The sequence below is a fragment of the Euprymna scolopes genome, chromosome 23 (genome assembly GCF_053919585.1).
Source record: "Euprymna scolopes isolate OS-2025 chromosome 23, ASM5391958v1, whole genome shotgun sequence".
Classification (NCBI taxonomy): domain Eukaryota; kingdom Metazoa; phylum Mollusca; class Cephalopoda; order Sepiida; family Sepiolidae; genus Euprymna; species Euprymna scolopes.
Genome location: NC_136504.1, coordinates 31,391,286 through 31,463,374, shown reverse-complemented (window position 1 = coordinate 31,463,374; position 72,089 = coordinate 31,391,286). Strand labels below are relative to the sequence as shown.

At 34.5% G+C, this 72,089-nt stretch overlaps 1 long non-coding RNA gene across 2 annotated transcripts; it reads right to left on the bottom strand.

The window, feature by feature from the left end:
- Positions 1 to 26,220: 26,220 nt before the first annotated feature.
- Positions 26,221 to 53,107, bottom strand: LOC145245818 (uncharacterized). Of its 2 annotated transcripts, XR_013863040.1 has the most exons (6): positions 52,963 to 53,008; positions 52,216 to 52,272; positions 45,254 to 45,362; positions 40,622 to 40,691; positions 29,757 to 29,825; positions 26,221 to 26,453 (listed from the first exon to the last, which is right to left on the bottom strand). It is a non-coding gene; the product is annotated as an uncharacterized LOC145245818 (long non-coding RNA). The 2 variants fall into 2 exon arrangements; XR_013863039.1 differs by lacking the exon at positions 52,216 to 52,272 and having other exon boundaries at positions 52,963 to 53,107.
- Between the last annotated feature and the right edge of the window lie 18,982 nt (positions 53,108 to 72,089).

The window sequence follows — 72,089 nt, the reverse complement described above, 5'->3', positions numbered from 1 at the left end:
ATACTATGTGAAGTACGCTAGAGCAACTTTTTCAAGACAATCGGTACTAAAATTCACAGACAACATGAATGGAAAGAAATACATTGAGGATATTGCTAAGACTGCTGAAAAGAAGATACTTATAAACTGAGGCAATTTTAATTTTGGACCCAATCCAAAGTGCCTATTTTTAGATAGCTAAATTTTCCCAACAATATCTTATGTAATACATATGAATACATCCATTTACTTTTTATCCAAATCGCTCAAGCCTAAGTCTGAAGCCACTTGATGTAAAGAGCTAACAAGAACGAAAGATAATTACTGCAAAGACAGTAGATAGCCTATCGACTTTAATCTTGAAAAGACCACGGTTATTGGGAGGTGAAAAAAATAAGCAGGAAGAGATGCCACAAGCCTGTGGTTTTTGGAAAGAAGCCACTGGAATAAAAAAAAACTGTATTACAATGAGGTATCAAATCAGCGATTTAATGGAGACCAGTAGACCAATGAGTCAAACGAGCTGAAATAAAAGAAGCAGAGAATAGATGAGACAGTTCTGAAGAACACATGCCATAATATTATTAATGGAAAAGACTGGGAGTAGCCAAATCATTTCTGTGAGAAAGAGAAGAAAGAAGAAGAGTTCTTTCTCACAGGGGCATGACTGGCTGATGTAAGTTATAAAACATGGATGCGCATAGAAGCCTAGGAGAGACATCGAAATATATGCTGGACATATCACATTAAAGATAAGCTTGTGTCTAACTCTGCCTTTGTGGAGAGACAAGGAAATAGAGATTTACCCAGATTTCTCGAAAAATTATTTGTATCATATTTGCACTTGGTTCACCGGGTATATTTGCCAGGTAGTTTTTAATTTTTTTTCATTTTCTTTCTTTGAAGATTGTAATGATGGATAAGGTGCAGCCAAACCAGCTGCCAACATATTACCATATAACTACAACCAAGCGTTAAATAGTAGAGTGTATTATATGATTACTACAGTCAACATTACTCAGCTCTTTCAAGCAAATATATCTTATTCCCGAACATATCACATTAAAACAGATCTTGTATCTAACTCTGTCCTCCTGGAGAGGCAAGTAAATAGAGGCTTACCCAGGTTTGTCGAAAAAATCACACATGTCCAAACACTTTTGCTTTGTGTAGAGGTGACAATCATAGAAAACTAGAAATAAAAAAGAAGACAATATTTTATAATTGTTTGTAATCAATGAATTGGAGGTAGACACGCCACATAATTACACAAAAAGGATTGATGCTAGTGGACTATGACTTTTCAGAAATGTAGTGGAATTGATTTTTCTAAGTAGTGTTCACATACGTAATTTAGTTTTGTGCTCAATAAACTTTACAAAGATAAATAGATAATTAGCATATTTGAAAGTAATTACCAAAAGAAAAATGTAAGTTTTTATAAAACTAGAGCACTTCAAGTCGGCTTTGCCCGGGTTTTTGGAGGTGTATGTTGACCAAAAAAAAAAGATCAATTCTTTAAATTTGACCCCTGTTATGACCCCTTAACATTTATTGTTTGGGGCTGAAATCAAGTTATTAAGTTAGATTCATGTCCAAGGAACCTATATCTAAAACTTCAATTATTTAGACCCAAAATTGTCGGAGGAGTTTTACAGAGTTCTCAAAGCTCAAATCGTTGAGCTTTGGCCCCGTTAACAGACAAATTTCTAGCCGAGAACAGATTACAAATATTTTCCCAAATCTCAGTACCCTGTATATCGAATTTTGAGTCTGTAGACTTAAAATTGACAGAGTTATTGCGTAGGAAAATGTACAGACACACACACAGACACGTTCACTTTTATAGATATATAGATTTTATTTTCAACTTGTTAGTACAACTAAACGTTTTTTTTTTGTAATGAATGATATTTCAGATTGCCCAAAGAAAGAGTTGTTTTGTAATATATTAAGGACCCTGTACTGGTGGCGATTAAGTCAGCGAGTGTGAATTTTGTCAAGGGTAACACCGAGTGCATGCAAAAAAGCAGAATATTTTTAAGTGTTGACCGATTGACGTTTAGTTGAAGCCGAAACAACAGGTCAAACGGTAGCCAAGAGTTGAACGATGTCAAATGACGTCACATATTTGAGCTCATAGAAACAAATGTTTTCAGATCATTCTCTGCATGGAAGCTGTGTAAATGAGACACCGTCAATGGTGTAGGAAACTTGTGGTCTAAGGCGAATGTTACTTCGATATCTGTCGGTTCTGGTCACTCATTTTAGTATGTTTTAGAAGCAAATTATTAGCTAAGACAACATTAATTTGTTTTGGATTGAAAACCATTTTTAATTTCGGAAGAGTTTCCGATGGGTAGCTATTCTGTACAAGTATTGGAGATTAAAAGGAGTTTTCGGTGGGTAGCTGTTCTGACTTTAATATTTTGAAGGCAAAGAGCAAAAATCTTTCTCGTGTGGACATGAAAAAAATCTGTTCACAGATGCTAAAATAGTAAATCTTTTATGGAACAATTCCGGTTTCTGATAGATTGCTAGCAGAACGTGGCTCCATTTGATTGGTCAGTTTCTACCGTCAGTGTCTATAGGAAGAGCCTTTCAATTTTTTTTAATCATACATTTTTATTATATCAAAAATATTGTAACAGTGTCTCTCATAGACCCTTAATAAAATAAAATCTTAAAGAAAACTCAGCAGACGTCTCATTGTGTCCTATTTCTTTTTGAAGTAAGTTAGTTTAGTAATTTTTTGTTTTATAGTATATCAACGCCTCTTGGGTTATGCATGCTGAATCTAATAATTTTGTTGAAAGTTTTTTTATGTTTCAAGTTCTTTATATCTTCAATAATTAATTTGTATTGCTTGGTTGGTTTTCTTATTGTGGATTCTGTTGTTTTCATTCCTGGCCCTTCAGAACATGATTTTGCTTTGCAAAGAGAAAGGGAAAGAGTTATAAATTTAATGTTTGGTGCCTTTTAAGTAGAGAAGTGACGAAAAAAGAAACGAGAAGGAAAGGAGACGTGACTTTTTTCTTTTTTTTTTTTTTTTGCTTTTCAGAACGTGATTGAGATTTTACAAGAGTTAAAAGACAAACAATAAACACAAAATTTAACGTACGGTGCATTTAAATCAGGGAACCAATATTTTTAGATAGCTTGATTTGGTAGTACCAGTCTTCACGAAAAGAAGTTTATTTCTATAGCAACCATTGGATACAACGGTAATGATGAAGAAAATCAAATGACTCCATATAAACATCCAACATGTATAAGGGACGCACTGTTGTATAAAGATTTTTATGTTCTTATTTACAATCTATCAGAAATCGCCTGTTAGATAAATATGAATAGACATGCTCATTTCAGTTGACATCATGTTTGCATTCAGCAAATGTATAAATAAGGTAGATATTGTAAATGTGTGTATATTAGTTTTTATTTGAATACAAACAAGGCATATTATCACTTTGGACGTAAGTGGCTACTATTTGAAATCGTGTCTAACAGAGAACAATTGCAAGCTAAGCAGTGATATATTTGTTCAAATTACATTTTAACAAGAACAGGAAAGCAGGAAACAGGAAGGGAATTAGAAAATCCAGAATTCCAAAGGAAGAAACTATTAGAGTAGAAGGCTTTCCAGCATCTAGGTGAAAGGGTGAGATTATGCTGCTTGTTGGCTTAGAATGGGGTATGTATGTCAAGAGGACACAAGTACTATAAGTTCGTCCGACCACATTTCATGAAATTGTGTGTATGTGAGTTCAAAAAGTTGTGTGTATATGTCTATAACGCTATCTCATAAATTCCCTACAATAAATCCTTTTAAGATTCTAGCAGCCATTTATAATGCAATTGTTTGTATCACATTTGCATTTGGTTCGCCAAGTATATTTGCCAGGTAGTTTTTAATTTTTTTTTCATTTTTTTCTTTGAAGATTGCAATGCTGGGAAAGGGGCAGCCAAACCAGCTGCTAACATTTCCCTGCTTTTTATTTAAACAAACCGAGAGCTCTTTTTAGTATCCTCGCTGTTCCCTTAAGTGCAATTGTCTGGATTTCTCCTGCACTTGGTCCACCAGGAATATTAGTTAGGTTCTCCATAAGCCCTGTAGCACCTATAATAACTAGTATGATTGATATCTCCTTAAGATTCCAGTTTCTTTTCATATCATGCATGAGACCTTGATATTTAGTCTGTTTCTCCCTTTCAGCTCTGTTCAGACCATATATATATATATATATATATGTATATATATATGTGTGTGTGTGTGTGTGTGTGTGTGTGTATGTGTGTGTGTGTTTCCTTTATCATTTTTATATTCGAAAGCTTACAATTTCGTACTATATTTCTGCATTTTTGAGATGAGTATTGATATTTTTTTTTTTATACAGTGATCACCACTTATCAAGGCCCGGAAGCAACTCAGGGATAATAATTAGTATTATTCAAACATCTTGGGTGCTATTCTCAAAATTTCGGCCAATGAAGCATCCAATTGTCTTAAGGTGTGTCTTGTCGAAGGGAATAATAAGTTGTATGATTGGAGCCTAGTTGCTCCCATTATTACTGGAATGATAGAGATCTTCCTAAGATTCCAATTTTTTCGTGTCGTGCATAAAACCTTGGTATTTCGTTATCCTTTCCCTCTCATCTCCGTTTGATCTCGCATCATTGAGGACATTAACTTCTTCTAAGGTTGCTTCTTTATCCTTCTTGACCCATGTCACTATGTCAGTTTTAATAGCTCTATTTTCTAGGCACATAGATGTAGGAATTGCAGTCATAGTGAATGGTGCATGACTTATTTCCAACTGTTCTTTCTGGTATATCTTTACAAGACTTGCTGCTAGGTTCGATATTCAACATTTTACAAATGATCCAGTGGAGATATTTGCACACTTCATAGTGTTGCATTATATGTAGCCATCTCACAACAGAACCTTACAGTTGGATCATCCTCTCTACTTTTGTGTGGCAGAACTTGCACTTACTCACATTTCTTTGTTTTATTTAACATGAGTCAAAGTTCTCAGAAATCAAGGAACCTCCTTTCCGCGGTTAAGACCTGATTCTTATAAGGCATAGACATTCGAATATTCCATTAAAGTTCTTCTTTACCTCTCAAACACTGAGAAGAGAAATTGAGAACATAATTTTCCTCGATCCAATTGATCATGTAAATATTATAGTATACATTTCTTGTTGTTTTACTGGATTCCAGGTCAAGAAGTCATCTAGTCTGGTGCACTATCCAGCTTCGTGCTGTTACTTGACGTAGCAGCATTTTGAGAAGGTGCACTTTGATCTATGGTGGTCGAATTTTACATTAATGACGGTTATAATAGAGCTAAGAGCTTTCATTATGTGAACAGTCCCAGGCAATTCTCGATTGCCTTGCTTACTCCATTTGCTTGATCGATGATGCAACCCAAAACAAGGAAAAATAGCTTCAGCTACTAGATTTGGGATTGATAATAAAATATTAATAGTATTTTTTTTTACTAAGAAAACAAAGTATTTCGAAGAATGGTATTGAAATGTTATTTGGGCTACAACCGGAAACAGTACCTGACCCTGACGTAATCTCCCAAGGACTTCTTGGCGAGAAATGGAAAATTACCTCAATAAGCGATTATGTATGGTTGGCACTGGACCAATAAGAAGAGAGGGTGATATGAGGCAGTGATCACCGATTGACTAGAATGGACTTTGGAGCATCAGTCTCCACCCCATTACTTCATATTATAAGCTCATGTAAAAGCGATTTTGGACAATCGAGAGGAGATCAGAGTAGAGTTGAGAAGAGAGCTTGAAGATTAGACAAGTCCCTGACCACTGAGCCATACATAGATGTTGAGCATCGCACCTCATTTCTTTTTACTCAAGCAAGCCACAAGACCCCTGGTTGGGTAACCTAATCAAAACGTTCCACTTGGACAAAAATAGATTTGTGGCTAGTGAAAACTTCCCTGTTGCTAGAACCATTCATCACTAGATGCTATTGCTGACAGAAGGAGCCCCTTAATCCATAAAAGCGGGCTGATGGTGACAACATTAAAAAATAGAAAGAAAAGACGAATTCACTTATTTGTGACTATTGATTTTACTATATATGAAAAGGGTATTTATTTGAATAGACTATTGGCATCACGATTTAAACATTCATACATATATTCACATCTTTTGTACAATTGTATTATAATAGACTTTGTAATTAGATAATTTAGCTCTTAATATATCCTATAGTGGTAAAAAATTATCAATGGCTTCATTGATGTTTTTTTTTTGCTTGCTGTAAGGAGTAATGTGCCTTTAGTTGCAAGAACTAGCCCTAACTTTGAGTGACCGTACACAAAAATTAACCTAATCACAACGTGGGTCGTGTCCCGTTGTCTTGGACTCAAGAAATCGATTACGTCATTCATGGTTGCCCCAACAAATAGAGTGAATAAAGCTGAAGGGACCAAAACCCCTGTCCATGTGTAGCCGATCAAGGCTAAACATTCATAATGGGAGAGTGGTTTTGGGTGAAGAAAATAACTGTTGAACTTTCTTGGCATTCCATGACCAGAAAAGTTCTAAATTAACTTATTTACCGGTGAATTTTCTCAGTGGGGCGACCGACTCCCTTGAGAATATCGTTAGGTTATACACAATTCCTCGTAAAACCAAGTTGGTTAGTCATACCGAGATCACATTTAGTCATGAATACCATCTAATATGTTTTTTACATGGAAGTCACCACTTATCAAGGCCCGGAAGCCACTCAGGGATAAGGGTTACTGCATGTACAGTAATCAATGTGATTGTATCGTAGTAATCGTTAGGATTGGAGATTTGATAAAGTGTCTTATTAAGGGGGCAGTTCATCAGGAATTTGTTTATGCTTTACTTGAAGACATCCAAGTTGTAGTCAGGTAAGAAACAGGCAGACAGAAGGGAGTTTTACTTGCGTGAGAGTTTTACTTGTGTGCACTTCTAGGAGAGAAGCTTTGTTCATGGAATCTACGTTTTGGTTTTGGCACAGTTAAAGAGTGGGAAAAATTTTTGGCAGTGGTTTCAGCTAGACGGGTGTTTATCATGTGAGATTAGCAAAGAGGGATCAGGGATTGGAGCTCAGACGAGCACTTACCATGGAAGTAACGATAAAACAAGACAGGCTCGCAACATCTTTTCTGTGGGAGAGAGGTTGCAGGGAAGAGAAAAGGGCACCCCCCACTAAGCCACGATGTCTATTTTATACTCTGTCAAGGCAGGATAGACTGTTAGCACCTGCCCAGATGTGACAACAGTAGTCCATCCTTGGACGTACTTGGCTTTTATATAGATAGAAAATGGAATCAGCAGTGAGATATCTTCTGGAGCGGTAGAAGAATCCTACCATTTTTCCATGGACCTTGGCAACAGACTTGATGTACATGTTCCATTTCAAGTTCAGGAGTAAAGATCAACCCCAGAGGCTTATAAAAACATAGAGCCTCCCCTAGACGAGAGCCATCCATTTCAATTGATGCCAGATGGGGATCAGAGCGTTGATGATGTAAAGATAGGAGCTTTGTTTTAGATGCATTAAATGTAACCAGCCACCTCTTCCTCCACTGTACCGTGCACTCAAGATCAGAGGAGAGAGAATCAGAGAGAACTTTGTATTTAGGGCCTTAGATGTGTTGTCATAGATATTCTTGTCATCAGCATAGGCGTCAACGAATGATTTAAGTATGTGTTTTGGAAGATCATTGATGTAGATCAGGAAGAGAGTTGGGCCCAAGTTTGATCCCTGAGGGACCCCAGCATTAATACTGAGGGCCTGTGATTTCTGCCTATCAACTACTACTCTTATGAGCCTATCAGAGGGAAATGATTTAATGATTGAGAAAACATTTCCAGTTATACCGTAACTGGAAATCTTGTGAAGTAGGCCTTTTTGCCATACCTTATCAAAGACCTATGATATGTCAAGATAAATTGCCCTAGAAAGTAAACCTTTGTCGAGAGAGTCACTAATCCTATGAGATATAACCGTTAGCGTGTTTGCTGTAAATCTGGCAGAAAGGAAACCATATGCATGTCACCAAGAAGGTTATTTCTGCTGAGGTGGTTGACTACTTCTCTATTTAATATGGATTTCAGCAACTTTCTCATGACACACAGGAGATTATTGGTCTGTACAGAGAGAGAGATGACGTATCACCTAAATTCTTAAATACATGACATACTGATGAAGTTTTCCAGGGAGTTGGGAAGCACTTCCCCTTAAGGCAACGCTTAAACAGTTTTGTAAGTATGGGAGCAAGTTCTGGTTGAAGCTTTTTCAACACTATAATTGGAAATCCGTAAAGGCCAGTTGCTTTACGGGAATCAAGGTTCTTGATTAGCTTGGCGAATATTTGTATGTTGCATAGCGTGTTGTCTGTTATAGGATGAAATATGGGGGGTTGATGGCCTTTGTCGCATAGGGTAGAATTTACTGCAAAGTTCTTGGCAAATAGTTTGGCCTTGTCTGATGCTGATGAGATGACCTCAGGTCCATTGATGATGGTTAGGATAAAACACACACTTCTGTTCAGGATCCTGTTTGCTATTTGCCAAAACTGGTGGGAACCAAGCCGCTGCTTAGCTACTTTGGATTTAATGGACTGAGCATATAGCTCCCTTGCATATTTTATTACTCTTTTACAGTGGTTGCTGGCAGTCCTAAAAGAAGCTTTTGTCTCTGAGGATCTATTACGTTGGTAGCTATGGAAAAGGTGATTTCTGTGCGCGGTGGTAGCAGTACATTCTGGGGAAAAACATGGCTGGCTGTTAGGTCATATGTGTGAATAATATGATATAAATGCGGGTGTACCTCAGGGGTCTATCCTTGGACCTTTATTATTCCTAATATTCATTAATGACCTACATTATAACATTCTCTCCAAGATGGGTATATTTGCTGATGACACCAAACTCTATAACAGACACAAGAGGAAAATAAATGAACACATATCTAAGGCAATGGCAGAAACACTAGAGGAAGACCACCGAACTGTAGTGGAATGGGAACAAACATGGTGGTAGATGGACAAAAATCGGAGGCCTGCAATATAAATGCTGGAGTCCCTCAGGGGTCCTTCAATAATTATAAGAAACTTCTCAACCACTAATAGTCATGGCTAAAGATATATTACCTGAAAGTACTTCTTCAAAGAAAACATGAGTTGGAACATATACATTGAGAGCATTGCCAAGGCTGCTGCAAAGAAAGTAGGTTCTTTCTACCGTGCTAGAAAGTTACTTACGCCTGAAAGTATCCTGTACCATTCGTCCATGTATGGAGTATTGTTGTCACATTGGGCTGGTGCATCTGCTACTAGTCTCTCATGCATGGACAAGGTCCTGAACTGTCCTCTAAGCATCAACCTCTGTCCCATCGACGAACTGTCATATCCCTTTGCCTGTTTTACAAGTATTTTAATGGTGAATGCTCTGACAAACTACATGCCGTTGTACCCCCTTAATGTAAATAACCCTGTTAAACCTGACAAGCAGCTACACCCCACCGCTGCACAGAAGAGATCTTTAGATGTAAGAAAGACTTCTACTTAAAAGTTTCTTCTCCAGAATTGCTGAACTCTAGAAATCCCTTCTGGGTTCCTGCTTCCCCAACTTTACTGACATGCAGAAGTTCAAGTGTAATGTGAACAGACATCTTGCTTCTCAATTCCATACATAGTATCCTTGCAACTTATGTTACTGATCGTAGCCCCCTATATCAACGTGGCCCTGTGTCTTGTTTGGGGTGAAAATGTAATAATAGTCTACTTGTAGGGAAAATATTCTTATGCCAGGTTGTCATGACAAACTCCCGTGTAGAGAGACCACCTTAGACACTCGAGAATAATGTCTAGTAGGCGTTCAAGTTCTCTCCAGTACGCATTCAAGTTTTTTTCCCAGTAGGAATTAAAAATCTTTATGGCAACTTCGATATGTAAAACATGCTTTGCTCAGGAATACTTTATTGACGACAAATTATTTTATAGCTATTTCCTAATCAACTGACTTGCAGATGCTTTGGAAAAGGCAAATGCTAAAGAAGTAAAGCCCGAAAAAAAATCTGGTTTGGAGTTCCACTGGCGGATGGTGAAACACTACAACATTTTTTGGCAGCTTTTGCAGCTGCACTGACTCCGACCATATGGGCTTGTTTTTCTGTCAGACTTTGTCTGCAATGCCGAGGGGGCAACCTTGGTAACTGGGCAAACCTAGGTCCTTATAACCTACACAGGCCTGCATCTAGAGAGTCAATTCCAGCTATGAACTGCATAGACATGTCAGATGCTGCAGTGCACCGAAGTGGATACATAAGACCATTGTCTTATGAGAAAAAAAGTTGCAATAAATACCCAATCACATGTTAAACATTTTTAAGCAATACTTTTCTATATCTATATATCTATATCTCTATATCTATATCTGTATATCTATATCTACATATATATATCTATCTATATCTATATATCTATAACTGTATATCTATTCCTACTATCTCTTTATCTATATCCTCTATCGCCCATACCTTTGGCTAATTAAAATAATAAAAGTGAAAATGTTGTTAAAACATAGCTTAATCCCAAAACCAATGAATATTTTTACATTTATATTCTGTGATAACAATATAATTAGGGAATTAAATATGTGTACTATAACTTTTACTTACGTGCTGCCATTTGAGTTCCCAGCACTAACATAACGAACAGTAATATCAGCATTTTGGTTGACATTTTGATAAACCCTGCAGTGAGTGAAACAGCAAATGAATAAGATAATGAAGACAATATAAATGCTAACATAAAAAGTAAAACAATATATATATATATATATATATATATATATATATATATATATATATATATATATATATAAGAAATAATAAATGACAGTTCAAGCTTAAATAATTAACTTGATCATTTAATCAATGGGAAAGAAGATATATATATATATATATATATATATATATATATATATATATATATATATATATATATATATATATATATATATAATATAATATGAAGCTGAACTTCTGTGTGTGTGGCTGGTCACGAATAGGCTCCTATATGGTTGACTATTTTAGAAAACCGATCACATATAATGATAGAAGATGTATCGACACACAGGAATAGGTATGTTTTATCTAGCATAATGATGATTCATTAAAATTGTGGGGTCTGCGTACGCACCTGGTCCACCAAGTATGGAAATAAAAAATTTAAAAATTAAAGAAAATCGTTTACAAGTGTTTTTGATATAGATGTACATAATAATACTTTGATAAGTATGTTTTAACTTAAATAGGGATGGTATAATAAAATTGTGGGGTCTGCGTTCACACCTGGTCTCCATAGAATGGAAATATGCACAAACTTTAATAAAGACTTTTCATATCTATCTGCGTAAGTATACATTGATAATTATGTTTCTGTTTGAAGAAATACGGTATAATAAAATTATGGGTTGTTCGTTTGCACCTGACCTCCATAGAATTGAAATATGTCACAATGTTTAACAAAGTTTTTTAATATAGATCCACAGAATATCGTGATAAGTGTTTCATTGTGAACAGGTATGGTATAATAAATTATGGGGTTTATCTATTTTATTTATACTTTCATAAAAAACCTAACAGCCAGCCATGCTTCTCCCCAGAATGTGCTGCTGCTATCGCGCACAGAAATCACCTTTTCCATAGCTACCAACGTAATAGATGCACTGAGACTAAAGCTGCTTTCAGGTCTACCAGCAACCACTGTAAAAGAGTAATAAAAAATGCAAGAGAGCTATATGCCCAGTCTGTTAAATCCAAGGTAGCTGATCAGTGGCTTGGGTCCCACCAGTTTTGGCAAATAACAAAAATGATCCTGAACAGAAGTGTGCGTTCTATCCCAACCATTATCAATGGACCAGAGGTCATCTCATCAGCGTCGGACAAGGCCAAACTATTTGCCAAGAACTTTGCAGCTAATTCTACCCTATGCGACGAAGGCCATCAACTCCCCATATTTCCTCCTATAACACAGAACACGCTAGGTAACATACAAATATCCGTGCATGAGGTCGCCAAGCTAATAAAGAACCTAGATTCCAGTAAAGCAACTGGCCCTGATGGCATCCCAATTATAGTGTTAAAAAAGCTTCAACCAGAACTTGCTCCCATACTTACGAAACAATTTAAGTGCTTCCTTAAGGAGAAGTGCTTTCCAACTCCCTGGAAGACCTCATCAGTTTGCCCTGTATTTAAGAATTCAGGTGATAAGTCATCTCCCTCTCAGTACAGACCAATAAGTCTTCTGTGTGTTATGAGTAAGTTGCTGGAATCCATATTAAATAGAGAAATAGTCAACCACCTAAGGAGGAATAACCTTCTTAGTGACACACAATATGGTTTCCGCTCTGCATGATCTACCGCAGATGTGCTGACCGTTATATCCCACAGGATCAGTCAATCTCTTGACAAAGGCTTCCTTTCTAGGGCAATTGCTCTTGACATATCAAAGGCCTTCGACAAGGTATGGCATCAGGGTCTACTTCACAAGATTTCCAGCTACGGTATAACTGGAAATGTTTTCTCAATCATTAAATCATTTCTCTCCGATAGGCTCATAAGAGTAGTGGTAGATGGACAAAAATCGGAGGCCTGCAATATAAATGCTGGAGTCCCTCAGGGGTCAATCCTGGGCCCAACTCTCTTCCTGATCTACATCAATGACCTCCCTAAACACATACTTAAATCATTCGTTGACATCTATGCTGATGACACAACCATCTACGGTAACACATCAAAGGCTGTAAATGACAAAGTTCTCTCTGATTCTCTCTCCTCTGATCTCGAGCGCGTGGTTCAGTGGAGGAAGATGTGGCTGATTTCCTTTAATGCATCCAAAACCAAACTCCTATCCTTGCATCATCAACGCTCTGATCCCCAGCTGGCATCAATTGTGATGGATGGCTCTTGTCTGGGTGAGGCTCAATGTTTTGACAAGCTTCTGGGTTTGACCTTTACTCCTGATCTGAAATGGAACACGTGCATTAAGTTTGTTGCCAAGGTTGCTGGAAAGATGGTGGGATCGTTCTACCGCTCCAGAAGATATCTCACTACTGATGCAATTCTCTATCTATATAAAAGCCAAGTACGTCCAAGGATGGAATACTGTTGCCATATCTGGGCAGGAGCTACTAAAAACAGCCTATCCTGCCTTGACAGAGTACAAAATAGACTTCGTGGTTTAGTGAGGGATGCCTTTTTCTCTACCCTGCAACCTCTCTCCCACAGAAGAGACGTTGCGAGCCTGTCCTTGTTTTATCGTTATTTCCATTGCAGATGCTCGTCTGAACTCCAATCTCTGGTCACCCCTCGCCAATCTTTCACGAAAAACACCCGTCTAGCTGAATCCACTGTGAAAAATTTGCCCCACTCTATATCTGTGCCTAAATTAAAACGCGGATTCCATGAACAAAGCTTCTTTCTTAGAACGGCACGCCTGTGGAACTCTGTTCCGTCTGCCTGCTTCCCTCTGGACTACAAGTTGGATGTCTTCAAGTCCAATGTTAACAAATTCCTAATGAACCGCCCCCTTAAGTAAACACTTCAGCAAATCTCCACACTAACGTAATGTACTTGCAATAACCCTTATCCCTGAGTGGCTTCCGGGCCTTGATAAGTGGTGATCACTGTAAAAAAAAAAAAAAAATCATATTTTGCTTTGGTTTAGATACCCCCAAATTCGAAGCTATTTCTTTACAGCCCTTCCTTTTCATAACCTATCATACTTTCATAAATCAGAGTCCATTTTCCGTAGGCTGTTTTTTAACCCAGTCAACGACGGGCACTTTTGCTAGTATATATATATATATATATATATATATATATATATATATATGATAGACTCTCCCGTCGATTTCGACGTATGAGGTTCGGACAACCCATATTTCTAAAACTCATTTATGCTTTTGCCTCTGATGACTTTTTAGTCAACCAAGGGACTAGCAAACAAGGCCACAAATAGAACATGAATGTGGATGTAACGCTGTAGATATTGGTGCGGCTGCTAGTCGTTTTGCTCTTACTCTGTTTTCTTTCAGTTGCCTTAAGCTTTCAGATTGAAACCTTTGGAGACCTTAAAAAAACTTTGATCTCGATCCTTTTCGGTCATTCACCTCATCTTCAAGACTCCTGTATGGTATGTTCACTGCAGACAAGTTACTCTTCAACTTGCCCTTGTACCTAAGCCAAGTCGCTCGACAATTCTTTTGCCACCCTCAAATTGACTGTACATCGCAATTTTTGGAATTCTGTTATAAGGCATCCTCAATACATGACCAGCCCACCGCAATTGCCATTGAATAAGGAATGATTCAATGCCAGATATTTTGCATTTTGTGAATAATTCGGCATTTTATACCTTGTTGCGGAGGCTAAGACTACATATATATATGGATTCTCCCGAAGATTTTGATGTATGAGCTTTCGCCACAACAACTAAGTTGCTCGGAAATCCTCTCACATGATTAGTTTATAGTGATGAAGATTTTCTATAGAACCAACCACACGTTTTGGTATTATCGCTAACCTTTGTCGGTGCAGATGACTGCCACAGAAATAAGTATACAGAAGACCGCAGGAATAACACCAGAGTTACCGTTTCCTAGATGCATGCCTTGATGAAGACTGGTAGTGTATCTCTACCAGTTAATTAATGTGCCCCCAGATACAGCCCTGAAATGTTCTATGACTCGGTGCGGTACATACAGCACCTAGCCTTCTGAAATGGTAACCCCTCTAGTACCGGTCAGGTGCAACATTGCTTATTTGGTGATCTGCTGAGAACCGGTATGTCAACGTGATATGTAAAGAAGATAAAGAGTAATGTTGCATAGGACATTTATTACATTATCAAATCAATAATGGTTACAGAAGGAGAAATAAAGGAAAAACCTCTTTAGGTAAACAACATTGCTTAAAATAAATAAAAATATTAAAAATTACAAAAACTTTAAAAACAAAACTCAAAATGTTTTTTTTTTAATTTTCAAAAATTAATACAATTCAGAAATTTAAAATAAAATGAAAAAATGAAATCCTGATAAAAAAAATTAAATTATAAAATATAAATTAAGTACGGGAGAAGTAAGAGAAGAATATGAAAAAGAAAAAAAAAACAAAGATATAAAAGTTTAAAATTTATATACACACACACACACATATATATATATATATATATATATATATATATATATATATATATATATATATAGGAATTCATTTTTTGAGATGAGCATTATATATATATTAATTTATTTCGGACTATTATTCTCATCTTTATTAGTTCTTGTTTTTTCATCTTTTATTGGTTTGTTTATTCACAACGTTTCGGCCAACTATCCTCTGGCCTTCGTCAGGTGGTAACCGCGACGGATAGGAACTTCGAATCTCCTAACTGCATTCTCAGCCATCACTGCCATCTGTAGTTGTTGTCGTCTCACCACATTTTTGGCCAAGTAAACCTCTGGCACGCTTTGGGTGGGATTGAATCCGCTATCTACAGACAATGTTCATCTGGAACTGTAGAGATTCAACGTCTCTATCAACTGCGCCACGGGCCCTGAAGGGCGATCAAGGTTGGATTCTTTGATCTTATAAATCCACGTTTATTTATTATCTGATCTTCCATAGTTGGGTCCGTACCGATTAGTATATATATTATTCCTTAATTGGAATTCATTTTTTGAGATAAGCATTATATATATTAATTTATTTTAACGGAGGCCAGATGATAAACTAATAAAGATGAGAATAATAGTCCGAAATAAAAATAAATTAATATATATATATATATATGTATATATATATATATATATATATATATATATATATATATATATATATGTATATATAATTGAAAGTAATGCTTAAAGCACTGTTGATATAGAATGCAAAATTCAAAAATTTAACAGTTTGAACTCCAAACAAGTGCAGGGCCTCTTTCAATAAGTAAACATTTATTTATTAAAATTAAATTCGATATTTCGATTTTGCATTGGGCATCATCGAACCAGTACCAGCGGTTACGCCTACGGTGTGGTGTGAAGGATGCTTTCTGACAAACAGTGGAGTATATCACCTATTGCGGGAGAAATGGAATCGTGTTCAATCCCGATAAATTTCAATATGCAGGCAAGAAAGTTGACTAAAAAAATAACTGAAGCCCTTCTCAACTTCCCGATGCCGATGACCATCACTGAGGTCAGATTATGGCCTGGACTGGTTAACCAAGTATCGTACACATTTTCACAGGCCGATATCATGTCTCCCTTTCAAGAATTGTTGCGCATGAATGGCCACAAATTCTATTCAGATGCTATCCTAAAGGAGCTTTCCAAAGAGTAAATAAAAAAATCGAGGTAAATACATTTGAGATGAACGGGGCAACTTGCCTCTCAACAGATTGTAGCAAACTTGGCATTGCGTACTTTCTCTTTCAGAAACACTACAAATGCTCAAGGGAATTATGACCTAACTTTGGTATGGGCCACTGGAAAATGATTTTGACCAGATCTCAGTTTACGAAGGATGCAGATCTCTCTACACCTCCATAGAGGGAGAAGCTGTGCCATTGATATACAGCATGGCGTCTTGTAGGATATTCGTTTTAGGGTGCCCAGGTTTATTGGCTACAATGTATCCCCAGTCACTGATCAGGTCCTGGAAAACAAAAAGAACCCTCATTTATTTTCTTTCAAATGTCGTTAATGTACAGGTTCCGGATTAAGCACACTTCTGGAAAACTTAACGCCGCACCAAATTACACCCATCAAGATATCGCAGATTAAAGACCACCGAGCATCAATCACAGCTGCATACTCACATGACCCTAAATTTCAAGCTATAACTTGGAATAGAATCGTGGCAGCCATGGCAACTGATGAAAAATGCCAAATTTAAGCGATATATATATATATATATATATATATATATATATATATATATATATATATATATATATATAAGACAGGTCCCAACACAAACTGCCACCAAAAGTCCAGCAATTCTGGGTGATGGCAGACCTAGTATATTTTATGGAAGGGATACCCATAAAAGGGGATAACATTCTGATACCAAAGCAGCTAAGAGCTGAAGTACTAAAGGCACTGCACTCTGCCTATCAAGGGTTAATAAGATAGTTCCTAATGCTAGACAACGATTATTTTGCCCCAGTCTAGTCACTAGTATCCGACAAACAAGTGAACATTGTCAAAAAGGCAATTTGATTGCCCTGTCCCAACAGAGCGAACAACTAATGCCACCCTCTAACCCAGAATTCCCATTCTAAAAGACAGTCACGACCCTACTGGATATGCATGGAAAGAGTTACATGGTATATGCGAACTGCTACCATCAGGGAAGGCTGCAGCATTATGCGATGCATTGAGGAGTTGGTTGTGCCCATATGGTGCACTGGAAGAGATATCATCCGATGGAAGGCCACTATTCGACTCATTGGAGCATAAATCGTTCATGGGAGACTGGGATGTATATTATCTGCACGTTATCTTCAAAGTAATGGCCGAGCCAAACTATCAGTAAAAACAATGGAAAGAATGCTCATGGACTGCATTGACAAATATGGACATCTACGTCACTGTAATAAAGTTTTGCCAGGAGAGAAAATTGGTGGCATAAGCGAAGGAGTGCTACACTCTCTGTCAGAAATGTTTTCTTGAGAGTAAGCCTCACGGACAAATGCGGCTGGAGATGTCGCAGTGCAACATGTCGCCGTTAGACCTCGATTTGAATTGGGACCTTATTCAAAAATTCGCGACTGACAATCGCCTGTATTATCAAAATAATCTACCTATTGGCGTTTGAGATGGCGTCGACAAAGAATCTCCAGCATGAATGTGAGTTGCAATCACGCCACACAATTGTGGACTGGAAGAATTGCCTGCGACATATATGCCGGGACTACTTTCTCAGGAATCCCCGGCAAATAGGTGGCGCACGCCATACGGTCGGAATCGACGAGTCTGTCTTCAACCGTCGGAAACACAGCATCGGCAGACGTCTACTACTGGTCTCGGTCTTCAGGAGATACGACCCCGCCGAAAAGGAGGGTCTTACAGCAAAATGGGAGGAGAGGGTTATCACTATTTAACGGTTAACCACAGCCTTGGTTTTGTAGATCCCGTAACACAAGCAACGACAAATCATGTGGAGCAGATATGGAAGGAAGCAAAGCAGCGCAATAAACAAGGAACCAACGGAGAGCTTTTGGACACACATCTGTTGAGTTTATGTGGAGACAAATGTTTGGTAGGCAGCCGTTTGACTCCATATTAACCCATATCGCCGAAAGCTATCCGGTTGGTAAGGAGCTTCCTGTCGCATTTGCTTTCTCGTCTCCGTTCACTTTCTCTGATGACCTCCAAATTCCTGCGCAAAATACATCGTCCTGAGAAACTATGTTCTTGACAAAAAAATAAAGAAAGAGAATATCGCAAGGATTCTGTTTAAATACTTAAAAATATCACCTAATACTTAATGAAACAATATAACTTTATTATCCTACAAATATCAGTTTTGTTGGTTATTTTATGTAAATACTTGAACAAAAAAAAATCACTAAGACCACATTTCAACCTCTACCGAGTTGATCTTAAATAATGTATACTCAATCCATTATATTATCCTTTTCAGTCCCCACCCCTTAATTCCGGCTTCCATCTTATCTCGCAATTACTTATAACGTTACCAACTAACTTCGGAAGACCCCCCCATCCGCTTTTCTGTTATATCGTAAGTTTCTTAAAACGTGACTAGCTAAAGTTCAGAATAAAATCACACTTTTCTTTTAATGGTTAATGTAAAAAAAAAATCTTCTGAACGCTGTTAAAACTTAAATTCTTCACTACAGTTTGCATTTTGGAGACAGAAGTGTTTTTGTTGAGATAAGTGATTGCAATATTAATTCGTACTTTTTTATTTTTAGATTCAAATATTAATAACTCCATTTTATTTCAGTATTTAATTTATGTATTTATGTTTTATTAAATGCTAGCTTTTTTTCTCGTCCATAAATGTTTATTTATCTACCGAGTTTAATTGTAAAAATAGATTACGAAATTGTACTCATTTTTAGTTCGTGAGAGGGGAATCTATCACCATACTTTCTCTTAAACACGTTTGTTGGACTTTTATTAAGTAGAATACTTAATGATTTATTTTAATGGAGAGTAGAAAACGCATTGTGGATGCGTTATCGGCAGCTCCTGTTACTCTCGCTTCTTTTATTTGTCCCTCAGTCCTCATTTTTTAATGAGTGATTTTTCTGACAAAGGGAGAAGGAATAGCTGTTTTCTAGGTTGGCAGTATTTTGCGCGAACAATGCCAGAGATGGCGGAAATTTTCTGTTTTTATGTCTTTCCTTGTAGCCATGTCACTAGTAAGGGTACTGGAGGTAAACGTTTTGTCGGGGCTGACGTTATCCGCCTGATAGTCAGGGACCCGAACATTGGATTAACCACTAAGGAGGCTGTCCTATCAGCAGGTGCAAAGTACTGGGGCTGCTATATTGCCATTTGTTGAATGGATTCTGGACCATGCAGTAGCTTCTGGTGGGGCCTCTCGATGCCATACTAGTGGGTAATGGTTACGGCTTTACCTTGTCATTAGCTACAAATAAAAAAAAAATTCTTCGTTTCTTTTTCTCTCTTAGTTTCCCCTCTCTGTCCTGCTCTAAGTAAATCTGACGACCTAGTCCACAAATTCCAAAATTTCATCATGACAAGTTTCAAGAAAAAAAACACGATTAAACTTCAACGTAGACCCCGACTACCATGTCTCCTCCAACATCAGATCTACGTTCTAACCTTCCAGAGGTTGAAACCCAATTACAGGAGACTAAACCAGACCTTTTATTTTTAAGTGAAACTGGCATTGGACAGGCTATTTCCCTAGAAGAGTTCGCAAGTAAAGGATACTCTAACTTAACTTCTAAATCTGCCCCCCAAGATCGCCATGGGCATGGAATATGTGCCTATATAAAAGATAGCTTTTCATGTGGTAGGGACATCTCCAGGGAAGATCCTAACTAACCCTATATGTGCTTCCGAGCTGCTTTAGCTCACACTACTGCATTTATATTAACTCTCTATCGCCCCCACAACAGTGGAGTTACGATCTTTCAAAGCATAAAATTGACCAAGTCCTATCTGCTTATCTTTCAGCTAACATTCACGTATGTGGAGACTTCAATGTTCACAATGTCGAATGGTTAACCCACTCAAACAAGACCGATGATATGGGGAGGTTCTGTCATGATTTCTCCATTGCCTACGACCTCACTCAGATTGTTCAGGAACCAACCCGTGTGCCCGATAATGACGGCCAGTATGCGAGCCTACTAGATCTGTTTCTCACAACTTGCCCTGAACTATGTTCAGTTTCTGTTCTGTCGCCTCTTGAATCTTCCGACCACTCTGTTGTATCAATTAAGATAAAAGTGAAATGTAATATGTCCCCAGACGTACCTCTCCATCGTACAGTATATCGATACACTAAGGCTGACTGGGATAGCTTCCGTACATTTATATCTGATCTACCTCTGCATTCCATGTTTAAAAAGGATGTGTCCTCTATAGTATTAGACCTGACGGAATGGTTAATTGTAGGTATTGACCGTTTCATACCCTCTAAAAAGTTTCAGCAAAAACCTAACAGCCAGCCATGGTTCTCTCCAAAATATGCTGCTGCCATTGCGCACAGAAATCACTTTTTCAACTGCTTCCAACGTAATAGATGTATGGAAACTAAAGCCGCTTTCAGGACTGCCAGCAACCATTGTAATAAATTAATAAAGAACGCAAGAGAGTTGTATGCTCAATCTATTAAGTCCAAAGTAGTTGAGCAGCGGCTTGCTTCCCACCAGTTTTGGCAAATAGCAAACAGAATCCTGAACAGAAGCGTGTGCTCCATCCCAACTATTATCAATGGACCTGAGGTAATCTCGTCAGCATCAGACAAAGCCAAACTCTTTGTCAATAACTTTGCAGCTAATTCTACCCTTTGCGACCAAGGCCGCCAACCCCCAACATTTCCTCCTGTATCAGAAAACACGCTATGTGATATACGTATATCTGTACGTGATGTTGCCAAGCTAATCAAAAACCTTGATTCCAGTAAAGCAACTGTCCCTGACGGTATTCCAATTATAGTACTCAAAAAACTTCAACTTGAACTAGCGCCCATACTTACAAAACTGTTTAAACGTTGTCTTAAGGAGAATAGTTTCCCATCTCCCTGGAAAATTTCATCAGTATGCCCTGTATTTAAGAATTCAGGTGATCGCTCATCCCCATCTCAGTACAGGCCAATAAGTCTCCTGTGCATCATGAGTAAGTTGCTGGAGTCTGTGTTAAATACAGAAGTAATCAACCATCTCAACAAAAATAACCTTCTTAGTGACACTCAATGTGGTTTCCGTTCTGTTAGATCTGCAGCAGATGTGCTTACAGTTATATCCCATGGGATTAGCAAATTTCTCGACGGAGGCAACCTTTCTAGGGCAATTGCTCTTGACATAGCTAAGGCCTTTGATAGGGTATGGCATAAAGGTTTACTTCGTAGGATCTCTAGCTATGGTATAGCTGGAAATGTCTTCTCAATTATTAAATCATTTCTTTCTGATAGGTTCATAAGAGTAGTAGTTGAGGGGCAAAAATCAGAAGCTCACAGTATTAATGCCGGTGTCCCTCAGGGGTCCATCCTGGGCCCAACTATTTTCCTTATCTATATTAATGATCTTCCAAATCACATCCTTACATCATTTGTAGACATGTATGCTTACGACACTACCATTTATGGTAGCACATCTAAGACAGTAAACGACCAAGTTCTCTCCAATTCTCTCTCCTCTGATATTGAGCACGTAGTAAAATGGGGAAAGGAGTGGCTGGTTACTATTAATGCATCTAAAACCAAGCTTCTCTCTTTACATCATCAACATTCTGATCCACATCTGGCATCAATTGAAATGAATGGCTCTTGTTTTCAGGAGGCCTCAAGTTTTGACAAGCTTCTGGGCCTGACCATTACTCCTGATCTTAAATGGAACACGTACATCAAATCTGTTGCCAAGCCCGTTGGAAAAATGGTGGGATCTTTCTATCGATCCGGTAAATATATTTCACTGCTGATTCTATTCTCTATCTATATAAGAGCCAGGTACATCCAAGGATGGAATACTGTTGCCACATCTGGGCAGGAGTTCAAAATAGACTTCGTAGCCTCGTAGGAGATGTCCTTTTCTCTTCCTTGCAACCTCTATCTCACGGCAATCTATGGTCCCCCCCTTGCCAAACTTTCACAAGAAACAATCGTCTAGCTGTAAACACTATCAATAATTCCCCCCCCACTCCTTATATGTGCCTAAACCTAAACGTAGATTCCATGAACAAAGCTTCTTTCTTAGAACTGCACGCCTGTGGAATTGTCTTCCGTTTTCCTGCTTTCCGGCTGACTACAATATGGTTGTGTTCAAGTCTAACGTAAATAAGTTCTTGATGAGCCGTTCCATATAAGTTATCAAATTTACCACATTTTCATTACTAATGATTACTATATTTTCCAATTTCTACTGTACACTCTTTAACCCTTATCCTTGAGTGGCCCCTTGACCTTGATAATGTGGTGATGCCTATGTAAAAAAAACGAAAACAATTGCTACCTATTATTTCTTTACAAAAATGTGCTATATGTATTTATTTGGAAACAGAAAACAAGTGCATACAATAATAATAATAATAATAATAATAATAATAATAATAATAATAATAATAATAATAACATAAATGAACGGTAGGTTTTATCCTTTTTATTTATTTTTTGATGCGTCTTCGTTTATAATTTCATTTTACAGTTAATTTTTAGCGTTGTTTTTATTTTATCGGCAAGGTTCGGTTTGATCCGGCTGTTGACGTTATGCGCCGGACAATGATGAGTTACGTATGGTTCGTTAAATGCACAAGTAACATCATTTTTACAGACATTTTATGCACTTTATTTAAATATACTTTATTTAAATATACTTTATTTAAATATACTTTATTTAAACCCACGCAATCTATTACGATCGTCACCGAATTAAATATTTCGGCAATATCATCTGCTAGATTCTCAACATTGCGTACAGGTTAACTTTTTTTATGGATGGGGGTTGACAGGTTTGTACGCGCGATAAACAAATCTACTTCTCTCCTAGCGACACTGCCACTCTAACTTTTTTTTGGCATCTGCGAGTTGGTATGCTGACAAAGCTTATCACAAATTTGGGCGTATTATCACCCCCCCAAGGGGTTGTCTACTCCGAAAGCTGTTCTTTACATGGAGATGTTGGGTGTGTCTATTGCGAAAGCCATAATTTACATGGGAGTTTGGGATCTCTATTCCAAACGCTTTTAACATGACAATACTCACAGAAGTGAAGTGAAAAGGTCGTCATTGTTTTGTTTTACACGTTAAAAAAAGACGACAAAAAACTGGAATTTAATTTAATAGTATTGGTGGAAAAGTTGAAAAAAAGAAGAAGACTTGGACAACAAACAGAAACAACTAGGACGTCTTCCACTGAATTCGCTCCATATAAACAGTCCATACACAGTGAGAATCCTTAACCTCTAAAACTTGTTTTTACTTTCCATGATTGATTTAATGGACAATTTTTCGTCATTTTTATAGTTCATACTGATTTACGCATTCCCTTAATTCTTTCTTTTTTTTTTTTTAAATTTAAACAGTACCTACACGTTTTCGCCCCAAACCAGCACTAATCGCAAGTGAACGTCATATTCTTTCATTTCGGCCAAATGATCGGTACCAAACTGAAATTGATAGAATATTTGTTCCTTATGCACTTTCGATGCCGCGTTATATTTAAATAGTTTTTTTTTTCTCAAGTTAAATTCAAGTTTCACGATATAATTTTTTATTATTATTAAATTGTTAGGTTGAAGCACAAAACAGTTACAAATCATCCTCTCCTCCCCATCCATGTTAACAATGGCTTTCAAAATAATACGTTATAATTTCAGCACGGTACCAAAAGTGCATAAGTACCAAATATTTATAAATCGCTGTCTAATGCACATTGTTAAAATTGTACAAAAAAAGAATTTTGACGAAGAGCCTCTTTGCCCATCTGCATGAAATATATCTAACATTACGCATCATTACGACTAGAAGCTGCTTCCAAATTCACAATGATCAGTTAATTAGTTTATGAGTGAATCCTATGCATAGGCATACACAAAAATATGCACGTACTTTAATATAAATTCGGGCACCTTGGTCCTGGATATGCCTTAAACTATATTCGATGGTGAGGCCCCAGCTTGCGGGCTTTGAGGAGTGTGGAGCCACCCTTTACTTGCCATTGCTCCCAGATCAACTCTGACCCGGTGTGGTAGTACCTGTTAGGGTCACAACTATGGGTTAAATAGAAACCGACTTGAAAACAACAAATATATTCTATTAAAAAAATTTTCTTCAAAATCTTTGGAGTCGGCATTAAATAACCTGAAAAGGGTTGGTATGCCGTAAAACAAAAACAACCAACCAACCAAATTCGGGCACCTATTAGATGGTGACAGTTACAAAAAATAATGTGGTCATCTTACTCACCGGTTTGCCGAAAATATATATTCGAAAATTCTTAATTTTCTCATTAATTTAGGAGTTTATGGTGTGTATGTAAACACTTCGACTAGTTACATGAATTTCGATGCTGTTACGTCATAACATTATGGCTTAGCAGATATAAATAGCTAAATGACAAAATATGCCTCATTTCAGGATAACTAGTTTATTCTCGGATAACTTGATAAAAGATTAAGGTCTTTACCTCGCTTTCTCTTATATACACAGTGGCGTCAACATGAAAGTCCGCACTTGTCATTTTTTCTAAAAGCGCAAATTTAAACTAAATTGAATGTAACTGTTTAAACAACTTATACCTCATTTGATTTGACTTTTATTCAACTACAATTTTACCTGTTCATATTTGAGTTTTAATTGAAGTATCCTAGTGTTCACGTCAATTGGAAAAATAACTTCAAATCGAGAAAGCAAAAAGAAACTCCACACCGGAAATAAGCTTAAAACCAATTTAAAATATTCACCAACAGACAACAAAGCATCTCTGATCGTAATTGTTGTTCCAGCTTATAAAACGTAAAATTAGGTCCATATGCTTCAACTTTCTCTTGGTAATCGTCAGAAACTCATTAATCTCCACCGGTTTATCCATCAAGAAATCGGCTGCAGATTGAAATATGATGAGAAAACGGCAGGAATGACTGTGTTATCATATAAGACATCTTTCTTACCGTTTTTTTTTTTTTGCTTCTTGAACAGTAGCAAAACAAGACAATCATAACAAAGGCCTATCTTTAAAATTCAATCCAAATTTTATTGATACTCGGTTGCAAAAACTATCGTTGCCTCTGTAAACAGAACTGTTGACAACCTGGTAAGTCTTTGATGTTTCAACAGGAACTGGAAGCAGATTCATTCTGTCCTCGAAGAAAATAGTTTGCAACCGTAGAAGGGGTAAATAAGATGCCTTATGTAAAGGATCCAATATTCGCACTGGCAGCCTAGTGAAGAAGTTGATCAAAATGTTAGTGCGATAATTATACCAATGAAAGTCTCTTAACGGACTTAATGAATTTATTCCGTGTAGCTTAGTGAAAAGTTATTCAGGGCTAGGAAGTGGGTAAATTGTAGTCTTTTAGTACGTAGTTCACACCCGTCCTGATGTCAGCGCAAACGGGGGGTTATTTTGAATTTTATTATTTTTTTTTTAAACATTGACTGTAGGGGCTGCCCATTGACTGAATTAAACTTTTGATAGGATGCCGGATTTCTCAAGCTCCGCGTAAATTTTCTAAACGGTTCATTTTATTTATTTTTTATTTTTTTTAGTACTGGTTGCGTATTATTTTGGAGTTTGAATCTAACTCATATTTTTGTGCATTTTCCAGACAGATTGAAAATAAAATCTGTAAAATTAATTAAATTAAAAAAATGTATATCAAAGAAAAACAGTTTTGATGCGAACATTGTAACACTGAAAATTAAATCGTTATTTTTTTTTATTATAAACTTCTTTATTAACGAAGTCAAATGAAAACACTTATGAAAACGAAAACATTACGAATATTTATTAATTACATACATTAGAATTTTTATGTTCTAGAAGGAAAAAATAATATAGACGTTTGTTTTTACTGGGAAAAGGAATATCAGATATGTCTTCGTTTTATTCTGGTGTCCATTTTCGTATTCTATCGTTGTTTTTTGGGGCAGCTCTGTTATTGGTGTTGTTGCTTCTTTATGATTCTCGGGTTACTCATTAGGATCATAAATAACCCAGTATCCTCTGAGAAAATACAACAGATATTTAAACAACTTCATTTAAATAATGAAAACGAGTGTATTCCTTGCATTATTCGAACTACCGTTTTATCTAGGATATTATTCGCGGAACCCTTCAGCTGCGTCTTGTCGAACTCGTGAATGTTTACGTTGAACTCGGGAATGTATGCAAAATTTCGAACTGAATTCTTTATGAACAAGACATAGCGCAACAAATACAGTTGTTGAATGCAATCAGTTCTAAGCAACAGTTTTCTGAAGGTCAAATGTTCAAGCCTAGCTACATGCGGTAGTAAGAATGTAATTAAAATTACTTAAGACTTCTCCTCGATCATGGTTGATGAAACCAGAACAATCTACCTCCGTAGTTTAAATAAATGTGTTCAGTTCGTAATTCTGTATAGATCTCCAAGTTCGGCAAAACACACTCGAAGAAACTGGGATGCTACAGCCGAAACGTTGTGAGAATAACACCAAAGATCAGAACAATAATTCGAATAATCCAAATAACACGAAGAATCGATCCTCATCTACAATGTTTCGAGATATAAACATAGCCTCCCCAAAAGCTTAGACTGCGCTTCGTGTAGATTAATTAGAAACATATAAGATTTCTAAACGGTACCGATAATGAAACAGACGAAAACTGACACAGAAATGGACAGACAAAAAAAACTCGTTGTAAACTTGTCCGCAGACCAACTTACGTTGTGTGCAGTTTCAATTCCAAGGGATACCAAAACAAAGAATAGGAAATAACTCTAACACGCTTGTTTTCTGTAACACCAATATTTATGCCCTTATTAGTACAGCCATGACGTCACCCACGTGATCTAGAACGTTATCCACTACCTTCACAAGATCGGGAACGATATCTCATCTCCCATGAGATCTTTGTCTTTCTAGTTTTTTTTTAAAATTCTCTTCCCCCCCCCCTCGGTGAAGTCACTTCTCATGTATTTGTTGCAATAAAAGGTCCCCCTTTCTTGTAAGAAAGAAAAGCATTAGATGAGTAAAAATGAGATTGGATCGACCGAGATTCGAACCTTATAAGCAAGGTTCAGAAATAGGGTCAGAAATGGAATGTAGAATTTCGATTGTTCAGTTTGCACATAAAATAGTTTAGATATGTTGATTGTTCGATTCTTTTATGAAAACGGAATTAAAATAAGGTCAGTTAGAAGAACAAACAATAGAAAATTGAAAACATAGTGAAAAAATGTTAGGTGGAAAAATAGGTTAGTAAGAATTTTTGTCTGCAGACATGTGCGAAGAACGCATGTTCAGGCTACATGAGTCATGCACGTTTTTGGACATGCGTATGACGTCATGGCTGAAATGGGTTCTCAATATAGGAGCTAGAGTCGAAGATGAGTTAGGCAGACGGGAGACAGAGTTTGAGGCGAAGATAGGAGACAGAGCTGACATTGGTCAGAAGAGGGCCCCTTTGGAGCGAGGGAGGAAGTTTTAATCATGTAGTCGACTTTGAATTCCTGGATGTCAACATCATTGCGACCAGTCGAATCTAATAAAAGAACACATCATATTTTGTAACTGCGTCTTGTGTCATCTTTCTACCAAATGTAAGTTAATGTGTAATAATCTTTATATGACCGTTGTCTCCCTCATCGTTATAATGAACTTTGTGTATAACTCATCTAAGAAATGTGACCCCTTCTTAATCTAAGTAATGACTGTCCCCTCCTGGGTCATGAGGACTGATAACGCCTCTCTCTAAATATATGTTATAAGAACCACAGACTGTAAATGTATAAATGTCTTTCTCCTCTCTCTTCTCCCCTCATCAATATACATGTCCGCCGTCTCTAGTAAATATGAATGTCCCCATTCTATCTCTTAAAAAGACCCCACCTACACAACATATTTACAAGCGAGCATTCACATTATGTTAAAAGATCTCATACTCCTATATATTTGACGTGTGTCGGATCATAAACGTTATTATCATATGCAACATTGTTTCACAAATGTCGGTTGCTTTAGGTAATCAACCATTTATTTAATTGTATTATCTATGCAAACGTTCGACCATTGATGCTGATCATTAAAGTTAGAATCATATTAAGAATACTAATTTTTACACTTGATAAATATTGAGTGATTTACTAGTTAACTGAACATACGCTTAAAGAGTTTTCACATAACACACCAGAGAACCATGTGATCATGTATATATATATATATATATATATGTGTGTGTGTGTGTGTGTGTGTGTGTGTGTGTGTGTGTGAATAAAATAAAGCAAGATATAAACGATGCTTCAGACGTCATGTGAATAAAAAGGAAAAACCTAAAAGAGTAAAAACAAAAATAAAATCAACGTTTCGTCCCTATTTCAGGGGACATCATCAGGATTTCTAGGCGAGGATGTACAGGAAAACGGTCATATATCACATGCGGAAGAGGAGAAGTTCAGTTCTCTTTCTGTTCTCCAGAACATAAAGAGAACTGAGTTACGATCTCAATAATCAGTCAGGAGAAATTGGGTGATTTCACTGGTATTTTATCTGGCGAGCTGAGGCATTCGTTCTAAGTGGTCCTATGATATTTATTGCTTACTGCTTGAGGTGCCCAACTGGAGAATGCCGACAGGATTGCTTAGTCCATTTTTTAAAGCCAGAGTGCTCCTCGTTTAAAGGTACTGGATTCACTCCCACGCCTTCCCTCACTGTGGCAGATTGGAAAGACGTAAATAACAACAATTCGTGGCAGTTATGACATGTACTTCTGCAACTTACTTGTATTAATACACTTTTGCTAATTACCATATTGTGATTTTCTTGATTATTACCGACCCGAAAGATGACAACACTGGCGACAAGAAGTTTGAAACTTATATAGTCAACAACACTGGTGACGAACGTTCCAAAACTTACATCGCCCATTAAACTGGCAACGAGGCATTTTAAACTTACCCCGCTACAGACAATTCGAGACTTAAATTGTTATGATATTGACGACAAGGATTTGCCAGCTACACATTACATTTACGTTGTCACTTTATTCGACTATTAATTAAAACTGCATCACACATACTGGAAGCAAGAATTCGAAATCTACACTTTATGATTCAGGAGACAAAGTACGCGAATTTATTTCGTCCAATCTTTTTTTTTCTTTTTTTTACTTTAACGGTATGTCGCATTTTAAAAACTGCAAGTGCTCGTGATAGACTAAAATCTAAATTTTGGATTTATATTCATTAATTAATTACCAGATACCTGGAGCTAACTCTATAACTATAAAACAACACGTGGTAAAGAGAAGATCCTGTAATTTTCTTACTTGCAAAAAATAATCTGGCAAATTTCACAGTCCACTCGTTTTTTTGTAGCATCATCAGAATCCATAAAGCTGTATAAAAAGGAGATGAAGAAAGAAATGTTACGATCTTTGAATAGAGAGAATCAGGTGTGCCAATACCATCATTAAATGAATAGTTACTTGATAACTGATAATAAACTATGAATGACATAGAATTTTAAGAAAAAATTATATGTGTTTAATAAATGAATTGAAGAATGAATAAAATAACATTTAAAAAATATTAATATATATTTCATAATTAAATATTGGATGGAATAAATTGAATAAAAAATATTAACATATGTTTAATAATTAAATATTTGATGAAATAAATTGAATAAAAAATATTAAATGTGTGTTTAATAAAAAAATATTGAATGAAATAAATTGACAAAAAAAGAATAAAATCAATTGGATATTAAGGTTTATAAACGTTTAATAATTAAATATTGGCTGAAAGAAATTGAATAAAAAATATTAACATGCGTTTAATAATTAAATATTTGATGAAATAAATTTATTGAAATATTTACATATCTTTAATAATCGAACACCGAATAAAATCAATTATATATATATATATATATATATATGTGTGTGTGTGTGTGTGTGTGTGTGTGTGTGTGTGTTTATAACAAAATACTGGATGAAATAAATTGAATTAAATATTAAATGTGTGTTTAATAAACAATATTGAATGAAATAAATTTTAAAAAAAGAATATATGTTGAATTAAATATTGGATGAAATAAATTGAATGAAAAACAAAGATATGTTTAATAAATAATTATTAGATAGAACAAATTAAATCAAAAATATGTTAAACAATTTAATATTGGATAAAATAAATTGAATGAAGAATGAATATATGTTTAATTAAATACTGAATTGAATGAAAAATATTGCTGATCAAAAATTTAAGACCACTTAAAATTAAAAAAAAAACATTTTTAAGGGTAGATTTTAAACCCTTCCGAATTTAAGTTACCAATACTACAATCTAAAAGCTTATGGAGACAAAAAGGTACAGACCAGATACAAACATTCTATTAAATTATACAAAAAGTGTATGAAAAGTGTATGAAAACATTCAACAATCAAGCTTAATAATGAGTTGTACCTCCACTAATTTTGATGACTTCAAAAATTCTTACGGGAATGCTAGAAATAAGGGTGTCCATTAAGATACGGATATCCTTTTTTTCTTCTTTTTTTTACACAGTGATCACCACTTATCAAGGCCCGGAAGCCACTCAGGAATAAGGGTTATTGCAAGTACATTACGTTAGTTTGGAGATTTGATGAAGTGGTTACTTAAGGAGACGGTTCATTAGGAATTTGTTAACGTTGGACTTGAAGACATCCAAGTTGTAGTCTGGTGGGAAGCAGGCAGACGGAACAGAGTTCCACAGGCGTGCAGTTCTAAGAAAGAAGCTTTGTTCATGGAATCCGCGTTTTGATTTAGACACAGATATAGAGTGGGGGAAATTTTTCACAGTGGATTCAGCTAGACGGGTGTTGTTCGTGAAAGATTGGCGAGGGGGGACCAGAGATTGGAGTTCAGACGAGCATCTGTCATGGAAATAACGATAAAACAAGGATAGGCTCGCAACGTCTGTTCTGTGGGAGAGAGGTTGCAGGGAAGAAAAAGGGGCATCCCCCACTAAGCCACGAAGTCTGTTTTGTACTCTGTCAAGGCAGGATAGGCTGTTTTTCGTAGCTCCTGCCCAGATATGGCAACAGTATTCCATCCTTGGACGTACTTGGCTTTTATATCGATAGAGAATTGCATCAGTAGTGAGATATCTTCTGGAGCGGTAGAAGGATCCCACCATCTTTCCAGCGACCTTGGCAACAGACTTGATGTACGTGTTCCATTTCAGATCAGAGGTAAAGGTCAAACCCAGAAGCTTGTCAAAACACGGGGCCTCACCCAGATGAGAGCCATCCATCAAAATTGATGCCAGATGGGGATCAGAGCGTGTTTCTGAAGATAGCTTCACGAAGTTCCTTTTTTTGTTGAATATTGTTAGCCATTTCGATAAACCTCCCTTGTCATCCATCCCCAAACATGTTCAATTGAATTCAATTCCAGTGAGCCTGCAGGATGTTCCAAAAGATGGACTTCATTTTTTTTTAGAAAGCTCAAGGTACGTGTTGCAGTGTGGATTGCAGCATTATCTTGTTGGAATAACCATTCATCCCCACACAAACGATGACCATCCATCATCATATATGCTTTTTGTAGCATGCTAACATAATCAGCTACTGTCTGACGACCCTGCACCACCTGGAGCTCCATTGTCTCTCTGTAAAGAAAAGGCACCCCAAACCATTACGGACCCTCCACCACTATGACGTTTGAAAAAAAAATTCATATTATTGTCATGCCAATATCGCTGGAAGTCATCAAGACAATCTAAATTTATTTTTTCTCATTAGAAAACAGCATGTTCTTCCACTTTTCGATGTCGCAGGTTTGGTATTCACGACCCAATCTTAATCGGTCTACTTTGTATTGTGGTAGCAATCGAGAGATTTGTTTACGCTTTTAATTTATAATGCCTTTTCCTTGTAACTGTCGTCTGATGATTATTGGATTGCAATCAGCATCTTTAACCGCCTTAATTTTACTAGAAGAAAGCCCTCTGTAGTTCATAGCAACTCGTCTGATTCTCGTACTCAATGCAGGAGATTTTTTTTTTTTGGGGGGGGGGTCTTACCAAAGGATTTTGCTTTTCCATAATTCTTAGTGTTGTTTAAAAAGTTGCAAATAACAGTTTTACTGCGATTTACCATAGCTTCTATCGCTTGCTGCGACAAACCTTGCTTATGGAATCCTAGAATTCGAGAGCACTCAACTCCAGTTATTTATTTGCTTTAAGCATGGTAACACCTTTACACAGTGATTGCTCATCTTTAACTGATCGAAATACATTAGAATTAGCATAAATCTAACAATTTATACCCTTAGTCTTATAATTTGATCATGTGTAAAAAGCCCAATTTAATGAAAATGCAAATTTTTAAATAAAATTTTGGGAATGCACCTTTTTGTTCCCATAAACTTTTAGACTGTAGCATTAGTTACCTAAAGTCTGATTTTGAACTGAGCTTAAATTTTTGATCAGCAGTGCATGCTTAATTAAATATTGGATGAAACAAATTGAATGAAAAATATTAATATATGCTTAATAATTACATATTAGATGAAATTGAGTGAAGGAAAATAAATAAGTGTTTAATAAATATTGGGAGAAATGAATTGAATTAAACAAATATATGTTTAATAATTAAGCACAATTAAAAGAAATCGAATAAAAGATGTATATCTTTAATAATTGAACACCGAATAAAATAAAGCTGATAAAAATATTATTGATGTTAAATAAATTCATATTGGATAAAAAAAAAATTGAATGAAAAATTAATATATGTTTAATAATTAAACATCAAATAAAATAAATCAAATAGAAATGTGTACATCTTTAATGAACATACACCGAATAAAATAAATTAAATGACAGCTAAACATATGTGTAATAATTCAATATTGGTTAAGATAAATTGAATCAAAAATAAATATATATTTAATGATTAAACACCGAATGAAACACATTAGATGAAAATATTATACATCTTTAATAAATTATGTTACAACTCGGGGAACTGTAGAGATACGATCGCAACGATAATAATTTTTTTTTCTTCCAGGATTAAAACGTAAATAAATAAATACGGAAAGCGATTATCCAAATTCTTCAGAGACAACGGTAAAACATAAGACAGAAAAACACAACTGAAACAACAACAAAAGGCCGATGGGAATTATGAATGTAAATTTATTTATAACAGCACAAAAATAAATAAATAAAAATGCAATTATTTTGATAATTTAAAGAAGTAATGCATGAAAGAAAATAAATTGTCTTGATCGAGAGAGAATGTTCAAGAAAAATGCCAGATCTCAATACGACATTTTCATACTGGTTATTGCCCTCTGCTCAGTTCAAGCAAAGAGAGGGTAAGGAAGAGACAGGGAGCGATTTTGCTTCACTCACTGTCTTAGCGAAATTGCTTCGTTCTTCTTCTTATCCGATTTCCTTAAAAAAAAAACCTGGCTCCAAATATATCAAATAGGCTCCTTTTCCAACGTTTATTAAGCACACCTCCTCGACTTTTATCCACCCTAGTATTACTGCTAATCATACATCTGTTCACAGTGTCGCCGTTGTCGGCTGCTTCCCTCAGCAGCGAGGAGCAGACTGTCCCCTGTGTCCTTCGTAAGCGCGCAGGTTAAAACGCCCCCCTCTCTCTATATATATATTTTTCACCTCCACCTCTCTATACAGCCTGCCAACGTTCCCTAGCTGATTTCTTTCCTTTTTTTTTCTTTCTTTCTCCTCTACTGTCAGCGCTCGTTAGCTATTCTTTCTTTTCTTTTTTTACCACTCTTCATATCCTCTCTCGTTGTGATTGTTTTCTTGTTCTGGTTTTGTTTTGTTATTTTGACTGAGCGCAGACGGCAATACAATTGATGAAAATGAAACAAAAACAAATAAACTCCTATTCTCTCTCGATTTCGAACAACATATAAAAGAATAATAATAATTATTTTTTTACTAAAAATATAACTATTATTTTTGGATGAAATAAAATGAATGAAAAATGAATATTTAATAATTAGCCACTGAATAAAAAAAATCAAATAAAAGGTGCATATATCTTTTAAAATTGAACATTGAATAAAAAGAATTAAATGAAAAATTAATATGTGTTTATTAATTAAATATTAAATAAAATAAATTAATTAAAAAGTAAATATATCTTTACTAATTGAATACCAAATAAAATAAATTTGATGAAAAATTAACATATGGTAAATAATTTAATATTCGATGAAAAAAAAACGAAAACAATTAATTCATCTTTAATAATTAAACACCTAATAAAATCATTTAGATGGAAATTAAATATATATTTTAAAATTCAACACCGAATAAAATACATAGAATAAACATTTATTTATCTTAAATAATTAAACACCAAATAAAAGAAACTTGATAAAAAACTAAATAATGATTATATATTGGATGAAATAAATTAAATGATAAATAAATATATGCTTAATAAGTAAAAACCGATTAAAAAAGTCGAATGAATTTTTTTTAATATATTTAACAATTGAACACCGAATAAAAAAAATTTGATGAAAAATTAATATATGTTTAAAAAGTAAATATTCGTGGAATAAATTAAATGAGAAATTAATATTTGTAATGAAAATTTAATATATGTTTAATAATTAAATACCGAATAATAAATTAAATAATAAATTATACATCTTTTATAATTGAACACTAAATAAAATGAATTAAATAAAAAAGTATATTTTAATTTTCAAATATTGAATAAATAATTTACATGAAAAAATTATCTTTAATAATTGAACACCGAATAAAATCATTTAGATGAAAAATTTATATATGTTTAATCATTAAATATTGGATGAAATAAATTCAATCAAAAACTAATATATGTTTAATAATGAAATATTTGCTGAAAGAAATTGAGTGAAACATTAATACATGTGTAATAATTAAATACTGGGTGAAATAAATTGAATCAAAAATTAATACGTTTAATAATTAAATGCAGAATGAAATATATTGAATGAAAAATTAATATAGGCTTCAAAATTTAGTATTGGATGAAATAAATTTGATTAAAAATTATTATAGTTATAATAATTATGCATTGTATGAAATAAAATGAATGTAAAATGAATATATGTTTAATAAGTAAATACTGAATGAAATAAATTGAAAAAATATATATGTTTAATAATTAATTATTGGATGAAATAAATTGAATCATGAATTAATATATGATTACTAATTAAGTATTGCATAAATTAAATTGACCAAAAATTAATATAAGTGTAATAATTAAGAATTGGATGAAATAAATTGAATGAAAAATTAATATAGGTGTAATAATTACGTACAGGATGAAATAAATTGAATAAAATATTAATACATGTTTAATAATGAAATATTTGATGAAATTAATTGGATGAAAAATCACTGTATATTTAATAATCAAATATTAGATGAAATACATTGAATGAAAAATTAATACGGTTGTAATAATTATATACTAGATGAAATAAATTGAATAAAAAATGAATACATGTTTAATAATTAAATATAGGATGAAATAAATTGAATGGAAAATTAATGTATGTTTAATTATTAAATATTGGATGAAATAAATTGTATGAAAAATTAATATATGTATAATAATAACATAATGGATGAAATGAATTGAATTAAAAATTAATATAGGTGTAATAATGGAGTATTATGTGAAATCAATTGAATGAAAAATTAATATATGTTTAATAATTCAATAGTGGCTGAAATAAATTGAATGAAAAATGACTTTAGGTTTAATAATTAAGTATTGGATGAAATAAATTGAATGAAAAATTAATTTAGGTATAATAAATAAGTACTATATGAAATAAATTGAATGAATAATATATGTTTAATAATAAAATATGTGATGAATGAAATCAAATAGAAATTAATATAGGTGTAATAATTAAGTATTATATGAAATAAATTGAATGAAAAATAATATATGTTTAATAATTAAATATTGGATGAAATAAAGTGAATCAATAATTATTATATATTTAATAATTAAATATTTGATCGAATAAATTGATTGAGTAAAAAATATGTGTAATAATAAAACACTGAATGAAATAAATTAAATCAAAATTTTATATATATTTAATTATTAAGTATTGGATAAAGAAATTTAATTAAAAATTAATATAGGTTAAATAATTAAGTAGTATATGAAATAAATTGAATAAAAACTTAATATTTGTTTAATAATTTAATATTGGATGAATAAATTGAATCAAAAATTAATATAGGTGTAATAATGAAGTTTTATATGAAAGAGATTGAATGTAAAATTAATATTTGTTCATTAATTTGTTTAAAAAGTGAATGAAAAATGAATATATATTTTATAATTAAGAATTGGACGAAATAAATTGAATCAAAAATTGATATAGGTGTAATAATTAAGTATTATATGAAATAAAATGCAATGAAAAATGAATATATGTTTAATAATACAGTATTGGATAAAATAAATTGAATGAAAAATTAATATAGGTGTAATAATTAATTAGTATATAAAATAAATTGAATAAAAAATGAATATGTGTTTAATAATTAAATATTGGATGAAGTAAATTGACTGAAAAATTAATATATGTTTAAAAATTAAATATTGGATGAAATAAATTGAATTAAATATTGATAATGGTGTAATAATTGAGTATTGCATGATATAAATTGAATGAAAAATTAATATAGGTGTAATAATTAATTAGTATATAAAATAAATTGAATAAAAATGAATATGTGTTTAATAATTAAATATTGGATGAAATAAATTGAATGAAAACTGAATATATGTTTAATAATTAAATATTGGATGAAATAAATTGAATGTAAAATTAATATAGGTGTAATAATTAAATATTGGATGAAATAAATTGCATGAATAATTATTATAGGTATAATGATAAAGTATTGGATGATATAAATTGAATCAAACATTAATATAGGTGTAATAATTAAATATTGGATGAAATAAATTGCATGAATAATTATTATAGGTATAATGATAAAGTATTGGATGATATAAATTGAATCAAACATCAATATAGGTGTAATAATTAAATATTGGATGAAATAAATTGAATGTAAAATTAATATAGGTTTAATAATTACGTACTATGTGAAATAAATTGAATTAAAAAATTAATATAGGTTTAATAATTAAATATTGAATGAAATAAATTGTATGAAAAATTAATATATGTTTAATAATTAAGTGTTGGATTAAATAAATTGAACGAAAAATAAATAAAGGTGTAATAATTAAATATTGGATGGAAGACATTGAATGAAAAATAATATAGGTATAATAATTAAATATTGGATGAAATAAATAATTAAACACTGAATAAAATAAATCGAATGAACATTTTTTATATATTTAATGATTAAACGACGAATAAAATAAATTTGATTAAAATTTATATATGTTTAATAAAACAATATTGGATGAGATGAATTGAATGAAAAATAAATATATGCACATAATCTTTATATATCCACATTAAAAATATCAATGAATGTTTCATAGTTATCACGGCCACTTTCGATTCAACTGCGAATCGGCTTTAGATGGAATTCGTAGGGTGAAATAAAAAGTAAAGTACACAAGTGAAAAGTAAAATACACAGTAAATTTTATCGAGTGATGCCATTAATTAAAAGTATATAAAAAGTCGATTAAGAATCGGTTAAAACTATTAATACCATCGCCTTCATGAAGAGTCACCATGCATTAAAATGTGTGGCGTAGAGCGTAAACAATATTTGCTTAACTAACATTTGCTTATGAATCCTTTGATTTACAAACTTAGGTTTTTAATCGACTAAGTTTTTAATCGACACTTAATCTGCTTTTTATATACTTTTAACCTCCCATCACTCAAGACAATTTATTGTGTAGTTTACTTTGCACTTTTCTACTTCTTATTTTAACTCCAATTCAACTTCATCTTATCAACTCCATGAGTTAGACCTGAAGATGATTCACAGTCGAATCAGAAACATTAATTTATCAAAACCTGCTTACCCTATATTATTTAATTGGGATTCATTATTGAGATGAGTATTAATTTATTTATTAATTATTTATTGTGGACTATTATCCACATCTTTTTTAGTTGTTGCTTCACAATGTGTCGGCTAACTATTGCTCTAGCCAACGGGATAGGAACTCCGAATTTCCTAACTGCATTCTCAGCAATTGCTGCTATCCGTAGTTGTTGTCGTCTAACCACGTTTTGGCCAAGTAAGCCTCTGATCGTCTTTGAAGATAGCGGTTTCAATCCTACCCAAAGCCGGCCAGAGGCTTACTTGGCCAAAACGTGGTTAGACGACAACAACTATGGATGGCAGTAATTGCGGAGAATGCTGTTAGGAGATTTGGAGTTCCTATCCCGTCGCGGTTACCAACTGACGACGGCCAGAGGAATAGTTGGCCGAAACGTCGTGAAACAACAACCAAAAAAGATGTGGATAATAGTCTGCAATAAACAAATTAACTGCTCAACTTAGTTTCGTAGTGATATATTTTACAAAGTTTCAGCCTATATAACCTTCACTGTAATCTCCACTGCACCGCTGCTTCACATGATTCGTGACGCAATAGATAAAGTGATGGGTATTTAATTTTCTTGTCCATAAGGAGGTTAGGCACAAGGTCAAGTGTGGGCTTAACAAAAGCGATTCTGTGCATGCAACTGAATTCAAACCTAGCTCACGTAAGTTTTCAATCTGTGCTGTTTTAACCATTTAGCCATCGTTATGCCCGATTATTGTTGGCGAGCAGTGGTATAAAGTTGTTTATTTATGAACTGATGATACCTGAAAAGACTCATATATAAGTCGGGGTACCGGGAAATATTATGAGAAACGATTCTGATTAGGACATAATTGGATGACATCCTTAATTTAGATTCCTGGGGTCTCTATCCCTCAGCTCCGCCACTTTACACGCCACTTCTAACGGGACTAGCACGAACTAAACACCCTCGATCTAAAACAGAACACAAACAAACAATGAGAGGAGAGTTAATCAATCCTTGAAAGCTACCTGAAGATAAGAGTTAATATGTGTCAGGTGGTTGATGATAGATACTGGTGGAACTTTGGGAGAATTCAATTTTGTAAGAGGACAGCTTAATATGAGCTTGTTTACATTGGATTTAAAAGCGACCATATTATTGTAATTAGTTGAAAAGCAGCCCCGCGGTATTTTGTTCCATGGGTGGATAGTTTTAGGAAAGAACGTTATCTCCTGGAATTTTCGTTTAGTTTTAGGCATAGATAGAGAGTAAGGGAAATTGTTGGCAATTGTTGTAACTAGACGAGTGTTTGTTGTGAATGTTTTACAGGATGGGATTATAGATTGAAAATTCCATGATGATAACGATAGAGCAGAGTTATACTTGCAACGTGTTTCCTTTTTGCTTTTCTTTCAAAAAAAAGTCAGCACTCAACAAGGCCTGAAAGCCACTTGAGGATAAGGCTTAATGAATCTAAGGTTTAGTAATCGTTAATGGTGTAGATTGGGTAAAATATGATTATTTAAGACGACGGTTCAAATAGAACTTGTTTACATTAGACTTGAAGGTTACCATATTGCAGTTGGCTAGGAATCAGGTAAATGGAACAGTGCTCCTCAGGTGGTCAATGCTCGGAAAGCAGCTGTGTTCATGGAATCTCCGTTTTGATTTCACCACATATAGAGAGTGGGCGAAATTGTTGATAGTAAGTGTAACTAGTCGAATGTTTTCTTTTACGTTTAACAAGATCGGGCCATAGATTTGAGCTCAGACGAGCACTTTCCATGAAAATAACCATAGAGCAAAGACAGGCTCGCAACGTCTCTTCTGTGGGAAAAGGCTGTAAATTTCGTATAGATTCTGGAAGTTCGACATAAAGATTCCCGAGTTCACGAAGAAGACCTCGAAAAAGCCCAGAAGTTTCAGTGGCCAAAACGTAATAAAAAAAATATACAATGAGGATAAAAATAGAAGTCTGCATAATACAAACAATAAACATCATCAATAGCTTATCTAATAAAATTCCTAAACATTGTTTCCGTTGTATTGGCCTCTTTTTTATTGTTATTGTTTTATACAGACGCGCTATCATGATTTTAAATCGATTCACTTACTCGGGTTTCTCAGCAAAATAACATATAGCATGGCACAAATGATCTGAGTAGAGATGGCAATCAGAGTGAGCTAGAAAGAAAAAAAGAACAAAATACTTCAATCATTTGAAATCAATGAATAAGTGGAAGTAGATATAAATGCATATATAAATGAAAGGGATTGCTGCTTGGACGAGATTACGTGCTACTCAGCTCTTCTTTTTCTTCTTCTTCTACTTCTTCTTTTGGTCATGTCATCGTCTTTTACATTGGCGGCTGGCGGAGAGGCGAGGCGCACGATCTCACAAGTATAAAAATTATATATTGATCCAATGCCTCCGATCAGTCTCGAAAGACGAAGGATACCCCCTTAGGGTCAGCTGCGCGTGTAGTTGTGAAACAAGGGTTGCGCAATCTCTCAATCTCCTGAATCGGCACTGTTTGAGTCCAGTGGCATGGAGAAGTCCAGGGTGACTGAAAACAATAGTGAGACAAGCGGAGAGCACATACAACACCCGGAAGTCTCAAATCGTCACTCATTTAGTACTAGACCAGGTTCAACGTTGCTTAACTTCGGTGATCAAGCGGGAGCCGGTGTGTTAACGTGATTATGCCGTATATTATATATTGATAGTGGCTAATTAAAAAAGCAAGATAATATTCAATTCAATTTTGGTAAACAAAATTACCATAGTCGCTGAGAAAGTGATTTTTATAATGCCTAGGCGTCATAAAAACACCTTCACAGCAATCTAAACATCAAAAACACAAATTACGGAAAGTGAATATTTACAAGTTTTTATGGGGAGAAATATTTATATAGAATCTCATCTCAATTTCCTACAAATACTTTCCCTTCACTAGCATATTACAGTCTCTCTACAACACCTAAACATTGTTCAACACTTATTATTATTATTATTATTATTATTATTATTATTATTATTATTATTATTATTATTATTATTATTAATATTGTTATTATTATTTCTGCTGTTGTTTTTGTTGTTATTATTATTACTATTAGAACTAACCAAAGATTTTAAAAAGTGAAAATTAACCCAAGCATTGTGCAAGAATATATACCTCTAGTTAGGGTCATTATAATCAATTTTACGATTAAATAAATCAACCCGTCATGCTTAAAGTTAACATTTTTCTTTATATTACCACTAATTGTACCCGTCCGACCACACATTGCCGTGGCTGAGTTTGGTTGGAGCAAGTATTAGATTGATTTGTATCGCACAGACAAACGCACATACATGCACGCACACACACGCACACACACGCACATGGACGCGCACACACGCACACAAGCACACACAACCACGCATACACGCACACACCCGCACGCACACAAACGCACACATACGCACACACACGCACACACACGCATGCATACACACGCAAAAACACACACACACGTACACAAAACACACACGCACACAAAAAACACAGAGACGCGCGCACACACACAAACAGGCAAATACACATATACACACACGCACACACACACGCATACACAAAAAGACATATACGCACATACATAAAACACATACACTCAATGCACCCACACATATACTAACGCAAAAACACACGCAAACACACACACACACACACAAAAACAAACACACGCATAACACGCACATGGACACACACACACGCAGACAGATAGACGTACACACACGCACACACTATGCAAATAGTCAGAAGCAGACAATTTAAAGGCTTAAAAATCGCACATAAGGAGAGTTTGAAGTATATAAACTGTTAATTTTTTATTATATTAGTGTTAAGCTGTATAGTTCACCGTCAATTTTCGGCAAAATCCGGGTCTCGGCTATATTATTTACTTAATCCATTTTATTTTTTATTTAGCGTATAAAGAAATAATTTTAGTTAGTCATACTTAAAAAGGATTTATCTAGCTTAAAAATATAGAATAATGCCTTATCAACATGCGCGATGTGGTGAAAGACAGTATTTAATAACAACATGTAAGATCCTTGTAAACAAAACAGATTTAGCATGGTAGCATAACTATATATAATCAATTAACGTATGCGGTATATTTAATGTAAAAAAATAATTCTTGACTTATGAATATGTCTCGATGTCTCGCAGTTGATTATTATGTTTGTACTTGGGTTCTTTTATTTAAAACGATTACTACTTGTAGAGTGACGCCATAGTCGAAAATTTCTGGAGCGTTCGTTTTTGTAATAAGATTTGGAATGAACGAGTTGCTAGCCTTCAGGCAATTAGAGTTGGCGGAATGTGAGAAGGGAGAATTTGATTATATTTGAATTTGAAAATGGAAGGATCATTTATGATCGAGTTTATAAGGGTAAATCCCATATCTGCCAAAAGTGCAAAAATCCACCCGATAATGAGTTGGGGTGGAAGGAGGACTTATTATTTAGAGGGGAAAATAGGAAGTACTTGTAATGATGTTGCTCTTAGGATGAAATATAGGATTTTATTATAACGACTAAATGTGTCTTAAAAGGCGTTTTAAGGTTACATAAGATAGAGACTCATAGTCTAGACATAATAGATTTGTATGTCGCATCTTCCATTGAAAACCTTCTGTACTTTTGTCAAAAGCGGGATTTTTGCAATCATAATATTATATAGGAAATAAGATGAACTCCTCTCCATAATTATTTTAATTACATGCCTTAACCCTAATAGTTCTATTGTAATCCTGCTACTTCAATATGTAGGCTTTAAAACTTTGAGTAACGAAAGTCATCTTCAATAAAATTGAGTACAATCGTGTTCCTTTCTTTATAAAAATTATTCATGTTTAAACGATTTGTTCTCCTCTTTCTATTTTTCTATTATTCATATTTTCATACTTAGTTTTCATTTTCATTAAACGAACTGGCGTCAAATAAGAACAGAGGCATATTGTCATCTGACCATGTCTTTTAGGACTGAAACATTATATTTATTGTAGCGACCTATGGTAATTTTGTTTACCTAAATTGAATAAAACCTGATATGTATACATATTATACACACACATACACACACACGCGCATATATATATGTATATATATGTATTACATCTACAAACATAGACACACACGCACACATATATATACACATATTATATATATATATGCATACACTTACATATAAATGCATGCGTATCTCTCTCCCTCTCTCTCTCTCTTTCTCTCTCTCTCTATATATATATACATATATATATATTTAGAATGTGAGAGAATATATAAATATATAAATTTAATTAAATTGGCTTGAAGGTTAAAAGTCTAATGTTTAATTATTTCTAGGTTTTTAGGTTTTAGAGTTAATTATAAATGAATATTTAGTTTAATATTCATATATATAACGTTATTTAATCATGATTGATCACTGCAATTTATGGTATTTATGTATTTTGAGATTTATTAAACGTTTTAAATACTTTTAAAGTTAGTTAAATAGATTGAAAATGTCCACACTATTTAATCATACTCTCTAATTGAGTTTATTTTTACATTTTTACTAGAAGATCACTGCTTATCAAACCCTAAGTACCACGTAAAAATACGAATAGTGACTGGAATAACACTATGATGATATGTAAAGTTGCGAGATATACGATTCGATTGCAAAAATTGGACTATCCTTATTGCTGAGAATAGGCGGGTCCCATGCCAGCTTAACACTCGACTTAAAATTGAAATATATATTTTAATAAAATATATGTTGCTCGATTATTACACACGATCGTTTAATTCCAGCAACTAAAATCACTGCCCAGATAATTAATTCTCAGGAAAGAATTAATGACGTCTAATGACGCCGGAAACTCGAAACTACAGTCGTCAAGCAAGTGTAGCCGAAAACTTATCAACTCCTTGATCTAAAAGGGATGTACCTATCGTTTTATAGTGTTTAACACTCGGAGAGTTGGTTGCTCCGCCTAGTAAGTAACAACCATTCCGGCAACGCCCCCAAGACACGGACTCACCAGGTTTATCAGTCCCAAATTTCTGGCCTACAAATATTTAGGTTACGTGATATTTTGTAGACGGTATAATCTCAAAGAATAACTGCAGTTGAAATTACCAGGCGCTATTTCATTAACAGATTAAAAGAAAAAAAGAAAACAGTAAAAACGAAATTATATTTATTTCGTAGTATCAAATACTGCGTATTGTGTATGAGCATAGATTTATTTTAAGTAAATTCGTAGAAACCCCATTATTTTTATAAATCAAGTAAAGTTATATTCAATTATAGATAGCTGAGTTTATTCGTTAAAAAAGATTATTATTTTTATGTTTTGTAATAAATTCCTTTATTTCTCAATTTAATCCCGGAAAACGTCACGTCTGCCTGCTAGGAATAGACTATTCCAATCATTTATTTTTCATCCTTGACTGTTTATAAACATATAGCGGGAATGAGAGTAGGAATTCCAACAACACGGAATGACAGAGGGTGAAGACGATTGTTCGAACGTTAGTAAGATATTTTTCACTTGGCGGGTTACTACTCGGCTAATTAGAACAATGGGGATAGAAGCATTTTAAAACATAACTCAATTCCACAACTGATGAATATTTTTGCACATATTTTCTGTAATTATTTATAGAAGTACAATTATATGTGTATAATGTATCTGTTCCTTACGTGATACCACGTGATTCTTCCATGATACCACTTGAGCCATCAGCACGAACACAATGAACAGGAATGGCAACCTTTTCCTTAACATTTTTATCGATGAGTTTGGTAAAACCTGCAATGAATGATGCATCAAAGAATGAGGTGATGAATAATAGATACATTATATAATAAATTAAATTATAATAACCCATTATAATACAAAAGGTTTGTATGTATACTGCAATGAAACCAAATAAATTCTAACACACACACACACACATATATATATGCGTGTGTGTGTATGTGTGTGTGTGTGTGTGTACACTGTCACTACACTTTTGCTGTCATCTACTAGCGCCTGTTTTATGTTTTCTAATTAATGCAATATGTGGTTGTATGTTCTTGTTAACAGAGAGTTTCACAGATCCTAGCATAGAGGCTATCATCTCACGGCGGGACTTAAAAAAATGCATTTACCCTAGGCGGGTTAAACCACGGCTACCAAGATATAGAAGGCCTGTAAACTGAAAAATGCCGCAGGCAATGTAGGTAAGATTTGTCGAACTGTTACTGTCGATACTATATGACGGCATTTTTAAACAAGCATTACAACATTTAAAAAAAAAAAAAAAAGAAAGGAACCCAATTCGATTAACAATGAAACTGAACTTTATTCAATATAAAAGGTAAATATTATCTATGTAAAATTACGCAATGAATGATGCATCAAAGAATGAGGTTAAAACAATATACAATCTAATACTGATAAAACTGAATTATGAATTTAGGGAACTCACAATTCAAGAAACATATAACACAAACAATTCTTGGCCTTCGGGATAAGATCACAGTGTAATATCTGTTCTGAGGCTATAATTCACCTTTTCCAGTGAAGAAGAAATCCGTTATGACTGAGACAATGTTTGTTTTTGTTTCTATCCAGGTGCCCCCTATTTGCGAGTTGGATTTTCCCCACAATATTATATGTTGTAATATTTAAAAAAAAAAAAACTATTACATTTAATCCAGAAATTACATTTAAAGTGTTGGTTTTCTGTTTTTCTAATTCAGTTTTTCCCATGTTTTTCATCAAAATGTGTAGCGTATTTTCATCGGTTATGGTTAAGAATCCTATATTCCACCATAGTCTTCATTTATCAGAGCAGAATACATGAATAAGGGAATGAAGGTCACATAACTACTAAGAGACAATCATATCATAATGTGAACATTGGCTAAAAACTAAGAAAATATAGTAAAAATTTACGATGTAAAATCAGGGTAGTGGTGAATTTGGGAGGGGGCATTATTATTGTTATTATTATTATTATCATTATTATTATTATTATTATTATTATTATTATTATTATTTCACTCACTAGAAGTTGTCTCACAGGACATCATCAGTGATCGCTCACTGGCAGTAAGCAGTAACCTGTGGTATTCGCTGGAGCCCGTGTGACAAGTCTCTCTAGATTTCCAATGTTCTCGACCCCTTGGCCACACGTACAGATGATTGCACGTTATCGCAACAACCGTTTGGTATTGATTGATCGTTGACATCGGCCATTGGAGTTTCCTGCGGTCTGGGGTGACAAAATACCTCACCAAGGTACCAGATTTGAACTGCACACTCCCAGTGGAGATCTGGTTAGTACTCCTGAAGGTCGAATGGCGGCATTACGAATATACATGCATTACGTAATAGCTATTGGTTCATGTTTTAATTTTTAGCGTTGCAGCAAGCATGTCTTTATAGCTCAGGCATTAACGTCAAAGCGAACGTTTGGTTTCGATTCTCGTTGGTGGTGTGTGAGTCATTTTTTTTTTTTTTTAACTTTGTAAATTATTACTACATATTGGGTCCAATATAATATAATAATAAATACAAAATCTGTATTAATGAATATATCATATTTAAGCGAATTTTACGAACGCGAAATGCCGGGCGGCCGACTAGTACAAATTTACATGATAGCGACACTTGACATGTTAATGTTTTGAACAAATGGTCGGTAAAAACCAGAAGTCTTCGTCTGGCGATTTGATATATATATATATATATATATATATATATATATATATATATATATATATATATATATATAGAGAGAGAGAGAGAGAGAGAGAGAGAGAGAGGGAGACGGAGAGAGAGAGAGGGAGATAGATAGATAGATAGATAGATACTTATTATAATATCGTATGAATCCAAAGTTTCTATTTTCGTATTGACTTTTCCCTTATTTTTCTAGAAAGACTTAAACTTGGAAACAATGCACCAGAAACGTATAGAATACTTCACACTGTTTTTGGACTATCTTGCATGAATCGAGCATTTAATGTTTGAGTAGTATAAGAAATTCAAGGAAGATAGGGACTTTGCGAGGGATGATGAGAGGTATAGGGGGAGTAAGGAGGTCAGAACACCAGAGTTAATTGGCCAAATATATAATTTCATGAATAAGGACCGTCATGTGTTTATAAGGACTATACCTGCACAGTTTGATGTCAGTGTGAGCACTGTACAGACAATTATTCGTGAGGGACTGAAGATGCGGAAGATTTGTACGAAGTTTGACCCAACAATGCTCTATCCTTGTCACAGACTATTTGACCAAGATTGGCATCACCCTCCCCTATAATTAAGACATTGCTACTTGTGAATTTTGGTTAATAACTACGCTCATTAAAACCCTTAGAGGCTGTTGTTATGAGTCAATTAAGGAGACGAAAATGGCTGTGAGAAGGGTCGCTAACACTCTCACAATAGAACTTCCATGTAGACGGCCAGAAGTTGTCGAAACAGTAAAAGTGAACTGCAGCCGGAGGCGATTACTTCGAAGGGGACCAGAGTTTCATGTATCTACTATCAATAAAATTGACCATACAAAACCGTCTGGAAAGGCAACCTGTATGCTTGTAGATGCCCTTAGCAAATAGTTAAGTATAAGCTGCATGGGTTGACACAACGGAACAACCACCTCCCCGGAAACAGTATGCTTTAGTTATCGGTTTTTTACGAAGAGTTTGGATGCTAAACGCGATAAATCTAATTTACTTTTCAATTGTGGACGAAAAATAAAATCTAGACTTGAAATAGCAGTTAATTTTAATTGGCAACGAAGAAATCTATTTTGATATCATTCTATGTAAAATATCATTTCGGGGGGTGGTAAAATGTTTAAATAGTAGTGCTAGCCGTGCAATTTCTAAAAAATGCATTTTTATTCAAACTCTTCACATAATATGCACCTATTTTATTACGATTGCTTTACTAATTAGTAATAACTAGTGTATTCTAATTAATGGTCACCATTTTAGTTTTAAACAATATTCCAATATGGTATGGTGCCTCTTGCAGTTGACTACCCCCGTTTCATCTATATTTAAGGGAAGTCCTGATTTCAGTTCAATTAATTTGTTAGGCTAGTATCACAAGATAAAACACTTCCATCAATTCATCCATCCATAGCCTTGAACCCCTGGAGGGGCATAGGCCATCTACAACTTTGTAGATGCTTTTGTAGCGAGGAGTTCTTTTTACAGGGTGAGGGTGCTGTGCCCACGCCCAACCTTTCCAGAAGGTACATACAACGCCTAGCATTCCCAAATGGTCACTCATCTGGTACTGGCCAGGCTGAACGTTGCTTACTTACTGGCTTATTGTACTTAAGATAAACCACCTAGTTAACATCGAAACATTAATATGTTTTATTACTAGGTAATAATAGGTTTTCTTGATCAACAATTATCAGTTAGGGCATTTACAACTGATTACAAATGATTTGGGAAGATGTATCATGACCGCTATTGAAGTCATTTTTTTACAAGGAAGTTACTACATATCAAGGCCCGGCGGCCACTCGAGAAGACGGGTTATTGCGTGTACAGTAACCAATGGGATAATATCGTAGTACTACCTAGTAATGGAGATCTGATAAAGTGCCTTACTTAAAAGGGCGGTTCAATAGGAACTTGTTTATGTTTGACTTGATGATATCCAAGTTGTAGTCAGGTGGGAAACAGGCAAACAGAAGAGAGTTCCACAGGCGTGCAAGAAAGAAGCTTTGTTCATGGAATCTACGTGTGGATTTAGGCACAGATAAAATGGTTTGAGCTAGACGGGTGTTTTTCGTGAAAGATTGGCGAGGGAGGACCAGAGATTAGAGCTCAGACGAGCACTTCCGATGGAAATAACGATAATTTCTATTTTGTGTCTTTACATTTTGTGGTTAAATTAGTTACGTCTTAATTGTATGATTTGACACACTGCTGCCAAATCTCCTTAGCCCCAAAACTTAACTCTCTGCTATTATTCTCTTAACTTCGAAAACACTTCCGCTAATACAGCTTACTTCTCTTACTTGATCAAACTTTGAAAAATCTGGCCTCTATCTCCAACCATGGGAATCTCATTTGCATTTCAGGTGATAACACTGCAGGCATATAAAGAGATCAGACGACCATTTTTATTTCTTTTTTCTTCGTTCATTTTTGGTCCACCTAGATTTGTACAAGTTGCAATTTTGTACAAGTTTTTTATACATTTCACACGATCCATTTCACGTCTAACACCCAGTAAATTACACCAGATGATATCAGAGCCTGGTCATCTTTGTTTAATGACATTCGCCTGGAGAAAATGATGCTGCTTAAATGCTCGATTAAATGTTATACGATCAAATTTAAATTATTTCAGGAAGAACAACATGTTAAGAATTATATCTTATTTTCCTTCTTAATAATTGATAAGGTTGAACTGGGTAGAGAATAAAGTCAGTATTTGATAAACTGCTGCCCAAACATATAATACAATACAAAAATCTCTATAATGCCAACAAATCGTTTAACCGCGGAGATAAAGTATATTTTAAACATTAATAATAACGTTTCCTTTTGGGAACAGGGCATGATCTTACAAATAATCGGCTATGTTACATACATCATTCAGGACCAAATTTCGAACATAAGAGGCACCTGAACCAAATAAGGAAACCGTACCTCCGAAGATAAAGAAGAACCACCGCTGAAAGACAGAGAGGCAATTGGTATAGTATACGACTGTTTTGGTGTGGAACCTCCAAAAGGCATGTCAGAACCAAGACGCTCCAGCAGGAAAAGGAAGCTGGTCTGCCCCAAAAAGAAAGGATACTGATTTCACACCTAGAAAAATCCGATTGGGAGGGGGATGTTGTGGGCGAACCGCCCTCCAAATGGACTAATCTATCGGCCATATAAACTATAACTCATGGCGATCCTTAGGGGGGGTCTAATTCCAGAGCGACCCCCGCATGCTCGGTCAATTACCTACACTTTTCGTTTGTAACCTTTCCGGTGTTTTCATGTAATACGTTTTAAACTGTTATCCGTTGTTCTGTTCTTCTTTGTGGGTATTTGCGAGCCATAACAAGAACCTATATGAAAAAAAAAATCCTACCTCCCGTGGATAATGTAAAACACATATTTAAAATAATTTACTTAATTTTCTGTAGTGCTAAATTGTCTGTATGTCACAGCTAAAAGTTTGTTTGTTTTTTACATCAGAGTGCTATAGTGAAGAAGCACCTGATTTCTTATATCATACTACTCGAATATATTTAGATTTCTGCATAGCATATACTACTCGAATATTACATGGTTTTCGATTTTGATAACTTATGTACGTCACATGTAAGATTTTCTTTGTTTTCCATATGAGTACTATACTGTACAAGTACCTTATTTTCTGAGTAGGACACTGTACAAGTACCTTTTCTAATTTAAAAATGAAAGAAGATATTTTTAAGTAGTTTTCTGTTGTGCTAAATTTTCTATGCGTCTAGACTAAGAATTTGTTTTTTTGTTTTTTTTCATCTTGGTGATATAGTTAAGAAGCACCTTATTTCTTATTTTAAAGTCATACTATTCGAATAGATAATATGATTTTTGCTATGATAATAATATTTAAGATGAGAACAGTAGTCCGAATAATCGAAATAATATAAAGGATTAATCCTCATCTAAAAAATTCCGAACAAAATTTTCATGCTCAGATTGGCAATCTTGACAATCGTAGGTCGAATGTCGAAACATTGACGAAAAAAGGTGATATACCCCTTCTTTTTTATTTTTTAATATATATTTAAAAAAATACTCGTATTAAAAAAAATGGACGAATCTCTATAAAACTAGAAAATACGCTTGACTTAAAAACAACAACAGCAATAACAACATAAATACTCATACGGGGCTATTCCCCCCAGATATATATCGAGCGTACATTTAAATAAAAATTCTTGTGAAATAGTTTAATATTCGTCAGATATTCTATTTTATTTTTAACTAATTTTTTACCCTAGAAACATTATATATATAAAAAAGTTGTAACTGCTTTCTTTTTCATGTTAATAAACCATACATATCCCCTACAAACCCGCTTAGCAACAAAATCACACCCCTTCATCGTTGAGATTCCCTAAATACCAGAAAGCTTTTACTCGAATAGTTTCTTCCCTCAAACGGCTAAACTTTGGAATCCGCTTCCTACTACATGCTTCCCTGACTGTACTGCTAAGCAGAATTTTAAATGTAACGTAAAACAACATCTTGTTAATTTTCCCTACGCATGGTCCAAAATGGTAGCCCCTTACGTTCTATTGGCGATATGCCTTGTTTGGGGTTAACGTTATAAATAAATCAAACCAAAGTGACGTCACCCTTTTTCGGCCATGTTATCAATGTTTCAGCATTCAACCTACGATTGTCAAGATTGCCTTTGGACTAAAAAAAAAGAAGATTTTAAAAATAAGTAGTTTTCTATTATTTTATTTTCGATTTCAATAAATATTTGATTGCTTGTGAATAAAAAAAAATATTCATTGGTGGAAGTTATTCATGGGCGAGATAGAGAAGCACAAACGTTCGATAAAGATTTTTTTTTGATAAGTTATTCATATAAGTTATCAATATATGTTATTAATGTTATTGAATCAAAGTCAAACACATACCTGATGAAGAGCTCTTTTCTCAAAATATTATGGAACACAGATATTCCATCAGACCAGCTGACACAGGTAATCACGATACAAATATAAATAAAACAAATAAAAGGTGTGTATGGAATATCTAAATATATATCCATGTATTTTTAGTTGTCGCAATAAAATTATTATTCATCTGCTTCACTTTGCGTTTTTCCGTTACTTTTGCATTGTACTTCCTTGTTACAGTTATTAATATAAATTATTCATATATGTTATTCATCTATGTTAATTACATATGTAATTCATATATGTAATTCATATATGTTATCCATATATGTAATTCATATATCTTCTTTATATATGTTTATTACATATGTTATTAATATGTTTTTCATATATGTATTTCATATATGTTATTCATATATGTTAATTACATATATTATTCATATATGTAATTCACATATATTGTTCATATATTTAAATTACATATGTCATTCATATAAATTATTCATATAAGTTATTCATGTATGTAATTCATATATGTATTTCATATATGTTATTCATATATGTTATTCGTATATGTTATTCACATAAAGCTAATGTTTCGAAAGTAGAGACGTTGTTTTGACACACATAAAAATTGGAAGGCTAGTTATTTAAAAATGTTATCAATGTTGCTAGTTATGTAAAATGTTATAAATGTTGTTTTTTCATATTATTCATGGATTTGTTTATAAAAAAAATACAGAATGTAATAATGCGTTCACTTACGTTATATGCTATTCTGTGCCGATTTGATTACGACCTGTTTTAACAAAAAAATAAATTGTAAAATGTTGAAATGTCTACAAAGACAAGCAAAAAAAAAAAGAAAATTTTTTTTTAAACATTTATGTCCCTTACAGCTGTGTAAATTATTTAAGATTGTTTTCTTTTATCTTCTATTTTTCTTCTTTTTCTTCTTCTTTTTCCTCATCTTTTTCTTCTATTTTTCTTCTTTTTATTTCTTCTTTTTTTGTATTTCTTCTTTTTTCGTCAATTTCGTCCTCCTTCTTTTACTTGTACTTCTTCCTTTTCTTCTATTTTTCGTCTTCTTTCTCTTTTACTGATTCTTTTTCTCCTATATCATCTTCTTCCTTGTTCTTTCTGTCTTTTCGTCTATTTCTTTTTCTTTTCTTTTTTCTTTTTTCTTCTATTGCTTCTTTCTCTTTTATTTCTTCTTTTTCTTCTTTATCCTCCTGCTCCTTTTTTTTTCTACTTCTCCGTTTTCTGATTGTTCTCATTTTTTTTTTTCTCGTTTCTTAGCTATTTCTTAGTCTTCTATTATTATCTATTATTATTATTATTATTATTATTATTATTACTTATTATTATTATTATTATTATTATTATTTACTAACTACGAGTTGTCACGTAAGTCATATACTACGTATAAATTTCAATAGGTAGCAAATCGCTTTATGTTCTGGCAACAGCCGTTTATTATTTCTCGTTAACAACGGGCGCTGGGTTTTTCTTGGATTCGAGAGGCAATGAGCTTCTTCCGTATTCCAATAATCACCGTGTTTTTTCAGTTGATGTCTACATGGTGTTTTCTCTCCCCGGTCTTTCCATTCTGTCACACCGAGAAAACTTATTTCTAGAATACTGACCCATGATGTCACCTCTGCGATTATTTCCATTTGTCGAGTGAAGATGGACGAAAAAATATTATACTATTTTTCTTCTATATCTGCCGAATTTGCTAATCCCTTGCGTTTGTCTTAATACGTGTTTTCTCATATTCTCGTGGAGTTTTCGAAGGACTCTTTTGTTTTATCTTAATTATAATTAGCCCGTGTCATCTGGCTACATTAGTTGGTTTCCGCACTCAATAATTTTCGTAATATTTCAGCTGTTTCTTTCGTATGCATTGCATTGTGAGTGGAAAGAATAAAGAAATAAACAGAAGTTCTAGGACGGAAAGTTGCGACACGTGTGGACAGGTAGACAAGACGTGTTTTTATTGAATACAAGCAATGGATTATTGGATATTTACAGATAAAAAGGAGATAATAAAAAGAAAAGAGTTATCGGACTTTCAACACTCCCACTTGCTTTTATAATGGTTTTTTTTTTTTTTTTTTGCATGGTGGTCACCACTTATCAAGGCCCGGAAGCCACTCGGGGATAAGTGTTATTGCGTTTACAGTAATCAATGGGATAGTATCGTAGTAATCGTTAGTATTGGAGATTTGATAAAGGATTTTACTTAAGAGGCCGGTTCATCAGGATTTTTTTTTATGTTGGACTTGAAGACATACAAGTTGTAGTCAGGTGGGAAACAGGCAAACGGAAGAGAATTCCATAGGGTGTGCACTTCTAAGAAAGAAGCTTTGTTCATGGAATCTACGTTTTGATTTAGGCAGAGATAAAGAGTGGGGAAAATTACTGACTGTGGTTTCAGCTAGACGAGTGTGAAAGATTGGCGAGAGGAGAACAGATATTGGAGCTCAGACGAGCACTTCCCATGGAAATAACGATAAAAACAAAGACATACTCGCAACGTGTGTTGTGTGGGAGAGAGGTTGCAGAGAAGAGAAAAGGGCGCCTCCCACTAAGCTACGAAGTTTATTTTGTACTCTGTCAAGGCAGGATAGGCTGTTTTTAGCAGCTCCTGTCCAGATGTGGCAGCAGTACTCCATCCTTGGACGTACCTGGCTTTTATATAGATAGAGAATTGCATTAAAGTGAGATATCTTCTGGAGTGGTAGAAGTGTTTTTATTTATAACAAATGTGTAATAAACTCATATTGGTAAACAACTTCAAAGTCCGAATAAAAGTCCTTTAAATGTTTTTAGTTTTGCACAAGTTGGAGGTTTTGTCATGTCAGCTAGTATATCTGTCATGGGACAATAAATAATTTCTATATTCTTGTCTTTTAGGACGTCTCTGATAAAATGGTATATTATATCTATATGCTTACACCTTTTTTCGGCGTACAGAGCACTTGGAAAGCGCTATAGCACTTTGATTGTTCTCAAATATCTTAATGGAGGCGTATTTTTTATATGGGTCCATTTCTGTGAAATACATACTTTTGGGGGTATTTTTTCTAGTGCCACGCATTCAGCTTCATATGTAGATAACGCAACCGTTGATAGTCTTTTGGATTTCCAGGAAATATGTGAGCCATTTTTGGTTTAACTGAAACACTACCCAGACGCGCTTCATATGTCGCCTTTGTCTTATGCCCAATCTGCCTCGCTGTATGCAATTAACTGGAGTTGGTCGTGCGTTTTTGTACTACATAATACCCTTTATGTACCTCAGTACATGCTTGACTGCTGTCCAGTGCTAGTAATATCGTTCGGATAGGTGTTGTGATAGTTTTCCGACAATATTAACTCAGATCTGGCCGAATACAGATCGTCAAATAAATAAAACTCACCAGCGATTTCACGATATTTTCTAGGGTCGATTATCTCATCGGGGTTATTGTTGATTGAATCCAATTGCTGTTCACATGACATTTTTCTAGGTTTACAGTCAGACATGTTGAACCTTTCCCAACTGTTACTTACCTTACTTTTTCCTTTAGTCCTCACATTTCATGATTGATATTTCTGATAAAAATCGAAGAATTACTATTTTTTAGGTTAGGATTTATTCCATCTAAGACTCACAGTAGGAAAGTTTTTGACCTTGAAATAGTATTTTTAACTCCTAACATCGAGTGGCTTTATTCCTTGTTTGGGGCGATTTCCATAAAAGTGACTTTTGCCATTGATAAACTGTGACCAATATTATCCACTTAGTAAAATAATTAAAAAAAAACTAATTAAGCCTGGAATTTTTGGATGTTTTTTTTCTAGTAATGAATCACTTTAATGCATCAGGTCGGTGCAACATTTTCAGCCGATTTTAAGATTTCATCATGAAAAGAAAAAACAAAAAAATCTGTTTTCTGAAAATCTTTATTCATAGAAATAACGAGCTTTGCTCTCTATAACTTCATTCCATCTGTCAGCGAGCTTATAAATGCCTCGATTGTTAAATCCTTTTCAGATTTAGGCGTGAAATATGAATCTAACTTGTGTTCAATTGTAGAGATATGAGATTGCACCTCTACAAATTAATTAGTTGTTAGAAAACCTAGCAGGGAATAAAAAACAAAACCTCTTCTACAAGAACCACCAACACCTTATGTTAGCGACAGAGAAGTGAACAGTGACCGAGTGGTAAAAAGGAAGAGATGAATGGGTTGTCGAAGGTCGGACAGCTGTTACTTTTGGGCGAAGTTTGTCGATATTGGATCATCCAGTAGACAAGGAAAGGATAGGGAGAGAAGAGAAGTTCTTCTTCAATTTTTCTAGGTCCTCTTTAGTCTGACCGACCGTTATTCGCAAAGGAGCTGAAGACATTGTTTAGGAGGCAGGAGAGAGATAAGGTCTATCTTCGATACTTGTCGCGTTTTGGCTCGGCTCACCGACTGTTATTCAGAAAGGGGCTAAAGACATTGATTAGGAGACAGATGGAATCAACGCTTCAGACGAGTTGAGTGGTCAGCGTGCGACCAAATTGTTTGCATGGGCATTGAGTCTCAAGAGAAAATACATACTCGCTTTTACGTATGGCTGCTATACAATCTTCTCTCGCGATGTTAACCTGAAGACATGTAAATGGTTTTGTAAGCCTTGGAATACATGATAATCCGAGGAAGCGAGTCTTGGAAATTATGAAAAATAGAGCACGATTTCGCAACCAATACCTTTTAGGAGATTTCTCGTCAGTAGTGTGTTGTGAGGATGAGTATTATAGGTCGTCAACATGAGTGAGAATATGACAGGAAACAAATATGAATGAGATTTCATATAGAAACGTTGTTTTAATTTGAATAATTCAAATTAAAACAACGTTTCTATATGAACTCTCATTCCTTGACGTTATTCTCGCGTTATCCACGCACAGTTCAAACATTTCAAAATACAACCACTAGAAACAATGCGCGGCTCTTTACAGACTTCTTTCTCCAAATTTACAACATGGCATAGAAGAAGAAAGGAAAAAAAAAAGAAACAACACACTGAAGATGGAGGATACCTCTGAAATATACGTTTCTATATAAACTATCATTCTAGCTCTTCAAACCTTCTTTTCGATCCTAGAAACAACACGCTGAAGATGGAGGATACCTCTGAAATATATTTGTGATTAATTTCAAACAAGTAAAATATTTGTTTATTTTTCTAATATTATATTGTATTTGGCTTTCAAGCGCACTTGATGCGTATTTTATTTTATGAATTATGTTTCAATAATCTGAGGAATAAAAGTTATATATTAAATATGGCGATATGTTTAAGTAATAACAATATGTATAAAATACCTTACAATGGTGTAAAAAGCCCCTTCAGCAAAATGGCAAATTTTTTTTAGCGGCAATTCGAAATAGGAGAACCCCCTTACCGGAAGTAAAATCTCTGGTTAATGAAAAATAAAATCCAATTTTCTTATTTAAAAAATAAAAATAATTAAAGAAAAATAGAAAAGGAAAATATACCTTTTAACGTGTAAAAGTTAAAAACGTTTTATTTTTTTGTGTTGTTTACACAAACGGTAACATTAACAATGAAACAAAGAATAAGTCATATGTACAGGGAGAAATGATTGATTTTTTTAGCTTCGTGTTTTATCGTTTTTCAGACTGTTTTGCATTTTCGAAAGGTAGTAAATTTCAAAATCATAAAGTAATTCATGAAAAAAATACGTATTTACGACAATTTAACGCAAAGATAGTAAATTTCAAATGTTCAAAGCAAATCATGAAAAATATACGTATTTACGACAATTTAACGCAAAGGTAGTAAATTTCAAAATCATAAAGTAATTCATGAAAAAAATACGTATTTACGACAATTTAACGCAAAGATAGTAAATATCAAATGTTCAAAGCAAATCATGAAAAAAATACGTATTTACGACAATTTAACGCAAAGGTAGTAAATTTCAAAAGCATAAAGTAATTCATGAAAAACAAAATACGTATTTACGACAATTTAACGCAAAGATAGTAAATTTCAAATGCTCAAAGCAATTCATTAAAAAAAATACGTATTTACGACAATTTAACGCAAAGGCAGTAAATTTCAAAAGCATAAAGTAATTCATGAAAAAAATACGTATTTACAACAATTTAAGGTAAAGTAGGCAATACATTCTTTTGCCGATACTTTATGTTAGCTTAACGAAAATAGAATATTTTTAACTGTATTTTTATCATGCCATTCACACTAGATACACGGGATTGTTATAACTTTCATATTTGTGTCACATTTTTCATTTCATTGTAATTTTATTTTGTTTTAAATAGGGGGTTGGAAGTTCAAGGCTGCTGGGAAGAAGGTAAGCTCTCTCTGCCGTACTAGAAAGCTACTTACGTCTGAAAGTATCCTGCACCTCTATAAGGCCACCATTCGCCCATGTATGGAGTACTGTTGTCACATTTGGGCTGGTGCATCTGCTACTTGTCTCTGCCTCCTGCACAGGGTTCAAAAGAGAGTCGCCAAACTGATAGGTCTTGAACAATCGTCTAAGCTTCAGCCTCTGTCCCATCGACGATATGTTGCATCTCTCTGCCTGTTCTACAAGTATTTTAATGGTGAATGAATGCTCTGACGAACTACAAGCACTTGTACCCTCTCGACGTAAAACCCCCCGACAAACCCAACAAACAGACAAAATCCCACCCCTTTACAGTATAGATCCCTAAGTGTAAGAAATCCTTCTACTCCAATATTTTTTCCCCAGAACAGCTAGACTTTGGAACTCCCTTCCGCGATCCTGTTATCGCAACTGTACTGACATGCAGAGGTTCAAGTGTAATATGAACAGACATCTTGCTGCCTATCCCTTCATAATATGCTTGCAACTTATGTTCCAGATATTAGCCCCTACTTCAAAGTGGCACTGTGCTTTGTTTGGGGTGAAAATTGAATTAAAAAACTTATTACCGTACTGCTTGTGTGGAAGACGTTGGTTTGACGTGTTGGGTCCGAAGAGGTGATTTGCATACGTGCAAGGAATTAGTATCCTTCGTAAAAGGGGCTAGCTGTTATAAAACCGTTACAACCTTTCCGTTTATGCTCCGTCAGTCAACTTTATTTGCCAAGTGAAACATGCAAGTGTTGTTATAATCCCACTTTAAAAAAAAAAAAAAGCAAAAAGCGAAGCTTCCCAAATCACATTCGTCGACGTTTATGCAGACCCACGGCACCAAAATCAACAGAGTTTATATCATTTCTGAAATGGCTTTTATCTTTCCGATATATTACTAATCATGTGTAGTTCTAGGAGCTCCACCCTCCCAAGCTTTTCCTTCTCTCTTTGAGAAGGTGTTAGTTTGTTGCTAATTGCTCGAAGCGCCCTAACAGGTCAGCCCAAACATTTTTCTTTTCTTTTTTTTTTAAGGCCAAACTGCTTCTTTCTCGAGAGCGCTAGTTCTTCAATCCTTCTTTCCGATCCTAGTGTCCAATCTCGCCGTGAGAGTGAGATAAATAAAGATACTGTAATCTACAGAAACAGTTTAAATGTCAGTAATGACAAAGATCTTTCTGATCTTGTGCAAAGGGGTAAGAGATCGTTGATTAGTTTTAATGTATCTAAAAACCAAGCTTCTATCATTGTACCATCAACGCTCTAATCCTCACTTAGTCTCCATCAAAATGAATGGCTTTCGACTCAAGGAAGCACCCTGTCCGCCAAGCTTCCAGTATTGATCTTCACTCCTGATCTGAAATTGAAGAACTACATCAAATCTATTGCCATTTCCTGATCAAACTATCTTTGAATCTAGAACCGTCCGGCTGTGAAGTGTCTTTCCAGCTGACTACAATATGTTCGTTTTCAAGTACAATGTAAACAAATTCTTGTTGAATCGTCTTCTTAAATAATAAAATTCTACACAATTTCCACCACGACCGATCATTATTGTACTGTTTCAACGACCACGTCACACTGATTAACCCTTTATCCTCGAGTGGCTGTGGAGATTTGATAAGTAATCATTCTTTTGTGGCTGAACTAACCTGTGTTTCCTACTGATAGACTATAACAATCTCAATAAATACCGGAATACTAAGTCGTAAGGTGTCAGTCGATATTTGGTGAACCAACCTCGGTTGTTCGTCGGCTACGACAAACAATCCACCTAATGTATGCTTTGCAATATATATTGTTACTTTATTTTCGAGTTCTGTTTTTCTTTGTAACTTTTTAAGAGGGCTACAACAGTGGCGACGTCGGATTTATAGCACACTGAGGTTCTCGAATTAAAAATACCCACAACATTCAAATGAACTCATGAAGGAAAACTGAATTAAACCAAGCAATTGTTCATAAAACACTAAGTAAAGGAGAAAGAGAGGAACTCGCGAAAACTAAATACGTGCGTAGACAAAAAAAATTGAATTACAAACTTGTAGAAAGTAAAATTATTTTCATATTTTTCTTCTCTTTGCTCTGGACTGTTATGACATTTTGGCGAATTTGAAAATACAAAAGGAAAAATACGAATTTTTTTTTTTTCGCGTCATTAAATAAGTGCGTCAGCAAACATTTTTTTACTTAACAAAAAAAAAAAAAGAAAAGAAAAGAAAAGTAAATACGGTTTTCGGCCTTTTTCATCACGACCAACATTTTTTCTATTCTATTGGATAAGACACATGCTTTGAAAAAATATTGAATATTTCGGTTGATATATAGATTTTTTTCGTCTGTGAAAAAAATAATCTTTTTGGAGAAAATATTCTTTCCAAGGAATTTTAAACGTTCAACGTTCGTATGCAAAATTATTAAAGGAAACGAAATACTGTTCTCTTTTTCCCCAGTTATTCTAAAATACTTAAAACTGGTTAATCTAAATACCGTTTTGTTACCCATCATACAAAAATGTACCTATTACAAAGTACATTGGAATAATTATTAAAACTGCAAATTGAACAATAATGCGCAAAGGAAAGACAATAACATCAATAGCAATTAACTGAACACCAGAAATGCTCAGATAAAAAAAAAAAAACAATTATTTGAACACTAAAAGCGCTCAGATAAAAGACACTAAGAACAACTAACGAGGCTATAGGTCTAGCAATAGTTATATTATATTTATATCAGCACACACGAAAGAGCTGCTTACTCAAGTCATAAAAAATAATACCGCATTTTCACAAGAATCAACATGGAATGCGATTGACAATTTCTGTCATGGATCTGAAGATGGTAGATCATTTGAAGCTTATTTTCGTCGGTATAAAGATTTTTTTAGTATCGACTGCAAACAGTGGTTGGGCCAGAAAAAAGTTTGTTTACTATTACGGAAACTAGAGCCAGTCGAACATAAAACATGTGTGGATTTTGTTTTAATATGGAAAACGTCGAAATTAACTTTCGCCGAGATGGTGGAACTTCCTACAAAACTATTTAGCTGGAAAGTCTTTATTTCATAAGTGTTGGTCATGTCTGAATTTGAAGAAGAATGCCGAAGATGATTTCGCAACGTACGCAGCCATGGTAAATAACTATTGCGATCAATACAAACTTGCAGACCTCAGTGCAGACAATTTTAAGTGTGTAGCATTTGCGCAAGGATGGACTTCTGGTTTAGATACATGAATTACGAAGTGTATCCTAACAAAATTAGAAAATGAACCAAACTTAACCCTACACAAGTAAACGACCGACTGCTAGAAAATAGAAATTGTTAAAAAAGGTTCGATGGATATCGGAGCTAGATTCGCGCAGATAAATATACAGACAGATAAGTTAAAAACACGTAAAAAGTATTTAGGGAAAAGAGATACACATACCAACACATAGAAAGAATTTGAAGAAAGAAAAATCTTTCTCCGTGCAATCGATGCAGTAATTGGCATTAGCTTAAGGACTGCCCATATTTATAAAGAAAATGTTTAATATATAAAAATCGGACACAAAGCAGAAATAAAATTAAATACAAAATCCGATTGTGTTTAGCGGAGACTGAAAATAACAAAGAAGAATTGTGAAACTATGTGACTATAAAATTCATGATAAACAAATAAAAATGCAACTCGATTCGGGTTCAGACCTTTCGATAGTAAATTTAAATACCTGGAAGAAATTGAATAAACCAACAATGCCGATTACACACAAAACAGCGAGGGTTGTTAAATGTACGCAGTTTAACTTCCAGGGTTAATTTTTTACGAACGTAACATTATTGGGAAAGATGAAAAAATTAAAAGCTCATTATTAAGGAATGCCACTAACCTATTCGGATCAGACTGGGTTCATGAATGTAAATTATGAAATTAGCCAAGCAATGTTTTGCAAAATGAGGCACACAGCGCACATGCCTTGAAAAACAAATTAAAAGGAAACATTTCTTGTTCTAGGCCACGAAAAGCCAAACGAAAACGCAAACAAACCGATACTGCTGTAAACCAAACAAAAATAGCCTTCACCTAACAAGAACAGCACCTGCCCACAAACCAAGGAAGGAAAATCAGGCAGAGTACGCTTTCGCTAGTCCTAAAGTGATGACACCCTCACCAACCGACACAGTCGTAAATGTCCATGCGATTGCAGGCGGTTTCTCACCGGATAAGGAAACTTCAGCTACACCGCAACAGATAATAGTCGTAACTGTATTTTTCCCAGTATTGGAACATTACTGCAAGCAAAGACCATATGTAGGGTTACCCCCACATATAAGACCTTGGTCAATATAGGGGCAACCCTTCATAGCAATTGTCACTATCCAGCTCCCATACTCCCCGGGGAGTTGGTTCCCCATTTCCCCTTCAATCCTCACTTTAAAAATCGGCCTTGTGCCTAATTTGCTCAGTGGGGGAGCAAATAAATACCTCAAAGTGTAGTATCTGTTCTTCAGGTGTTCTCTGTCAGTTGAGAAGAAATCCTTCACGACTGAGACAATTTTTATTTTTGTTCCTTTTCTCCACATTTAAAAACGACCATGGTCTAACTCTGTCACGTGGGGAGACATTGTAAATAGGAACTCTAGTAGCAACCCTTGGGACAATATCGCCGCTTGTCTGACGGATTATGACAAGCGGAGTTCTAGGTGGTGTTTATTGGCCCTTAATTACTTGTGGTGGAGTCTACCCACGCAAGTAATCAATTGTTTTATTAAATTATCGCGATTAATACATGAGAAAATGGCAATAAAACGTTTTTCTTGCCGACCAAAGGAAACAATTTCGCCCAAAACAATAAATTCCCCAAGATGTAGAGGCTATTGAAACCGTCTACGACACGTTTGATATTGAGTCTCCTCAAGACAACGACTTTCAAGCAATAAAAGGAAAATCACCGAGCCGTTCATAGAACACCCAAAGAGGAAAAAATATTGATACAACGTCCGGAATTTTGTCCGAAGTGGAGGTTGTTGGAACGGTACAACAAGTGCATTACAGTCGAAGGAGATTACTTTGAAGGGGACTAGAGTTTAATGTGCGTACTATCAATAAAAGTTCTCATACAAAAAGAGTCTGGAAATTTATTGAAGGCACCTCGTAGTTGAACTCCTACTCTTGTGTTGGTTGTTATTCTTTCAACGTTTTGACTGATGCGAATTATTTAACTAGATCATGGCTGACGGAATGAGAACACTTTCTCATATAATGTGTTCAGTTTAAAATTCCGTATCGATTCCCGAGTTAAACATAAAGATTCCAGAAGTTTTAAAAAATACAATCAGTCAATATTTACAAAGTTTGGAGAAAATTATGCAAAAAATTGTCAAATGATAATGACAATACAATTAATAAAAACTTCAAATTTAACTTTTAGAAAATAACGTAGCCTAAGGGAGATAACTGTAAACATCTTTTATTTTCTTATATTACTGATCTAAGGGAGATAACCTCTGTTTTTTTAGTTTTTTTTTTAAGTATTTCGTACATGGAAAAATATCCCTCAATCACACACTAAAATACCACAGTAAATATTAAATAAGTTTTTTAATCAATTTCACAAGAAAAGAAAAGCAACAACTTGAGCTTTGTTTAACCCCTCCCCAAATGATTATTATATTTTTGAATGATTGCAGGTAAAATTCATGATTAAAAAAAACATTGTTTTTCTTTTTCGTTGGAATGAGAAAATTTAACAAATAAAAAATAATTTGCAACACCACGGTTTTGCGATTATCTCTATATCTATTTACTTATATATATATATATATATATATATATATATATATATATATATATATATATATATATATATATATATGTGTGTGTGTGTGCGTGTGTGTGTGTGTGTATATATATATATATATATATATATATATATATATATATATATATATATATATATATATATATATATATATATATATATATAAAGGATTTTGTCTCTGTGTGTGTTCGTTTCTTATGAACTGCGAAGCGGTTGGGATAATTTTAAAAGAAATTCACACACACATACCTTTTTGTTTCTGGGAGTATTCTTAGACAGGTTTTGTATCGGAATGCCCGCCCCCAGGATATTTATTAAAAATCTATAAGTGAAAAAAATCGATTAAAGAAGGAACAGTATAATTTCGACCAAAGTTAACATCCTTATACAACCTAACATTACAAATGCATTCAGGAAGTGTTATAACTTCACAAACAGAAGGGCTCGGCGTATAAAATTAAGAATGTATCTGTTCAACACACAACTAAACCATGATACTTGAGTTTTGCATCTTAAACTTTAATTCAAGCCATTATGTAATTTTTTTTTTAATACAAATTATGTTCTCTACAGTCCAATGTAGGCAACAATGTATTGTGGACTAAGTGGCTGCATGTGAAGCTCCGTTCAGATGCGTAGCAGTGCGTTCCCGACAAGAGCAGGCAACCAATCTATTTGATTGAAAAATGAGCTACTTTGCTGATTTTGGTGAAGATAAAAGTATCGAAAATGTGGAACAGTCGATGATCCTCATTAAATCCTGGGCAACTTTGGCTCTCTGTGCTAGTTTCATATAGAAACATTATTTGTACATTCGGTTTTAATATTGTTTTGTATTGACTAACTCAATAAGTAGCGAAACACCACCCTTTCACTCGTTGAAATCTCTAGATACCGGAAATCCTTCTACTCTTCTAATAGTTTCTTCCCTCAGACTGGTAAACTTTGAAAGTCTCTCATTCTCAGACTGTACTATCCTGCAGAAATTTAAATGTGTAGAGGACTAGGACATATAAATCCTAATCCTGTTACTAAAGAAAAATAATGAAACGAATTGAAATGAAGGAAACAAAAACTCAATTGATGGATAAGATAAAGGTGTAGTTTATTTACTGTTGAAAGAGTGAATGTTTTAGATATAACACATGTTCATGTACGCGCGGGTGTAACCATCGTTTGTTGCGGGATTGGTAGTATAGAAGGAAAAAGGAAATGTGTGTTCATCTCACGTTTGGGTCACTATCGTTTGTTCGCGCGTGGGAAGAGAAGTGAGGGATGTAGTGGAAAATGGGAATGATAGTCCAGCGTGTAGACAAAGACAAAGGATAGAGGGTTGACATCAGTTAAACTGTGCGCCATGTTAGCCGTCAGCTACGCGGTGGTGTTCTCTGGCACAAGTAGTAGATAGAGAGAGAGAAAGAGTGAGAATGTCAATCCAGTTCATGGGGAGAGAAAGCTTATAAAGTAAACATACTGTCTGTTATCTCGTGCCCCCCACATAGTAGCAGGGGTCATGACGCACGTGGGCGCTCCGACAGGGGGGGCGAATGGTACGACGACCGCTCAGCTCAAGAGCTAAAAGGGCTGGAAACATCTTGTCTCTTGCTTTTATAATTGTTTCTGGTGGTCTTTTGCGCGTGTGTGGATTTCCTTTGAAAGGGAAGTGACATCGTCCATCTGTGCGTACGTTAGCATGTGTGTGTGTATTCACGTGAATGTGAGTGTATGTACGCGAACGTGAATATATGTGCGTGTGTGGACGTGCGCGGCTATGTACGTGACAAGTAATATAGCTTGAGATGTGAACGCGTGTTTTTGTGTGAGACTAGAAAAGGCTTGCGCAAATGTAACACTAAGAGACATCTCGCTGCTTAGCCCCCGCCCCCTACATAATATCCTGTAGATGTGATCCCAATTAGCAGTGCCTTATGTTCGAGCGGCAATATTCCTTGTTTGGGGAGAAAAAAAGTAAGGAAATTCATGTAATAAATCCAATCAAATAGGCTAGCTCAACCGAATAATCTACAATAATGTTATACTCATTTTAATCCAAACTATGATTCGTTTTTTTTTATGTAAACAACCAGAAAAATTGACTGAAAAAAGAAAAAAACCAATGCAAAAATTATTAATAAATAAATACCAAAAAAAAAACAAAACAAAAGCAAAAATAAAACGAAAATTCAATTATATAAATAACAAATGAATCATACAGGGTCTCTTTTGAATGCACAGTAAACGAGGCATAAAAATAATTAAGTTCAGCATTGCTCCATCCCCCCATTTCGCCCCAAACGTACCCAGAGGACGTCAAATCCTGGTGAAAATGAACAAACGGTGCAGTTTTAGGCTTTAACATATGTAAATTTGAGTTCTGCACCATGCAAAAAAAGAAATTACCAAGTCCATCATTTGCCCCCCTCCCACTATTTAGCCCCAAAAGTCTTCTACGCCTTAACACATTGGTCCCCCGATTTATCAAAAAAGGGACCTATGTTTTCAGTGGCATCCGTGCGTCTGTGCGTCTGTTAGTCCGAAATTTCCTGAAATTTTACCACAAATTCTATTTTATTAAATAGATGCGCTCAGTAAAAAGAATTTTTTTATAAAATTCCCGTTGCGCTCCCAGTGGCTCAAAAGATGTCAAAAATGCCCAAAATGGCCAAAAATTACACATTTTTCCCCATAACTTTTGATCCATATATTAGATTTTTTTAAAACTTAACCAAAATGTGGAGCTCATTGTTCTTAATATAAATCCAGTATGGCTGACCCTGGCAACATTCTGGTTCGCATCCCTGGGCACTTTCAGTGCTAAAAACGCCTCTTTTTGTGGCCCTTATTTCCTATTTCTCAACAAAAACTTGATATATCTGACTATAAAGTTGTTCTTCACGGTGATCAACTCAAATATAAATGTGTAAAGGCTTGAAACTGCACTATTATCCATTTACATGGGGATTCCGCGTCCCCAGGGGCTCAAAAGAGGTAAAAAATGTCCCAAAATGGCAAAAAAAGACACTTTTTGCCCCATAACATTTGATCCATCCATTAGATTTTCTTGAAACTTGGCAAAAATGTGGAGGCCATTGTTCTTAATATAAATTCAGTATGGGTGACCCTGGCAAAATTCTGGTTCGCATCCCTCTGGGACTTTTAGGGCTAAAAAAAAAATCATGCCTTTTTGGAGCTCTTTTTTCATATTATTCAAGAACTTGATATGTATACTCATATAGTAGTTTTCCATGGTCCTGAATTCAAATATCCATGTCTTAAGGCGTGAAACTGCATCGTTTGTCCGTTTTAACTGGGATTCGGCGTTCCCAGGAGCTCAAAAGGAGTCACAAATGCCCCAAAATTGAAAAAAAAAAAAAAAAGAATGACACTTTTTTACCCCCAAACTTTTGCCCCATCCATTAGATTTTTCTGAAACTTGGCAAAAATATGAAGGCAACGTTGGCCCTTTATACTTCTCACATTCCTCATTTCTTCACTATTTTTTATGGCGTCATCTCACATACAGCAAAAGAGAGGGCCCACACACGCACTGCTTGTTTAAATTTGAGTTAACCCCCATGCCAAACTACTAAATAGACATATACAGAAAATTTTGGACAAATATGGTAAAAAAATCCCAAAAATGGAGTGTTTTATTAGCCCTAAAAGAGCCCATAGGGCACACCCAACAGTTATTGTGAAGTATCGACAAACAAAATTATATAGAAATCAGTTAGTTACAACTTTTCAGAAAGTCTTATAAAAATCCAAGTCATCAATTTTTTTTAATAAGCACAAAAATATCAATTTTAGCCATTTTCACCAGAAAGGCACCCCTAGGCGGGCAACTGGAGTTTTCCCGGAAAATCCGTTCTGTTACTTTTTTTTACTCATATTATGTTTAATGTTTGTGCAAAATTTTTAAAAATACCAAGGCGTAGTTATTGAGAAAAGTTCGGATAGATGAACGGATGAACAGACAAACGGACAAGGGTGATTTTACAGGTTCACCCTCCTTGTGTCGGGGGACCAAAAAACAATGTTTTAGAATTTATAGTGGCGGATCACTTTCGTATGAATGTTTTATGTAAAATGATCATGTACTTCCTGGTTACTAAGTTGCAAGAATGATCTACTTCTGCATCCCATATTTGTTCGAACTACTGTTCTCGTTTGTATATCAAAAATCTAACTGAAAAATATCGAAACTTCAACTTCCATCACACACATAATGTTAAGAAAAGAATACCAATTGCCTACAACATCGAGGAAAGATAATATGTAGTAACAGTAATAAAAACCCTCCACTGAAACAACTAGCTAGAAAGCAAGAAACACCAAAGGACACCACCTGAAAAACTCGCCAGAAAAGAATCCAAAGAATTTGTAATCCATATGAGAGAATGCAGTATTTAGGAGCGACTCGACTCTATGGAAACATCTTTTGTGAGACAAGCGTCCTACTGAACAAAAAAATCATGCCTAAGAACTGTGTCTATGAGATTCCAGGTAAATGTGGAAAACTATGAAAAGATGAGACATGTCATCCACTAAAAGTAAGGTTGGAAGAACAATACTGAGGGGATATAACATAATATAGAATTTAATATAATATAGGCACCGTTAATTATAACTAGATAACGTCACAATTAAATACAAACACACACACACACCACACACACACACACACACACACACACACACACACACACACACACACACACACACACACACACACACAATGAAGAGATGAATTAGGACCACGAAAATATAAGGAAACGATATTCCAATGTGATGGAGAGATGAAAAAAGAACAAATCAAAATTACATGTTCATAAACGTTTCATCTATATTTCAAGACTTCCTTGGGATGATTGATTTAAAGAAATAAAATACCAGTACAATATTTGAAAACATACTTGTTGTGCCGTAACAAGTATATTTAAAATGTTGAACTAGTATTTCATTTATTTAAATCAATCATATCGAAAATGTCTTGAAATATAGACGGAATGTTGATGAAAATATAATTTTTTTTACACTCACACACACGCACACACACACACACATATATATATATATATATATATATATATATATATATATATATATATATATATATATATATATGGTATCCACAAAGTCTGGCTGCATAATCTACATGGTGCCCACAAAGTCTAACTACATAATCTACACCGTGTCCACAAAGTCTGGCTACATAATGTAGCCAGACTTTGTGGACACCCTGTATATGTATATATATAATTATTTAGTATAATAATTATTAAATACCTACAGATACTAGTGTTTCTCCATTTCGGGGATTATCAACACCGGTCGATAGATTCGAACCTGCCAACAAAAGCCATCTCTCGCTTCATAAGCAAGGACCTAATCCATTCGGCCACCGTTAACTGTGAAAAATACTGTTGAAATTTAAACATTTATTTTTAAATGTTTTTTTAATGTCTGTCAAAGTAATTTAATCATTATATGGTTATCATGATTAAGACCGGTCGATAGATTTGAACCTGTCAAGAGAAGCCATCTCTGGCTTCATTAGCAAGGACCTAATCCATTGGCCACTGTTAACCATGAGAAACACTGTTGAAATTTAAACTATTTATTTAAAAAAAATTTTTAACGTCTCTCAGAGTGATCTAATAGAAACACAGATTAATTAATTTTGTTGTATCGAGTCTTATAAAATATTTTTTTGGAGGTAATATTATATGAAACAGTCACAGCCAAAAAGAGTATACCTCAATATACTTGATAGAGCAAATGGAATATAGTATTGTTGTTTCAATTTCATTCAGAAAAACATCAATTTTCAGAACAGGAATTTATTGTTTGAATAAAGAACTCAGTTCAGATTTTTTTTCGAGATTAATCTGAACTGTATTCTTTATTCAAACTACAGACTTATGCTCTGAAAATTGATGTTTTCTGAATGAAATTTAAACAGTAGTGATGGGACGATTCCAATATGTTTCCTGATTCTGATACAATTACTGATTCCGATTCTTTACAAATCTCTAATTATTTAACTATAAGATTGTTATTTCCCCAATTACCGTAAAAACATATGTTAAAAGATAATCTATTGATTTTAACTTTACTGTGTGCGAGCCTTTTCTAGTCTCACACAAAACACTTATTCTTATTTCAAGCTATATCACTTGTCGCATACATACGCGCACACAAACATACGCGCACACGCCCACACACGTACATATTTTCACGTTTGCGTACATACACTCACATTCACGTGTATATACACACACGCTAATGTACACACCTGTACTCACACACACGCACACGAACGCACACATGGACGACATCACTTCCTCTTTCAAAGGAAATCCATACATGCGCAAAAGACCACCGGAAACAAGTATAAAACAAAGAGCAATAACCGGCTTCCTCCTTTTAGGACCAGCTCTCGACCAGAGAGGTTGGGCTAACCAGCCGCCTCCCTTTCGGGAGGCGCACGATCGCGTGCGTCACGTCCCCTGCGACTATGTATGGGGCACGAGCTAACAGACCGTATGTACACCTTCTCACTCTTTCTCTGGCTATCTACTACTGGTCCCTGAGAACACCTTCGCGTAGCTGACCGCTAACTAACGTCAACTCTCCATTCTTTGGACTATCATTCTCATTTTCACTAAGTTACTCCTTTCTCTTCCCACGCGCGAACAAACGATAGTGACCCGAACTTGAGATGAACACACATTTCCTTTTCTTTCTACAACACCAGTTCCGTAACGAACATTGGTCACACACGCGGACATGAACACATGTTATAACTAAAACGTTCATTCTTTCAACAGCAAATAAAAAACGTTTATTTTATCCATCATTTGAGTCTTTGTTTCCTTCAATTCCATTCATTTCATTATTTTCTTGTAGCGAGCTAGGGTATTATATCCTCGTCCGCAACAACTGGTAATTAAAAATCAATAAATATTTATTATTTTATCATTATTGACAGCAATGAAGGTTTGATTTTAAACAAAATCAAATAAAAAAAGACAATTAAAAGAATCGTTTTGGCATCAGAAAATAGGCATCAATTTTTCTGATTCCGATACCCCTAAATCTTCCAATTTTTTTGATTCCCAATATATTTATTCTTATTAAATTTCTATATACCGATAATTGTTAGGCTATTTACATGTAGTCACCTAAAAGAAAGTAGAATATTTTTTTTTGTGAAGAGAGAAAATTTGAATATGGCGCAACGCCGAAATAATACAAACAACAAAAAAAAAAGACTAACAACCGAATGAAAAACGTGTTTCTAACAGAAATAATTGTACAAACATTTTTGTCAGATTTAATAATCAAAAAAATTAATGAAAAGTCAAATAAAAACAAAAATAAAAGCAAACAAACAAAATTAAAACAAAAATTAAATAAAAACAAAACAAAATATTGTAAAATATAAATTCATCATGCAAAATTCTAATAAAGTAAGATCTTGTGCGCGTGTGTGTAGAGAAGTAGGACTCCAATTTTGCATTTTATTTTTCGAATTAAACTGATTGATGCTTCTACAGAATTTGAACTGCCTCAAACCAACATTATCCGAACTAAACCTAAAACTTACATTAGACTTACTTTAAGTCAAAGTCTAGTGAGTTTAGTGTTAACTTAGAGTTAATTTAGAGTTAGG